The 72,089-nt window shown below is 37.5% G+C and overlaps 1 protein-coding gene across 2 annotated transcripts; it reads left to right on the top strand.

Moving 5' to 3' along the window:
* Nucleotides 1-428: 428 nt before the first annotated feature.
* Nucleotides 429-39,301, top strand: DSC3 (desmocollin 3; the record flags this gene model as incomplete). 2 transcript variants are annotated; one of them, XM_082852786.1, is made up of 16 exons in its annotated part: nucleotides 429-497; nucleotides 7,853-7,937; nucleotides 9,757-9,956; nucleotides 11,283-11,402; nucleotides 15,467-15,622; nucleotides 17,335-17,479; nucleotides 20,025-20,188; nucleotides 22,786-22,920; nucleotides 23,308-23,493; nucleotides 26,506-26,765; nucleotides 26,877-27,019; nucleotides 27,931-28,155; nucleotides 30,276-30,491; nucleotides 32,851-32,972; nucleotides 36,944-37,186; nucleotides 39,104-39,301. In XM_082852786.1, the coding sequence occupies 16 exons, from the start codon at nucleotides 429-431 to the stop codon at nucleotides 39,299-39,301; spliced, it is 2,667 nt and encodes an 888-aa protein (XP_082708912.1). The 2 variants fall into 2 exon arrangements, with proteins under 2 accessions (XP_082708912.1, XP_082708913.1); XM_082852787.1 differs by lacking the exon at nucleotides 39,104-39,301 and adding an exon at nucleotides 38,981-39,007.
* Nucleotides 39,302-72,089: the final 32,788 nt, after the last annotated feature.

The raw sequence follows: 72,089 nt of genomic DNA on the forward strand, positions 1-72,089 counted from the left end.
CCGCAGTAGGAACGCGCCAAGCATTGTCTGCGAGGAAGACCCCGCTGAGCTTTGCGCGAAAGGCGTGGCAGCCGGGGGCGGGGGAGGGGCGTGGGAGAGCTGGCAGAGAGGGGGTGGCCTGGACAGCTTTCCCGCGAGCGAGCACCCGGCGCGGCCTCCGAGAAGCCTAAGGGCAGTCTTGGGCAGCTCCCCAGAGCTTCTCGCGGTGATAAAACTTGAGAAAAAACGAGGAGGGGCGGCTCCGCGTCTCCCGAGTCCAATCCTGTCTCAGGAGTGAAAACGCCCACCGGCACGCAAACCTGAAAAAGTCCCGGGCGACGTAACGAGCAGCTGAAAGAAGTGCACCTCCGCGTCGCCGCACCTCGGCGGGCTCTGGTCTCTTACGTCCCGCCCGGTGCCTGCGTCCTCCTCTCCGGCCCTGCACCCCGATGGCTGCCGCCGGGCCCCAGAGCTCCCTGCGCGGAGCTCTCTGCAGGCAGCTACTGCTGACCCTTGTGGTGAGTGGAGCCCGGGCGGGGTGGGGCGCGACCACCTACCCGGAGCTGGGATGCGGCAGGGGATCGAATGGGCCCTGGTCCTGCTGGGGGAGCGGTGGGGGGAAGCCGACCGAAAGGTGACATCCGCGGCTCAGCTCCATCTTGGGGGTGGGGGTGGGCGGGGCACAGACGAGCCAGATTCGGGGTCTGAGGGATGAGGATGGGAAACGAGTCCTCAGTCAGTTCCGGACTGAGGGTTTTGTTTCGGACTTGTTCGATTGTTTGAATTACGGGATGGGCTCCCGCTTCGCTGAGCTCTCTCGTGCGCCGTGGCGAGTGGGCCGGCTTGGGGTTCGCGCTCCTTTCCTGGCTCCTAGGGCTGGTGATGATGGTTGGGGTGGGTTTGGGTGGAGAGCGAAGAAGAGTGTTGGGTTAGGTTTTGGAGAATCCCTGAGTGAGTTACAGGGGCTGACCCCCTACCCCAGGGTCCCCTGGGATGGGGACGCTGGTGAGAGGAGGGGTTGGAGCGGTGCCCCTGGGTCCCGCCGTTGAGTTACCTCTGAAAAATGGCTTCCAGGTTTTGCCTCCGTTGAAGCAGCTCACCTGAGCGGTCCACCAGCGCTGGCCACCCGGAGTATACCTGGGGCGCGAGGGCGTGCGCGGCTCCATTAGGGATGGGGGTTGGGTCGGCGGTGTGATGGGGGAGTTGGGTGGGGCTGAGGGGATAGAATCAAGCTGAGAGGAGTGTTGGGAGAGGCGTGGGATTGGGTGGTTCTTTGTCCGGCTCCAGGCAGGACTGCGCAAGCCCAGAGCCCAGCCTGGGGGTCTTCTGTGCCCAGGAAACCTGAGACCCAAGATGAGATCCACCCCGAGAGAAAGGTACGGACAAGTCTCGGAGAACTCGCGATACACAAAACGAAAAATCGGGAACTCTGTGCGATTACGCGGAGCTGCGGGCGAGACCACGGCTGCGCTCAAGACGTGCTCTGGAAAGAAGCTGCGAACTCCCGACTGCCCCGCGCTTGGTCCGGTGGCGAGAGGACCAGCCTGGCTCGGGAGCAGGTCGACTATGGCTACTTGGATTCTTGCTGCTCTCAACCCCCAAGCAGGGCGTGTGGGTGCCAGCTTTGACCTCTCTTTGAATCATCGAGTTATGAATAATGGTTTAGTAGTTATGATCTAAGATATATTTATGGACAAGAAATTGTACAGGTGAGGGCGTCGACCTGTCAGGCAGCTGTTCCAACAAAATGAGCTGATGAAATGACTCTTTACAAGTGGGAACTGCTCTCAAAGTGCGCTCTTTTGTGATATCTTTGAAAGTGTTTCCAGCTAATATGTTTAAAAGCATGAATTTAGTGTTTTGTGTTTTCCTTGCGAAAGGAATCCCGGAATGGGGAGAAGAAAACAGCGGAGGTGCTGTGTTCGCAAGATTTCTCGTGTATTCGCTGGAGGGGAGGGCGTGGAATGCGAGTATCTGTCTGGGTGGCGGGGTGTGGTGGTGGGAGTACTGGGGCGCGGCAAGGCAGGAAGGTGCCTGTACATCTAAACAGGGATAGCATCAGCTTTAGTGTATGACTTCCTTTAGGATTATTTTTTTTTTTTGTAGATGATGTGTGTTACCTAAAGATTAAGGGAAACAGTCATTTAAATGGGAGAGGCTAGAGCCCTAAATCGTCTGGTCAGTTAATGTGTGATCATTTCAGGACAGGGCTTTGGTCTAGGAAAGTGTGAGCAAAGGGAGTGCCCACCCAGAGCCCAAGTCATATAGTCAGGCAGCGGATGAACAGCAACTGACTGATACAGATTCAGCAATTCTCCACTACACCCATCTCCTGCTTCCTAAAACCTCTAGATTTTAACATGTCCCTTTTGATACACTCACATGAAATGGAGCATGGAGAAAGGAAGTTCTGTCTTCAGTGGAAGTTTGGAAAAGTTACTGTATATAATTCTAACGCTAACCCTAACCCTAACTCCAAAGTCTATGATTCCATGCATTGAGTATTAATAAGAAATGAATCTCAGCCACAAGAAGGTATAATAGGGAGAGCCATGGCCCAAGAATTAGAATGTTGGACTTTACCCGGCATATTCATAAGTTGTTCTGAGGTCTCGGGCAAATCACTTTTCTTCAATCTCTGGACTTCAACTTTCCATCAAATAAGTGAGGAGATTGTAGCAGCTCTCTGAAGTTAAACATGCTAAGTTTCTTAGTGCTAAATTGTCTAGAGCTTTATTCCAAGGAATAGGACTGCTCAGGAAAGACTTGCTGGGAAGGGAGCCATCTAAGAATGTTCATGAAATGATCAGTGGGAATCATCCCAGGTCAAGATTAACTAGCGATAAAGGGACAGAGTTGAGGAATGAGGGTCATGGAGAACAGAGGTCCTCACCTTACTCCTAAAATAAGGAGTTGTGTTAGATCAAGGATAAGAAATGTTTTATTTTAAATGTCAGTTCTGTGTCCTGCTGTATTAGTGTCCTGCTGAGGATTCTAAGACATCCCAAACTTGTGATATTGTTGTGATTGATTGGCAATGTCATACCATGGTCAAGGAAAGGGAGAAAGGAGGCCTCCCTGCTTGTGTTTGCCATCCCCTTGACTAGAAGAGCCCCATAAATTCTGTAGGTCTAAAATTCTAAGATGCTACTTAATCCTTAAAGGCTGTAACATACTGTTTAGTTTTAGCAGAGACACCTGCCCCTAAACCAGAACCTAAATAGAAGAGGAGCCAAGGGAAGCTCTCCTCCAAAGAATGATGCCCCTTGAGGGTTCTATGTCCTTCATGGCTCTAGAGGAGACTGGAGTCTGGAGACTGGGATGACACTTGGCCACACTCCCAGGAGCCATGGCACTGGCTGATAGAGGAGCGAAGCAGGGACAGAAAGAGAGGACACTAACATTCAAGCCCCTACTGTGTGACAGCCAGATCCACCACTATGCCACAAGAAAAAAAAAAAAAAAAGAATTTCCTAAAGTTTAGATTAAATGGTCTGTCTGGAGACTTGTATACTAGAGAGTGTATATGGAATAATTTCTTTCACCTGCAATCCCCAGTTTACAGACAACTTCAATTTCTGTCCAGATGGATAAATTAAGACTTCTGTTGACCATCCTATATCTGTATTTCCTTTTGACTCCTAGGACTCTTTGGTATAATATTAAGGGCATAACATTTTAGAAACGCAGTTTTCATTTTATGGACCCCTTAATGGATTTCTCAAAGACAATTCCTTGTTTGAAGTGAGCGCTTCAACAGAAAACTGAGACTTTTAAGGTGTTAGCTTTCCCACTGAGCTGCCCCTTAGGTTGTGGAATCTTCCCTTCTGCACTTTTCTCCTGAATCTGCATCCCTTTCCCACCTTTCTATCCTCAGTATACTCCAAACTGCTACAATTAACTACAATTCCTAATCATCCTTCCATACACATATACAAAGAAAAGGAAGAAAGGAGAGGGGGAAACTAGAAAAGAAACGTGTCAGATCATCCCATTATTGTTGAAAGCACTGAGTTATCTCTTAAAATGTTTCTCCTTTTAAAGTAGCAAAATTGTTAGGAATGGTGAAAACTAATTCACATTAGCTCAGTTGCTCAGATGTCTTCTGCCCTGTTATAAATAATGAGATCCTTTTATATGTGTGTTGAATATTGTTTGCCATATCAAATCCACTTTGGGAATTATATTTACTATTATATATTATAAATGGTATGTACTTGGACATGGTTAATCTATCACTTGCTAAAGGGGCTCTTCAAAAGGAATTAAAATAGTATTTTTCTTTATAACATAACATGCTTTTCCCCTTGGAGTATGTGAAATTCTGCCTGCAACCTATGTTGACAAACGGGCATTCTATCTTTTCAGACTTTATAGCATTTGAGAATAATGTGACTCCTTTAACAGACTTTTTTGTTATTATTGTTCTTGATAACATTTGACATATTCAATTTTTAAAATAAAAGTGAGTATAATACTTTCTATTATCTTTTGCCTTAGTGGGGAAAAAAGCTTAGGACAAATTAAATAAGTAAATGCGAACTAGTTTATTTCAAAACCACCATTTTAAGGAAGTCAGCGTTGTAGTATATATTTATATCAGTTCATTATCACCTACCTTCTTTAATGGAGATTATTGGTGCTCATATTGAGATACAGCTAAATGGTGCAGCACTCTCTGAGTCACTAAATACATGTAAGCTGTGCACATTTTTGGGCCCTGTTGTAATCCTTGTGGCAGTTGCCGTCCCATATATGGCATCTCTGGTGACCTGCAGCTAATGATACTTTCCATTTAACTAGAATCCCATCATACAGAGTTTGGTTAGAAAGAAATTTAGTAGAATCATCAAAGCACTGAGAATACAGAAAGGTAAATCCTACAATTCAGGGTGGTAAGAACTTGAAAGTAAGATTTCCATCTCTAAGATGGCAAGTGTCCACAGGAGAAATGACGAATTGAAAATTCTGTAACCGATATGCTCAGTCAAGATCTCCTTTATGTTTCAGATACTCTATAAATTTCTGTTCTTTGGCTTCTTTTTCCTCTATTGAAAAAGGTGTTATTTTAGAAAGCCTACCTTGCCTATTCACTCTAAAATTGAACAACAGCACAAAAATGAAACACTGACACGTATGCCTGTGTTTTCACTCTCCCTTTGGCATTAGATAGTTCTATCAGGATTTAATGATTTGTATGATAAGCTTTCTATGATACAATTAATACAATTTGGACAGTACTGTAAAGTGAAACAAAGCAATTCATTTTTCCTAGACTAGAGTAGATAATACTTTATATTATCATTTTTTAAAACTTAATTTGTTACATTTTAATTTAAAGTTGCTCGCAACTCTAAGTTTTATGTCAGATATTTAAAGTTGTCCTGGAGGGTTCTTCATTAAAATAAATTCTTTTATAACTCAAATAGTCAATCCATAATTCATTAATCTTTAAAATTTTTTTTGTATGTTGTATTTTTTTGTTGTTGGGCACTCATTTGTACAAAAGTTACTTTTAAAATACCTTTAAAAGTCATTAGCTCATCATTGCTAATTAATGGTGGTTTTATTTTATTTTATGTTTTTACTTTATTTTCAGTAATATATCCAGTCCCCACAAACATAGTATCAAATTTCTTTATAATTCAGGAAACATGGCATAACTGAAAGCTATATGTGAATATCATCCTTTCCAATATCGATCCCTTATATTAATGAATTAATTGTACCTGCTTTCCAGTGATGTACTATACAGCAACAAAGATGAATGGGCTGCTGCTATATATTCAGCATGGATCTATTTCACAAACATAATTTGAGGAAAGAAATCAAGTTGCATATAATTGGCATATGACTACATATATTTAAAGCCTAAAGTTGGCAAAACAAACCAATTTTCTTTAGGGATACATACTTATGGGATAAAATTAAGCAGAAATGGGGAAGTAAATGATTTACAAAAAAATATCATTCATTATTGATATTTGGAGAGGTTGAAGTCAAGAAGAAAATGCAGTTAGGGAGAGTTATATAGGGACTTTGAAAATAATAGTAATGTTTTATTTCTTAACTTGGAAGGTAAGTGCCCTAGTGTTTCTTTTATTATTTCTTAAAATACACGTGTACTTAGAATATATCTTATGAAGAACAGTTAAAAAAGGAAAAAGAAACAAGCAATATAGAGGATTAGCAAAACCAAATGCTATCATTTGAAAGTATAGACCAACCTGCTATGACTGAACAAGTGAAAAATAGAGAAGGCACAGATAAGACAATATTAGGAATAAAAAGAGGCACAGTTGTGGAGAGGACAGATGTTTTAAAAAGTAGATAATAATATTAATATATTATTCTAGTTCATTTGAAAAGAGACAAAATAGGCAATTTTCTACAAGATACAAATTACCAACGTTGACTCGAGGAGGTATACAAACTGTAAATAGACTTATAAAGACACTGAATTGGAAGCCAAATGTCTCCACATACACACACTGTCATATCCATCAAGCCCAGACCTGAGATAGGTGAATTTTTCCATAATTATATGGAACAGATAATGTCTACCTTATATACATTGTTTCAAAGAACAGAAAAAAGTGGAACTCTCCCTAACTCATTTTATGAGGATGGTATGAAGTTGAAAAGTAGTAGCCTGATCTTACTTGTGAACATATATTTGAAATACTAAAATAAGTGGCAGCAAACAAAACCAATAATATATTTTTAAATATGTAAGGGCCTATTTATGGAATTTCAGTTCCATTCCATTCATCTATATGTTTGTCCTGACACTAGTACCACTCTGCCTTGATTATTGTTTTTTGTAGTAAGTTTTGAAATTGGGAAATCTTTCAACTTTGTTCTTTTTCAAGTTTATTTGGGTCTTTGGGTCCCTTGCATTTCCTCAAGGATTGATTTTTAATTTCTGCAAAAAAAGTTATTTGGGATTTCAGTAGGGAGTGCATTGAATTTGTTAGATGAATTTTGGGAATACGTCTTTTAATCTATGAAGGTGGGATATCTATTGTGACTAGAATTGTTTGCTTAATTTTGTTTTCAGATTTTTTTATTGCTAGTATATAGGAACACAATCGGTTTTTGTATGTTGATCTTGTATCCTGCAACCTTGCTGAAACCACTTATTATTTTTTTGATAGTTTTTAGTGGATTCCTTAGGATTTTCTATGTACAAGATCATATCATTTGAAAATAGAGACTATTTTATTTCTTCTTTCCCAATCTGGATGCCTTTAATTTTATTTGTGTGTGTGTAATTGCCCTGGCTAGAACCTCCAGTACAATGTTGAATAGAGGTGGTGAGAGTAGGCATCATTGTCTTGTTCTTTATGTCAGAGGAAAGCATTCAGTCTTTCTCTGTTAAGTAGGATGTTTTTCATAGATGCCCTTTATCACATTGAGCAAAATCTCTTGAATTCCTAGTTTGTTGAAAGTTTTTAATTGTAAGTCGGTGTTGGATTTTGTCAATTGCTTGCATCTATTGAGATGATCATATGGCTTTGTTCTTTATTCTTTTCTAAAAACTATGTTATTGAGGTGAAATGGACACACAAAAAGCTGTGCATATTCAATGTACACCAATTGATGAGCTTGGAGATAAGTATGTACCCGTGAGAACATCATCACCATCTATCCCATAAACATATCCATTACCTCCAAGTTTCCTCTCACCTTCTTTATATATTATTATTATTTTCTTTTGGTAAGAACACTTAACATAAGATTTACTCTCAGCAAAAATTTTAAGTATACAGTACAGTATTGCTAGCTGTAGATCTCTAGGACTTATATATCTTGCATATCTAAAACTTAGTTCTTTATTCTATACTGTATTAATGTGACCATTTTTTCCTAGGTCTTCAGTTTTGCTTGTGAAGCTTGCAAAAAGGTGATATTTCATATACCTTCCAAACTAGAGGCAGAACAAGTGGTTGGCAGAGGTGAGCAATTTCAAAACAGTGTTCTTTTGTTTTTGTTTTTTTTTTGCGGTACACGGGCCTCTCACTGTTGTGTCCTCTCCCGTTGCGGAGCACAGGCTCTGGAGGCGCAGGCTCAGCGGCCATGGCTCGTGGGCCCAGCCGCTCCGCGGCATGTGGGATCTTCCTGGACCAGGGCACAAACCCGTGTCCCCTGCATCAGCAGGCGGACTCTCAACCACTGCGCCACCAGGGAAGCCCAAAACAGTGATTTTAAAACAGAAATTTAATTTACTTATGCTGGAAAGAGCATGTTATCCAATCTTTGCCTTTTGGAATTAGCCGGAACCAATAATTAGATACAAGTCAAGTTTAAAATATATGTTCTGTTCTTTAGAACTCTATAGAATTCTGTCATCGATTCTAATGAACATGTGCTAATCCATGCTTTTGTAGTCACTTATGTTTTAACAGTAAAAATTACATAAAGAATTACATGTAGAATGTAGCCCTTTCATTACTCTAGGATTCTAAGCACTGGAGAGATATAGGTAAGGACCTGAGAGAATCAGAGCGGTATTTTTATCAATGCCATAGCTGCAGTGAGAAATATAACAAGGTGAACTATTCCATTCAAAACTGCGCTTAATCAGCCATTTGCACACTTGAGAAGTTAGGGAACCTCAGCCTTTCCCAACAGCTGGGAAGCTCTGTCCAGGTGGACTTTCCCTGTGGTACAGGGAATATTGGAGGAAAAGCATCATGTTTTTTTCAGAGATATAGCTTGTCCCAGAGACGCCACATTAATTTTCAACAGTGTCCCATTTCTGGGAAGGAAGAAAGGAGAGGATGTAAAGAGAAGTCGGGGGTGTTCCTCCAGGGGAATAGACCAGAGGTTATCACTCTGCTAAAAATGTGAACACGAGAGAAATGTGTCATCACTTCTAAAGATGTTCACTTCATTTTGACTTAACGTTTCCATCTGTGACAGATTTGGATTAAAGTGAAAACACTATACATGGGTAACATGAATCTTTTGAGATGATATTACTTAAGTGAGTATTAGGTTATTACTTAAGTGTGTATTAATGTATCAGTTTGGTTTCTGTCAAAGCAGATAGTGGACGAATGGGATGGATTTGATACTTTTGATATAAGTATCAAAACACTTGTATGATACTTATATTTTATGACTTTTCACTTGGGAAAATTTCCAGGGGGAGAGGATTCCACATAGCATTTCACTGGGGAGCCCGGGAAAGCAAGGAACAGGAACACAAAGAGAACTCTGGGCCCCTGGGGCGTTGGTGAGGGTCGGGGTGGGGGGTGGGGGAGATGTGACAGAAAAGCGCTAGTGGGAAGAATTTAAAGATTTTTCTTACTTGACTGTTTGCCAAACTCATACACTCTGTCACTCTTTGTGTGAAACTTCTGGCTTAACACAGGTGTATCTTAAAAGACTCAGACTATATTGTTAAGGAAAACTTTTCTGTTTGTTTATCCAGCTGTGTGGGCCGGCATGTAGCTCAGCTTTGTCATGATTGCAACACACAGACGTCTTTAATAGGAAGATCATTTTCATAAGCCTCTTAGAACATATAAAGGTTTAAAAAACCTTATTTAATACAAATATATAATCCAGAATTGTCATTTTTTTAACGGAGAAAGTATTATCACTTAAAAAAATACATGTGAAGAGTCTTAAGATATTTGATAAATGCAGAGTGATTGGTTCATTTCATTTCACTTCAGGATTTTGAAGAAGATTGTATAAATTATTTTAACACTGTTTTTCTTTTTGCATGTGTTTCTTACGTTACAACTTGGAAATTCCTACTTGCAGTTAATTTGAAAGAGTGCCTCGGATCTGCAGACCACATCCAATCCAGTGATCCTGATTTCAGAGTTCTAGAAGATGGGTCAGTATACACAGCCCATGCTGTTGTGTTGTCTGATGAGAAAAGATCTTTCACCATATGGCTTTCTGACTCAAAGAAACAGACAAAGAAAGAGATTCCTGTGCTCCTGGAACATCAGAAGAAGGTATTCAAAGTACATTGATATTTTCACGCATGTTTTTCTTCTCATTTAAATACTCTCATTAAAGGTTGCAAAGAAGACAAAAGAAAAAATAGGCTTTATTTTCCTTATCTTTTCTCTTCCTTCCGTTTGCTTTCCCTTCCTTCCTCCTCCCTTCCCTCCTTCTCCTTCCCTTTTCAACACTGATTAGACATTGGATCTTACTTTGTTAAATCTAAATGACACCTCCTCTGTGAAGGTTTCTTCCACCTCTAAAGTCTACTTGCTTTTGTGTGCCAGTGTCAGTTTGGTTATCCCTCTGTTGTAGCATTGGGCATTTTTTATTAGCACAAACAATTTACCTGTCGTTGTTTAAGGGCACGAATCAATCCCTTTTGTGTTTATAGCCTCATTTACACCAGACCCATAGTCAATAGGTACATGTTAAATTAATATTAAGTGCAGTAGTTCCCAGTGAATAAGAGGTTGATTTCAAGTGCCACAGTGATTCTGATGTTAAAATAGGATGGAAATCCTGGAGTATGTATGCGTCTGAATGGTATTAGCCACCACTCAGTGATTGTTGCCTGTAGTTCTAAATTCCATGTCATGAGGAATGCCGTTGTGAAAGTACTCACTGGATTACAACTAATCGATGTGAGGTGTATTAATGAAAAAGTCATCTAAATGCTTAAATGACTGCTTAGATGGAAATCACTAAAAACTCCAATAGTACTTTCTACAGTGATGGAAATGTTCTGTAATCTGCACTGTGTGATATGGTCACCCAATATTAATGGCTACTGCTACTTAGCATGTGGCTAGTACAACTGAAGGGTGGAATTTATATTTTATTTAATTCTAATTAGTTTAAATAGTCACACGTGGCTTGTGGCTACCATATTGGACAGTGCAGGTAGAGTGTTCAGGCAATGAAGAACATGCATTATCTCACTATAGTTCACCTGAGAGCATGAGGTTTTAGCAGAAAGAACAAGTAAATGCTGTCTATAGATTGTCTGAAAGAGGATGTGTTCTCCATCTCATTTTGGGATGGAACAGGAAGAACTGAGAGTACAGTGATAATTTTCCTAACCTGAAAGTATGGTCAGTGTTGGAAAGGTATGTGAAATTAAATTCTTTGGTTCATGAAACCTTTAAAGTCTGGATACATTGTTTCTTATCCTTCGAACACAAAGAAGACCTTATTATCTGGTCTTTAGTTTCAGCATGGAAATTCCTGACACTGAGCCTCCAGAGAGGTGTTAGATTTATGGTCCATCCACTGTTTTACAATGAAGTAGGCTGTGATGCTTTTGTTTATTGTTAATTTTCTTTCTCTAAATTCAGGTACTGAGGAAGAGACACACTAAAGAGACTGTTCTCAGGCGTTCCAAGAGGAGATGGGCGCCTATCCCCTGCTCAATGCAAGAGAATTCCTTGGGCCCTTTCCCTTTGTTCCTTCAACAGGTAGGTTTTCCATTCCTTCTGATTGGGATTGCTAAATTAGTTCCAAGAGTCTGTTTTGTCCAGGTTTTAATAACTCTTTAAACATTTAAAAATCAACAGATTTGATTGAAGATATTCATGGAGAGTCATAAAAGTACATAAAATGGGAAAATCACTAAAAATCTAATAATGAGAAAAACTAGAAAATCACTAAAAAACTAATAATAATAATATGAGAAAGACTCTACAGCCACTAAATGATCTTTATTAGTTTATTCATTCACTTAGCAGCCGGCTATAGAGCACCTACCCTGTCCTGTGGAAGGCACTGCTCTAAGTACTGAAGCTAGAAATACATTTAGTCATGGCCTTTGCTGTCATGTATTTTATGAGTCTAGTGAGGAAGACAGAAGTAGGCAAATGATTGCAATACTGCATGACGAGTGCTGAGATGGGGCTGGGTCGGGGTGATTTGAGAATTCATGGGCTGAAATGCTGTAAAAAACAGAAAAAAGACTTAGAAGGGGAGGCATCTGAGCTAAAGCCTGAAGGATGGGAGAGTGTCATGCAGGTAAATCACTGTGGAAGAAGAGAGGGGGACAGAGGTGCAAGCAAGCATGGCTCCTCGCGGGAGCTCACAGAGCTTAGTCTTCCTGTGTGTGATGGGCGTGGAGCAGGGAGATGGGGCAGAAGAGGCAGGTAGGGTCCACCCAGAACTGGCCAGGTGTGCTCTGCTAGATAGTTTAACTTTTTCCTAAAAACAAGACGTTTTTAAGCAGGGTCAGGTTTACTTTGCATAAAGATCCAAATGGAATATACACAATGGAAATAACGACTGAGTTGAGGCTATGGCATTATGCTTGCCTTTTTCCCTTACATTTCTATTACTGTGGTTGATGTTTAATACCAGTGGTGCCACCTGTGTCCTACTTGTTTATGTTTTTAACTATGCTTCCAGTATCTTTCACACTTGTAGAAAATTCTGTCCAGTTCTGGACCCTGGTTTCTTCTCTTAGATTATTGTACTTTAAGCACTGGTGAAAGCGTATTAAGAAATGACTTCTGTTTACCAAACTTATACTGGTCAGAGGTAATTTTGGTCTTTGCGCTGTTAAACCAGTCACCACTTCTAGTCCTCATTTCCTTGTCGTGTGTCCATTTGATTTAACCGACCTGTCCCTCCTTCACGTCGCTTCTAGGACAACATTCACCTAGTTTTCCACTTTTCTCACTGGCCACTCCTTCTTAGTATGTTTCGCTGGTTCTTCTTCATTCCCACATCCTCCTAACCCTCACCACCCTGACCCCTCAGTCTCTAAATTTGGAGAGCTCCAGGGCTCAGACTATGAACCTTGTGTAATGTTTATTTATATTCACTCTCTCGGTGATCTCATCCAGCCTCATAGCTTTAAGTACTTTTTTTTTTTTTTTTTTTTTTTGCGGTACGCGGGCCTCTCACTGTTGTGGCGTCTCCCGTTGTGGAGCACAGGCTCCGGACGCGCAGGCTCAGCGGCCATGGCTCACGGGCCCAGCTGCTCCGCGGCATGTGGGATCTTCCCGGACCGGGGCACGAACCCGTGTCCCCTGCATCGGCAGGCGGACTCTCAACCACTGCGCCATCAGGGAAGCCCCTAAGTACTTTTTATACATTGGAAACTTAAGACTTCATATCTCCAGCCCAAGTTGCCTAATTAATATTACCACTTGGAATTTCAGTAGACATTTCAAACTTAACGTATAAAAATCAAATGTTTGCGTTTTCTTATAAAAAATATCCTCCCCTCTCAGTTAATGGCAGCTGCATCCTTTCAGTTCTTGGGGCAGTAGAGTCCATTCGGTAAGGTTTTAGTTGCGGAGAGCACAATTCTCTTTAAGGAATTAACAGAGGGATTTACGATAGTGTATTAAACAGTTTACAGAATTGTTGGGAAGGCTCAAGAAACAAACTTTAGGTTGAATTTTCAGGAACGAATCTCCTATCTACCCCACAGAATCTATAGCCAAGGGACATACTGCTTTCTTCATGATGGGGAAGCCAGTCATTTTAGAGCCAGAGTGCCACTGCCATGGTCAGGAAGCTGCACTGGGCAAGGAACCACCACAGGCAGGAAGCTGCTCCTCCAACTGCAGCTCCAAAACAATCTTAACTGCTCCCATCAGTGTTCACAAAAAGATTGATCTATATCCTGTCTCTCAGCATCCACGAAGTCTGTGAAAAACCATTAGAACTTCTGCTGCTGCAGGAAAAAAGAAAAAAAAATTGCACCACAAAGAGCCAGCAAAAACAGTAGAAGCAGCAAAAAGGAGGCATCTATCTCCCTTATGGCTTCCAAATTTCATGCAAGCACACCTGACTGTCTGTATTTTAATTCAGAACTCTTGTTTCAAGAGACCCTGGAAAAGGGAGAGTTTTTGGTTTGTTTTTATCTGAATCTTTCTAATATCTACACTATGAGAGGACACAGTAGAAGGAGGTGAAATCGATGTTGAGCCCCAATTTACCATATCCATCCCTTCTTCATAGTTAAAATTTTAATTCCTGTATTATAATAGGATAAGGATATAGCCACATTTTACCAAGATCTCAAATCATAGTGGCTAAAGCATGACAGAGATTTAGTCCTTTCATGTCAACGTGTGATCTGGTAAAGAGATTCTAATTTGAGAAATCACCAGGGGCCCAGGATTCTTTCCGTTTTAAGCTTGGCCATCCTTCCAGGTTGAAGATGGCTCATCACTGTGTCCCATTGAGGGAACACAACTCCTCCACTTTCTAGAGTACAGTCTGGATCCTGCATGTATTATTATTATTATTATTATTTTGCGGTACACGGGCTTCTCACTGTTGTGGCCTCTCCCGTTGCGGAGCACAGGCTCCGGATGCGCAGGCTCAGCGGCCATGGCTCACGGGCCCAGCCGCTCCGCGGCATGTGGGATCTTCCCGCACCAGGGCACGAACCCGTGTCCCCTGCATTGGCAGGCGGACTCTCAACCACTGCGCCACCAGGGAAGCCCCTGCATGTATTATTTTCGCACACACCCTATTGACCTGACCTTTTTGTGTGGTCATACCTAATTGCAAGGGAGACTGAGAAAAGTCTTTCTTCCAGGCAACCTTGTGCTCAACTGCAAATTCTAATACTAAGGCAGATAGGCAGAATAGACATCAGGGGATGCTTGCACCCACTGACATAGTGTCATCCCTGACTTCTGTCTTCACACCGTGCAGCCAACCCACTGGCACATTCTGTTGGCTGTATCTTCAAATTATATCCAGAATCTAACCACTTCTCACAACCCCTATTGCTACCACGCTGGTCTAACAAACAGTTCTCTCTCCCCTGAATTCTTGCAGTAACTTTCTAAATGGCCTTCCTGCTTCTTCCTTTACCTGCCCACCCAAGTCTAATCTTAACAGAACACCAAGAATTCTCCTTCTAAAATATAAATCAGATACTACTCTTGTCTAAATTCTCCATTGGCTCCCCATCTGACTCCAAGCAGAAGTCAGCATCCTTGGAATCTCTTACATGCCGTGGCCCCATTACTGCATTCGTCCTCCTCTCCGACTTCCTTTTCCCATAGTTCTGTCTATTCCAACTGCAGTGGCCAACGACCCTGGTCTGGTTGTTTTGCACTTCCTGTTTCCTCTTCCAGGAAGAGTCTTCCCTATTTATTCTCATTCTTTTAATTTTTGTTAATTCCCTTCCCTAAGGAACATTACAACTGGCATTCCTTTCAACAGTATATGAGAATCCCTGTTTACCTCACCCCTGTCCACAGTGGGTATTATTGCTTTTTTCTACCTTTGCCAAATCACTAGATGGGAAACTGTGCCTTAATATGAGGTTGTCTTTGGCTACTATTTATGTTGAACATTGTTTTCATTAAATTTGAGCAGTTTAAAAAAATCTTTTGCCAAATTACCATTGTTCATTACCATTTTGCATGTTGATGAAGTGACAAAGGTGATTATTATATTATTAAAGTCATCTCTTTAAAATAAAAAAATATATAAACATATAAGTTGTATTTAAAAATAGCATTTTCATGAAAAATTTTTTACATATGCTTTTTCCTCTTAGGTTCAATCTGACGCGGCACAGAACTATACCGTCTTCTACTCAATAAGTGGGCGTGGAGTTGACCAAGAACCTCTAAATCTGTTTTTCATAGAAAGAGACACTGGAAATCTGTATTGTACCCGGCCTGTGGATCGTGAAGAATATGATGTTTTTGATGTAGGACTTTTATTGATACACATAACTTTAAATGATTAAACTATAATCATAGTTTAAACTAAACTTCTGATAGCGCATCTACTCTTTCCTGTCTTCTGAACTTCTTCTTAGAGGGGATCTGAAAGACAAAGGAAATAGATTGTGTAATATTTTGGAATACTTGGTCTGCTCTTTATCTCAACTTGTATTAGGTAAGCCTCAAATGAAGCCAAGAAATTTAATTGTATTTGGATGTAAATTCCAGCAAATTTGCAGGAGTTGGTTTTGCTTATGAGATTCTCTTTCTCTCTCTGGTCGTGGTACTTTCTCCTCTCTCCAAGACAGGGCCACAGTTGATTGGAAGGGTCCTCTTCCAGTGTCCCTCTTCTGCTCTGTGTTTTTTGTTTTTCCTTTTTTGGTCTTTGTTCCACCTGTCTAATTATCTGATGATATCCGAGAAGTATATAAGGAAGCAAAACTGGGAGACCAAGTCCAAACAAGGCATAATAAGCCAGCATTCTGATGTAGATGAACTTACATCAATGGGGAATCATTCAGACAATTTTCAGTGTAATATGGTCAATGCTCTGGGGTCATGTGGTACAGGGGGGCCGATTCCCCATAGGAAAGAGGGATTCTCTTCCTAAATGAAGAGGGAAGAGATGCTGGGTAAGTAAACTTGACTGATGTTCACCACATGACATTTCTTTGCTCTTGGCTGGAAAAATTTCAACTCAGTGTTGTAATCACATGCTGAATAGAAATACGTTCTATTTGTCCACCGATAGGGGTCTAGTTAAATAAATTACAGTATGTCTATGTGGTAGATTATTAGACTGCCAATAAATCCCATTTTCAAAGCATGTTTAAGGGCTTTGGGAAATGGTTACAGCATAAAGTCGTTTGTTTGCTTTTTGGAAAAAAGGGATATAAGCTTACAGTAGTATGATCTCAATTTTTGTGTACAACTATATACACAGAAGGGACTCAAGGAATACATCAAATGTGAACAGTACTTATCTCTGGGTAGTAGGTCATGGATTTTTCTTTTCTTCTTTTGTACTTTACAGAATTTTTAAATTTATCATGATAAGGATGTTTCTTTTATAATTGAAATAGTGCACCTTTAACTATGGGAAAATTGTTTATATTAAAAAATCATTTAAAAATGAAAAAAAGAAATAAGTTCTATTTGACATTACATTGCTTTTGATTAATTAGTAATGTGGAAACTGTTAAATGTATTTTGTTAGAAAACCTCTTACAAATATGTGATCTATGAGATTAAACAATAAAGGGGCTCAGTAGTGACAAAGTTGGGACTCATTGGCTCATTTAGATGATATAGTCAGGATTTTCCCCATTGCAGGGAGGTTAACTGTTCTTCCCAATACAATTTTATGATTATGGGGAGAATAAGGACTGTAATCCACATCTCCATATTCACATTTAATTCCTTAGTCTCATGACCTGAGTAGTCTCTGATTCTCTGTACTCTGACCTAGGTTTTATTTGAAGTGTAGGCACTTCTACCAAACATTGGATACTTTTAACTGTAGTTAAAGTCTTTCTGTGTTTGATGTTTTGATAACTAAAGAAGCATTGAATGGGAATTTTTGAAGTGATTTATTATTGAAAAGATTTGCAGAGAAGGTAGTAGGTAAAGCATAGTATTCTTTCATGCTGGAATCTTTTATAATGGACTGTTGAACTAGCTTTTCACTGTTTTACAGCTGATTGCCCATGCGTCAACTGCAGATGGGTATACAGCAGACTTACCTCTTCCACTGCCCATCAGAGTGGAGGATGAAAATGACAACTACCCTATTTTCACAGAAGCAATTTATAATTTTGAAGTTTCAGAAAGCAGTAGAATTGGTAAGACAACTTTTAGGAGTAAAATGTGTTATGTTAAATGTTTATATACTTTGTTTGAGAGGTTGAGTTTTTACTCAAAGCCAGATCATCCTGAGATGACACTGGACCAATAGCTACTTACGGGAATACATTTAATCCTATCAAATCTAATCAATGTGTAATTTACAAGGTATTATAGGAGTTTGTAGTGTTGTTGGTATGATACCAATGAATTATAAAGGCAGATAACAGTTATTCAAGCTTTGTACCGTATTTGGCTTATATACTTTATTTCATCTTATTATTATGTGGGTTTATCATTATTCCTAGCTCCAAGGGAGGACATGCAGGGTAGAATGTAAGATAAAACTAAAATCAATGTACATAGTTTTATTAGGTTTTATTTAGGAAGGTATTGAATGATATCCACTGAGGATACAATTTTTTAAGCTCTTATCTATATTGTCTCTTCTCTTTAAACTACTACTTTACTACTTCCAATTTAGAGTGAATACAGGAATAACTTTAGAGAAACTTGCGTTGTGTGTTCTCCATCCTAAACACTTGCTCTCACATGTGGAAAACCAAAGTGTTTCACTTCAATAGGCCCTTAAATGTGGCATTCTTAATGTCTTCTGAGACTTGCAATATGGAGAATAACCACTCACAATAAAGTTGAAAGGAAGTGAACTCAACCATAGAGGATTAGCTAACTTGCTTATTAAAGTTTCTAGGAGTTACTTAGATCTTCAGTGGATTGTTGTAACTGCTCTTTCCTTTTATATTTTAGTTTGATAATTTGATGTCATAGATGTTAACCTCTTTATTACTCACGTGGTGCAATTAAAAAAATTATTGTTGCTTTGGAGTTTAGGAAACCTAGTTTTTGATTCAGGGTCTGTTATTATTTCACTGTGGGAACTAATGGAAGTTCCTTTGAGTTCTCTGATCTATAAAATGAGTTAATTATGTTTGATGACTTATAATGTTTTTTAACCTCAAAAGTCTATGACTCTTACATTTTTCTATTTTCAAAGAGGAATGATTGGTTTTACTCTTTGTTGAACATTCTGTTCTCTTTGGTAGTAACAGAGAAGGATCTAGGGCAAACACTTTGATGCCCAGATTAACCCAAAATACTTTAAGCATATCACACTAGTAGGTTCAGCCCTGTTAAGGCTGTGGTACTCTGAAGGTGTTCTCTGAGTTTGCCTTAACTCACACACAGAGGGTTTGGGCAAAGGGTGCTCAATGAATAGTGAAATATAGCACTCATGGAAAAGAATTTTCAAGTCAAGATTTTAGGAAGGTTTTATGTAATAAGTAAAGGAATTCTGTATCCAGAGAATTAAAATAGTGTTTATGTCTTCCTGACTGTCAGTGAAATTGCAGGAAGAAAATGTATGTCTTATAAAGATTATAAACAGCTTTCTATGAAAAGATAATTTATTTTCTTATAATAATAAGATTATTACTTCATGTCTTCATATTGATCCACTGCAGAAATCTTTTTGTTACTTTTAAGTATGTATTTGGACATTCTCTACAAATTTATATCTATATCTATGTATACATATATATGTATACACATATATATATACTTAAGCACACATATACACACATATATAAAGTTTAAGGATATAATGACAAAATTATTTAAAACTAATACTTCCTTGCATTAATAGTTTTACTTGGCTTTTATTTCCCTCAAATATAAAATTTCAATGAATATATATATACATATATATATATGTATATGATTGTATATGTCTATGTATTGTTCCTCAGGCCAACCTCACATACAGGGCTATAGGCAAAGTGGTTCTATGTATTATAATTTCATGGGCATTGGAACACTATCCTTAGACTATAAAAATACCACCTGTATGTACTCTTTGATACCTGAAGTCCTTTATCAGAGCAATATTCTTACTTTCCATACGGATGAAAAATACTAATAGCTCTAACTGCAGAAACAGTTAACTTAAATTCTCCCTGAATGGTAAATAGTATGAAATAAGATTAAGTGGGGCTGGGGGCAGTGAGGTTTGGATACAAATCTGGTGAAAGAGAAGGAAGCAAATCAAGAACTAGCAAAAAATAGAATAGAAAAGAGACTGAGATGTGAAAGGTCAACTTCATCATCTATCCAGTTATAACCCAAGTCAGCCTTGATTTAGTTATTAATCAAAACTTTGATTTAAAAAAATCTGATTGCTTAGGAGACATGGTTTCTCTCTCCAGCTAGGTTAGTTATTGCAGTATGTGGGAATATGTGTTGAAATTATTCTTGGATGCCATTTAAATAAGTTTTTAATAAATTTACTATCAAATAGTTTAAGCTGTGAACAAAGTAAGAGTATGCCTTGATTCTCAGCATCAAAGTGTTTCATATTATAAATTTGAAGTCATCTTCATCAGTACTGTGTAAAGATGGAATATCTCTGGTAAGAAATACATCGTAAATGAGGTTTCCACCATCACTGTTAAGAATTTGAGAAGTGTAGATATGCCTAAACATATTTTGCAATTCTGGAAAGTAAAGACTCTTTTTTTAAACATGTAGGTACTACAGTGGGAGTGATTTGTGCCACAGACAGAGATGAACCAGACACGATGCATACGCGCCTGATGTATAGCATTTTGGAGCAGACGCCAGGAAAACCTGGGATCTTTTCTGTGCATCCCAGCACAGGTGTAATCACAGTCTCTCATTATTTGGACAGAGAGGTAGCTTTCACAATCCGTAGATTATCATTTTACTTGGGGTTGAACCCACCACCCCCAATTTACTATAATTTGCTATCCTGTGGCTTAGGAGTTTCTCATTTTATTTTATTTAGGCATAAGACAATAAGAATTCCTGGCTATGTTACCTGTTTTTATATTATTTCTATTTCCTTATGTAAGAGAAACCATGAGGAATAGAAATAAAGATCAACTGGTGTTCAGAAGGGGTGAGAAAAAAAGATATTGCTATCAATGTTGATATTATTGAATAATACTTTATTTCTTGTGTATGGCTAGTTGGTTCCAGCTCAGTGTTCCAGCTCAATTCTCATGTAGGACAATTAGTGTTGCTTGTTCCATGGGTATAGATTATACCCTGATCCCTATCCAGTTATTATAGATATGTACTTTTAATCAGGAAAGGATTAGTTGAGATAAAGTTGATTATTAAAAATCTGTAACACTATTTGGATGATAGTAATAGCATATTTTTACGTGTATAGCACTTGATGTTCAAATTCTTTATGCATAATTTGATCTCATCTTTATAATTTCCTTGTTTGATTAGATAGAGGTTATATCCAATCTATAGGGGAGAAAGGTGACAGAAGGATTGATTGACTTGCCCAGGTCAGATTACTGCACTGAATCTTCTGATCTTGCTCTTGTCCATTTCATCAGCCCATATTTAACTCAGAGTCTTGCATTATTGACTGAGGCAGATCAATCAATTTCATATGTACAAAGTAGCTTTATTAGAACACTTCAGTGGTTCCCACTAAAACTAGAGTAACATAAATGGAAGGATCGATACGACTGGGAGACATATTATAAAGAAGAAATCAGCAGGATTTGATGTCAGAGCAAAAGGGAGAGGTGGTGAGAACCTATAAAAAAGAATAAAAAAGAGTACAAAGGTTTTATTTATTATTATTTTTATTTTTGTGGGGTCAGGACATGCTATGTGATAAAATACATAATGGCCATAATAAATGGGAAAGTTTGAAGGGAACAATATGAATGTGTGTTGAATCTGTGGAATATTTAGAGATGATACGGTAATCAAGTGAAAACAAGGATTTTTCCTAATTTTTCAATATTGACAAATGAGGCTTAGAGAAATTAAATAAGTTAAGGTTACACAGCTTGTAAGATACAGATTTGGGGTCAAATCCAGATATGCTTGCTTGATCAAAAAAAATATAATGGGATTTTGTGGGGAACAACCATGAGGTGTGTTGTAGGGGACAATACAGGAAGTAAAGAAATGAACAAGGGAGCTAGAGAAACTGCATTTAGAGGAAGAAAAAGCAGGGTCTCAGAGAGTGCTGGAGCCTGTGGAAGGAGCGTTTCAGGGTGGGAATGTTGGTTTCCGCCGTGAAAGAAGGATGAGTAAAATAAAGACCAAGGAAGGGAGAGAGGGAAATAGAAAATGAAGAAGAACAAAAGGAGTAGAGTGGCTAAAGAAAGAAGAGTAAAATAGAAGGAAAGGCAACAGAGGTGATTGTGTCACAGACCAGGGACTCCATTTCATCATCAACACACCATTTGCAAACTCCATTCGCAGAAGTCAACAGTGACCACCTAACTGCCTAATCCAAAGGTTAATCATTAAAACTCTCTCTAGTGCTGGCAATTATTAAAACTCTCTCTTCTCTTGGATTTCTGGTTCTCCTCCTGCTTCTCTGATCTTTTGTTTTGAGTGTCTGTCCTTTGCTTTGTCTTCTTACTTCCCTCCTGCTTGAAATGCTGTTGTTCCTTATATCCTCAGCTCTTCTCATCCTTTAACCTCTCCCAGGAAATCAGATTCTTGCCATAATCTCAACCACTATCTACATACTGCTGACTCCCAGATTGGTGTTTCTGGCCTTGAACTCCCCTGAATTATAGGGCCATCTATCCAGCTGTCTTCTGGACCTTTCTCCTTAGATTTCCCATAGGAACGTAAAATTCAGTATCCACCAGACAAAACTCATTTTTTTCGCCTCTCCTTGCCAACCTTGCCAGTGTTCACTTCCTCAGAGAACCGCTGTCTTCCTGTATTGGTTGGTGATACTTCTGTGTGCCTGTTATCCAGGTAGTACACCTGAGCAGCATCTTCCACCCCCTCTTTCTCTCGTAGCTTGTGCATACCATCTGTTCTTAAGTCCAACTCCATTCTGACTTACAGATAACTTTCCTCACCCTTTCCTTTTGTCCTCATTGCTAATGCCCCAGCTTTGTACTATTTCAGGAGCCTTTAACTGGTTTCTTTGAACCTCAGCTCAGCTTACTCCAAATTGTGCTCGACCTTCTTTTAAATATATTCTTTCTCAAACTCAACTCTTTCTATTTTGTGCTCCCACTATGACTCGCATAAAACCTTTCCCATTACCTGCTGCTTAAGCATAAGTCTACATTCTTACTCTGGATCTTGTAATTGAATTTCTGCTTACCTTTTCAGCTTTATTCCCGTCTACCATGTCGTTGGGTATATACAAATAGGGAAATCAAATAAAAGCATGGATACACACCAATAGAAGTGTGAACAACTGAGGTTTCCTTTATAAATCTAAACAAGGTTTTTAAAGCTAATTAAATATTTGCTTTGTTTTCAGGTTGTAGACAAGTACTCAATGATAATGAAAGTGCAAGACATGAATGGTCAATTTTTTGGATTGATGAATACAACAACTTGCATCATAACAGTAAAAGATTCAAATGACAATTTACCCACTTTCAGACAAAATGCTGTAAGTAGATAATATCAAAATTGATCTCTATTGTTATCTTTATTTAATCTGAATTAATAAAATATTTATCATACTTTGAAGTATGCATGTTTATTTTATCAATAAAATGAAATATCTGACGTATAAATATCTTTTATTTATTCATAATAGTGTTTATATTCTCTCCCTTTTGTTAAAGACCATAGCATTAGTCTTTTATTTGTAACAAAGTTCTTCATTCATTTAAAAGATAACCCTTAGTAAAACAATGCTTTTGTGATTCATGTTTTAAAATAATCTAGGCAAAAGCTGTAAGAACAAGTACTTTTGGAGTGGAAGAAACATTTTACTTTCTTTGTAAAAGTTTCCTTTATAAAGTAAGTTTTTAATGCGCTTTCTCTGTTTCAGTATGAAGCATCAGTAGAGGAAAATACGTTCAATGTGGAAATCTTACGAATACCTATAGAAGATAAGGATTTAATTAACACTGCCAGTTGGAGAGCCAATTTTACTATTTTAAAGGGCAATGAAAATGGACATTTCAAAATCAGTACAGACAAAGAAACTAATGAAGGTGTTCTCTGTGTTGTAAAGGTAAAGTAATAATGAGTAATAGACAATTTGGCAAGTTAAGTTTTAATCAACTAATGGTTTAATCAACTAAGTAGTTTCAGATCATAGACTTTACAAGTTGGAAGAGAACTTAATCTATTTAGTTCACTTGTTCTGCTTTAATGCTGCCTTTCTTCTATAATTTGTTACCAGCTATTAGGCATCTAGCTTATGCTTGAACAGTCTCGATCGTAAGAATCTCTGTATATCCATTGGCAGCTTATTCCATGTCTGGAGAACTCTAATTCTCAGAAGGCCTTACTTTTACTGTGCCTAAATTATTCTCCTTGTAACCCGTGTCTTTGGACCAGGTTTTATCTCTAATGTTATACAAAACAGGTATAATCCTTTGAAAAGGCTGTGATGTCTATTTGAGATTTACCTTCTCTAAGATAAATATTCCCAATTCCTCTAACTATTCTTTACATGATATAATTTAGAGGCTCATATTCTTCTCTCTGTGTCTCTCTCTCTCTTGAATATATGACTGGTTGTATCTGAACTTCTTAAAGGTAATACTGAGGATGAAATATAGTATTACATCAAACAGCACTGAATGAACATATTCTTTGTTTTATATGTTGTATTTTTGGTAGTACTGTTACATTCTAGGGTCCAGGTTATAAGGGCAGAAAAGGCTCTTTTGGGAAGGACTCTTGGTTTTATATTCCTTACCCAGAAAAAGAAAGAAAATTGTCCTGTAGTGTAAAGCAGCACTTACTGTGTGCGCTAATGTTAAATGTCATTCTTATAACAATTGTACAGAAGAGAAAACTTAGTCTCAGAGACATTAAGAAACCTACCCAAAGTGACACAGCTCAGATGTAGTAGAGAGAGGATTTGAATCTATGTTTCTTTGATTCCAGGTTATCTGCTCTTAAGCCCTGTGTTAAATTGCTTTGCATAGCTCTGTGATCTTGGAAAATTAGCCTCTGTATTATCTGTAAAATATAAATAATATTTCTCTCTGCCTTCCTAGTAGCTGTTCAAATATGATAATGAAAATGAGAGCACTTGGTAAACTATAGGATATTAGTATTATATTTTTAGAAGTCACATCATGTTCTTGGGAATAGTGTTATAATTTTCCATAATAACTTTTTTGAAACTGTAGAGTATGAGCTAATTCAGTCTTCAGCTGGGTGTCCTGGGTAATCTTTCCATCTTAGTATTTTTCTCTGCATTTCAGCAACAGCAGCAGTGCATCAGAGCTTGAGTGAGGAAGACAGTTCTTGGTCATTCTCAACGTAGAAAGTCCTCACATCCATCTTCACAACAATACATTTTCTAGGGAATTGTTAGCATCTTAGTGCAGATATGGGATATTTTTGGACAATTTTTTTTCAGTTGATGAAACAAGAAGGTATCCTATGGTTGAAGAGAATTCATATTTTTTCATTAATCATTGATTTCATCCCATCAGATTTCTAAATCTTGCAGAGTTTTAAGCTACTACAGCAATATCCAGTTTAAGCCTTAAAAGATTGCATTAAAAATCTCTAGGGCTTTTAGCAAGTAACTCTAGATTGAATAACTGCACCTCTTCTAGGGCAGCAGCTGTTTTCTAAATTTCCATCCATTTCTCATTGCTAGCAGACTCTCAGCCTGATCATAGAAATACGGGCAATTTGTGAGGTAGTGTTCATTAGCGGCAAATAAACAGATATTAATCCTTTTCTCTCTTGGCGCTCCAGTTTCTGGGATATTAATAAAAGAATCAAAAAGAATTTCACATACATTTTGTAGATTCTAAGATTCAGAACTTTTCTTGACTTCTTATTGGACTTGTGGTATTAGTATCTCAGCTTGATACTGCTTAGAAGTGGAGATGTGGAGAAAGGCTTAAACCCAAAATTTTACTCATCAGTTTTGATTTTGTTCAATGTTCAGCCAGTGATTATTTTGATAAGCAGAAAGAGAATGAAAGAAAAAGTGCGTTAGCTTTTCAGTACAGTGTAAAATACTGTTTTATGGATTTGGCTTGTTTGCTGTATAAAAATCAATTGTAACCAAAGAATTGATTTAGAAGATTTTAGAGGCTGGTGAGTCAATTAAGCAGAAGGATTATAGTGTGGTGGTTAGGAAAATGGACTCATACCAGACTACCTGGCTTGAAGCTCCAGCTTGAATGAGTTTCTTTTGGCTTTGAGAAACCCAGTTTATTTCCTCTTCTTCACTTTCCTGCTCTCTAAAATGGGGATGACGATAATAATAGTGCCAATAGCACATTATATTTTTCTTACCCCTCTGCATTCTTCACTGTGAGAGTTTCATTGGATAAACTACAAACAATGCCAAAGTATAATTCTCAAATTGTCAAAAATAAAATTTTCATAAAAATAGTTAGCATCGGTAAAAAGTTTACTTAACTTATCAGTGAGGGACTCAGCAAAAAGCCAAAGCAGCTTCCTAGAAGAAATGAGAAGCTGTATGGATTTTGATAAAAGGAAAAGCTGAAATAAAGATTGCTTAGTTATATGCCTTAGAGGACAATTAAAACATGCATTTGAAATACCATTTCTATCAGAGAGAAAATAAAATCACTGCACCATTTCAGCTTTAAGTCAACGTCTAGTTTTATAAGAGCTGTAAAATGTCTGGGCCCTCATCGGTGGTAAATAGTAAGTTGAACCTTCTCCGAGAGTCAGATGACCCTTAGGCCGGTCTTCTAAATAAGGCCAGAAGAACACGGTCATGTTTTTGCATTATCTTCAGGTTCAGAATAATTTTCCTTAGTAAGAATAAGCTATAAAAATATTTTAGGAATTGCTTTCCCACAACTCCATAAAACCACCTGCAGAAACTTTCTGACCACTCTTGCTAAAGGCTTAGTGAAGAATCACCTCTCTCTTTAGCAAAGGATAAAAGTCAATATTGGCTAAGTGAGAGCACAGAATTTATGTAGCACTGTTCATATCGACAAAAGATCACTTGCTATTTAAAATAGCTAATGTATTTTACACTGATGTTCATATACTTGTCCTTTTTTTAAAGCCACTGAATTATGAAGAAATCCGTCAAGTGATCCTGGAAATTGGAGTAGGCAATGAAGCTCCATTTACTGGAGATGTGACACTCAGAATGACAAACATGAACAGAGCCGTGGTCACAGTTCGTGTGAAGGATCAGGACGAAGGGCCTGAATGCAGACCTGCAGTCCAATGTGTACAGATTAAAGAAAACTCCCCAGTGGGTTCAAAGATCGATGGATATAAGGCATATGACCCTGACACTAGAAGTAGCAGTGGTTTAAGGTACAAAGAAATCTATAACCACATACTAATTATGTATTTGTAATAATGAGACAGTAATATATTTCAATACATTTTATAGTGCTAAAAACTATTTTTACTTTTTATTAACAGGTACAAATTATTGCATGACCCGAAAGGGTGGATCACCATTAATGAAATTACGGGCTCACTCGAAACTTCCAAAATCTTAGACAGGGAGGCTGTAACTCCCAGAAGTGCCTTGTATAATGTTACAGTCCTGGCAATAGATAAAGGTAAGACACCAGCTTTCATCTGGTATGTTATAAAAGAATTAGAGAATAAACTTCATTTATTCTTGTGCAGAATTATCCTTGTGTTAAGTATATAGAATTCTTAGAAATTACTTTAAAGATTGTTTCTATTTATCTTAATCATCAAACAAGGTGAAACTGCTTGGTGACATGAAACCATGCCTTATTTATCTTTATATCCCTAGCATGGCAGCATCTTAAATGCCTATAGATCTCTATGTCAGAGGACAGAGATGAAACTTAAGTCTACGACTAGATGAAATGGTCTCATCAGACTCTTCTAGATCTCTTTACATCATTTTAAATTGAGCTGTTAAATAGCTCAGTTGACTATTAAGTCAAAATAATTCTTTCCTTGAATTCTGTTCCTTAAAGTAACCCAGAGTTTCTCAACCCTGGCTACGTATTAAAATAATTTGGGACATTTAAAAAAATATCAAGGTGTAGACACTACCTCATACCAACTGAATCAGAATCCCTGGTTGGGGAGCCTGGGCATCGTATATTTTTTAAAATCTCCCTAAGTGGTTTAAATGTGTACCAGGATTAGAGTAACTTTTCTGTAGTCACTTTACTGTTCCTTAACATCTAGACCAAACGAAACCCAAGGAAATAGAGAGTTTGAAATTCAGACATTTGGTTTTACTTTTTGGTAATAATTCTGGTAAAAGTTTTATGGCCAGTTATATCTGATACTATCAACAGCATACTCATTTTAGGTGATCTACAGGGTTTCATTTATCCATCTACCTTCTTATTTACCATTTTCTCTAATGATCAGAGTTTATTTAAAAAAAAAACCCATACATCCTATGTAGAATCTAGTTGATTATTTTTCTTAAGAAACTATAAAAGTCTATGAACTACACTAAACTTTTTTCCTTTCTTCCTAGATAGTAGATCATGTACTGGAACCATTGAAGTTAAAATTGTAGATGAGAATGATAATCCGCCAGAAATACTTCAAAATTATCTAGTAATTTGCAAACCAAAGATGGAACATGTTGACATTTCAGCCGTTGATCCTGACGAGCCCATGCACGGCGCTCCATTTCACTTCAGCTTGGCAAAAACTTCTCCAGAAATCAACAGACTATGGACCCTTGCCAAAGTTAATGGTATTTCATCAAAAATAATGATTTATATGCTCTGAAATAAGTGAGAATGGATTTACTGCTTTACTCATGTGAAGCATAATGTAAAATGGATTCTCATGAACATATTTTAGAAGTAACTTTTGCACACATTGTGTGGGACCTGTGTTTTATATTGTACATAAAATGAAACAAAATCATAATTTTTATGAAGGCAGAATTTACATTTACAACAAAGACAAAAAATCCTTGTTAAAATATTGAGCAACTTATCATTAAAACAAACTGTTCTTGCTGTGTTTTTGAAGTAACTACTGTCCGATGAGGAAAGAACAGAAGGTGGGAGGCTTAAATTTTAGTGTAAGCAGACTCTGGAAATGAGGGGTCTGGGTATGTGGGATAAGCACTCTATAACATTCTGGAAGGAAACATGGTGGGCTGTGGACAGAGGCCTGGCACTGAAACCTGCAGTGCAGACTGCTACAGTAGTGGTTTCTGAGGTGTACAGTTTTCTATGTTATAGCCATAGTTCACTGCTGTTTTGTTGCTGTGCTGTGCTCTTTCATGCAATTCAGCTTTTGCATATGCTGTTCCTTCTGCCTAGACTACCTCCTTCCCACTTCTTAGCTTGATATTAATTCATAATATTTATGGAGCACCTACTGTCTACCTGTTGTATCTACATGTAATCTACGTGTTGTATTCTTACTTGTTTACCTTTCTGCTCTAATACATGACTTTCTCAGAACATTTGTAACCCATCTGTGTATTTCCAGCACCTAGCCCAGTGCTTGGTAGACACTAACTGCTTAATAAATGTTTGTTTAATCAATAATTGATAAACAAATATGCATGAAATCAGGAAAATACTAGGGCAATAAGTAAATCAGGGTTGTTAGAGTTTAGAAGGTTTTAGTAGGAATGCCGAGAGATTTGGCGGGAGTGGTGATGAAGGGCCTTATGTACTAGCTGAGGAGGCTGACCTTTGTATGGTTGGTGACAGCAGGTACGCATTGAGAGTGTACAAGTAAGGCAATGCTGTACCAGGTTTATGTCTTAAAAACAGTGACATTGATAACAGTTAGGAGGGCAGTTTGAAGAGTGCAGAGTTGAGTAGCAGGGAAAGTCAGAGGCTGCTGCACTAGTACGAGTGAATGGACATGAATATGGCTCTTGGTCTTGAGGTAATGAATAAGCCTGTGGTCTTGAGGGACGAGAGAGATTTGAAGGATTTTACTTTAAACACAATATAATCCTGAAAAGTTCCAAATAAACCTTAGTGGTAATTCACATTCCTCTGGGAGCTTTGTGTCTGAGGTGTAGCCAGAAATCTTTGAAGTTCTCAACAGCTCTAACCGTGCATTTAAGAAAGGCTTAGAAATTACAGATCACTTCCAGGAGGTGCATTATGGTATTTTGTCATTTCACTTATTGAAAAACCCAAAAGATTGCAATTGCCATTGAAAGTGTGTGGAGCTTTTGGTCAGTTGATAATAAAGTCATTGAAATAAGGTAGCAGGTTCATTGGGGAAATACCGCTGTTCGTAAAAACTTGTATTGTTAGGATATAGATATGTCTGTGTTTATGTAAGCCTTATACCTAGCCTGGGTGATGTTAATTAGTTTTCTGGTATTGAGATTACTTCCACAGGGAAGGTGTTAAATACCAAGGGTCAGTTGCCCTTTGAGAAATTACCTTATACATAAAGACAGTGGACAGGTACCAGAAGATAAATGGATAAGAAAATATGAACTTAAGACATCTCTTGTGTGTAACTATTGGTGTTAATTTTTTATGAGTACCATAAACTGGTACTTTAGAGAAATGCTTGGAGTGTATGTCAAGAGCCAATCATTAGCTTGTAGATAAGGGAGGAAATAAGGGAATACTAAATATTGCTGAAAGGCTGCTGGGTCACTCCAATGCCAAATTATTTCTTTAAGCCTCTCTTCTAAAAAGTTACAGTGGGCAACATACATCTGGTGATATTAGTGCCTGAAAAGGTTGAAGATCGTCATCTTTTTTTATCCATTTTCACAGGGAAGGTGGTTCCTTGAGAATAGTGTCTTTAAAAATAGGTGTGGTGGAACAGATGTTAGAGGAGGAATCAATGTTCATTAAAAATATCATTCTTTTCTTTCAGATACAGCTGCCCGTCTTTCATACCGGAAAAATGCCAAATTTCAAGAATATTCTATTTCCATTACCGTAAAAGATGTAGAAGGTCAATCTGCAACAAAAACCTTGAGAGTGAACCTCTGTGATTGTACTTATCCAGATCAATGTCGCATGGCTGCAGGAGCGATACTTGGCACATGGGCGATCCTTGCAATACTTCTGGGTATAGCATTGCTTTTCTGTAAGTCCTTTTACTTACCTGACTTTGAAATATAAAATAAATATCTGAGTGCAGGAAAAGGTCTTTGAAAAGAAATCTTGTCCAGCTATCTGTCAGGTGTGAGTCCCCTTTACAAATTCTTTTTGTATTATTTTCTGAGTTCTGAGTGAATATTTTCTGTGAGAAGAAGCAAAATCCTTTTTGAGATCAAAGATTTCATTCTTGGACAGAACTGTTGAAAATGCCTTAGATTTTGCCAAACCTGTCAATGTATAGCTTTTATTTCTTGGTCCTCATACTACCCCTTTTAAGGCTAAATCAAACAATCTAAAACTTCTGCCATATGCAAGTCCACTAAAAGCCACTTTCATGTCATGTCATTTTCATTTCAGCTACAGACTTATGGGAGGTGTTCAAATCACAGCAATATCTCTTCTTGGGTGTATCCTACCAGGTTAATTAAATTCTATTAACCTCCTCCTAACCAGTTATGTAGTTCCCAATGGTGCCGTATTTTTTCTTCCCTTTTCATTTCCATTCAATCCTTTAGCTTATTTTAGCTGTTGTTCCTTTATTCTGTGATAGGACTAGTGGTTAAGAGTAAGACTCTGGAACCAGACTGTCTGGGTTTGGACCCTAGCTCTATTATTTGTAAGACATGTGACCTGGGGCAAGTTACTTCACTGTGCTTCAGTTTCCTCATCTGTAAAAAGGGATAATTGTAGTAGGTTATTTTATGGGGTAGCACCGGAGATTCATTGAGTTAATGCATGTGAAGAGCTTAAAACAGTGCATGGTACATTTCTAATAAGTGTTTATTATTTTTTATCAACTCAAAAAAATATATATATATTGAACACCTACTATATACCAGAACTGTCTAGGTGCTTGGGATTCATCAATGAACAAAGCAGACAAAAGCAAACAAGCCAAAACAAAGTCTTCCTTGTGACAGTAAAGTAATAAATAAATTAAATGCTGTGGAGGAAAAAAATAGAGCCAGATAATTAGGGTCTCTGGTGCTGTAAAGTGTGTGTGGGTGAGTGCGGGGGATGGGTGCTAGTGATAGTAATTCTCAATAGATGGTTGGGCCAGCCTAACTGAGAAGGTTATCATTGATGGTTTTTGGAAAAGGTGAAAGAGTCAGCCAAGAATACTTAAGGAAGAGCTTTCAGTAAGAGGAGAAAGTCAGTTCAAAGGCCCTAAGGTGAGGGAATGCTTGAGAAATCAAGGAAGGCAGGGAGACCAGTGTGGCCTGAGAGTAGAGAGAGGATGAGGGAAGAGGAGTGTAGGAAGTGGAACCAGAAAGGTAACAAGGGGCCACACACAGTTGGCAAGGGTTGGTACACTTTTTCTGTGAAGGGCAAGATAGTATATATTTTAAACTTTGCAGGCCATATGGTTTCATTTGTAACCAATGAAATCTGCCCTTGCAGCGAGAGAGCAGCCATAGAAAACATTTAAACCGCAGACATGGCTGTGTTCCATTAGAACTTTATTTATGGACACTAAAATTTGCATTTCATATAATTTTCCCATGTAATAAACTATTATTCTTTTGATTTTTTTCAGTCATTTAAACATATAAAAACCACAGCTCATGAGTCATACAAAACATGGTGGGCTGGATTTGGGGCCGTAGGTTGGCAATCCTTGGTATAGGGGCTTGTAGAACATTGTAAAGAGTTGTTGCTGTTAGCTTTATTATTATATATTTCAACCTCCCACAATTATGATGCAGAATGAAAATTCTGAATAGGCAAAATACAAAGTAAGTTTAATTAAGATACTTGGAGATAAATCTATTCTGGGAAGAAAAGTCTGCTTTGTTATCTATTCATATTGGCAAACCATTCTTTTGGGAATCAGTAAATCTCTTTAAAGTCTTTGTCTTAAAAAATGTCATTGGGGCTTCCCTGGTGGCACAGTGGTTGAGAGTCCGCCTGCCGATGCAGGGGACACGGGTTCGTGCCCCAGTCCGGGGGGATCCCACGTGCCACGGAGCGGCTGGGCCCATGAGCCATGGCCCACGGAGCCTGTGCTCTGCAACAGGAGAGGCTGCAGCGGTGAGAGGCCCGCTTACCGCAAAAAAAAAAAAAAAAAAGTCATTGATTTTTTAAAAATTCATGATTCAAAATACTTAAATGATGGGTGGAATCCAAACTCTTGAAGATATGTGTATCAAAATATACATATAATCGCTTTAAATGTTAAAATCTAAGCTAAATCATGGCCTGTTCATTTAGAAGGGCCAGGGTAATTTGTGGGACACCATGCTCAGTGACTTGTTTTCCTCCTGTGCACCTTAGGTAATAAGAAATAAAAGATGAGTATTTTATTGTGTGCATGTTAAACATTTTTGTTTTTGTTTTTAACTCAGCTATATTGCTAACTGTAGTATGTGGACTTGTTAGTGCCAGAAATAAAAAAAGTTTTCCTGAAGATTTGGCACAGCAAAACTTAATCATCTCAAACACAGAAGCACCTGGAGATGATAAAGTGGTAAGTAATTTTTTTTTGAATTTTATTTTATTAATTTTTTTATACGGCTATTTATCTCTGAGTAGTTCCCACAATTTCTTTAACTCATCCTCATGAAGTTATTTCAGAATTTAGGAGTTAATTTCTATTTTTCATTTGATCAGATTCTGTAGACATAAATATGTTATCTGTCAATATTCAAATATTTTTATAGGGCATTTATTAAACCAGATGTATTGTTTTAGTTATCTTTTTTCTACTCTCTAGTGTTATGGTTTAAAACTTATTATTTGATGTTGTGAATTTATTATAAGAAGAATCTTTTTGACTGCTCTCTACAATGTATATTTTCAGATATTGTTTGTTTATCTAACTCTTTGACCATTTATAATAGGAAGAACTTGCTGAAAGTTCTCAAGATAAACTAAAAATATCAAAAAGATATATGTTTACAAAAAAGTGTGTGTTTGGGGGGGCAGATTGGAACAATACTGCCACTTTCTTTTCTTACACATTTCTTGGGACCTCTGAGGTGCTTGGCACTATGCTTCTTGTTCTGCGGGAAGTATGTAAAAAATTATTACAAGGCATGTTCTTCCCTCGAAAAGATTTCAATTCATTCTTGAGAAATTGAAAAATAAATAGGAATATGACAGTAAACTATTAGCCCCAATATGATAGGACACTGGTGGAGTTCAAAGATACTGATGATACATAAGTATATTCATGATGTCTGGATATCAACCAGAAAGGCCTGGTGGAAGAGGTACAGATTACTCTGTACCATAAAGAACATGAAGGGTTTGAAAGTGAAGAGATGGAGAAAAACAGCCTAATGAATAAAAAAGGAGATGACAAAGTTTAGGGATTATTCACCAAATAGTAAATAAATTGATTTGAAATGGAAGAAATGATGTTTTGGACTAGAGGCTTGACACTTAGGTTCTGGAGGGAGAAGATACAATAAGAGAGGGATGGGGGATGAAACTTTTTTGTGGCACACTAAGGATTTTGGATTTATTCTCTTGGTAAGGGAGAGCCAGTCAAGGCTTTCTGCACGAAAGTGGCATAACGTGAGCAGTGTGATACTGAATCAGTAGGGTGACCAACAAGAACAGGAAGACGTTAGGAATGGGGAGGATAAAGGATTAGGATCTTTTGATAATTTAAGCATGAGATAACTCTACTAGGATAATGGTTATTGGAAAATTAAAATAGGGATGGATAAGAAATATTTTAAATGTATAAATAAAATTGTTTTCTTTTAAGTAATAAAAAGTGGAGTCAATGTGACAGAAGCTATAGCCCGGACAGTGACTTTATATCAGGCCTTTTCTGTATCTCAAGGTGACGATGCCTTTCTTATCGACTATTTCTTTCGCTTCCTTCCCACCATCAGGCAAAATCATGACTCCTCTATGCTTGACATGCCTATGTGTGGAACCCTGTAATTATCTCTCCATTCAGGAAATAGATTTAGCCCCATGATCGTCCTTGACTCTTAGTAAGCTCTTATTTTATATCTGAGAATGGAATGATTGAGCTGTACTTAATTTTTTTTCTTTGCCATTTGATGCTGGAGTCGGTGGCATTGATTGGCCACTTCACCATAACATACACCTATTTACCTGTTCTCTATTAGGAACACTTCTCAAAAGGACTTGAAATTGTTAATTTATACCAGTATATAATTTTAGGCATATTTTTACAAAATGCAACAAAATTTCACGGTGAATGTGTAAACTCATTTTAATACAATGAGTAAAGGTGGTAACTTTAGTTTTGAATCTGAGTTTAAGTCAAAGGCATTCAGATGGGGTTAGGAGTTGTGTGAAAAATCAGGACTGGAAAAGTAAATTTGAAAATCACTGACATGGAGAAGGAGTTGTTGATGCCCTATGAGAATAAACTTGGAGGAAGGAACAGAGATTAGAGAATGTGAAACAGTACTGTGGATTCAGCTTTGATTTTAGTTTATTTTCAATTCTCCCTTTATTAGCTTAGAAATATGATCTCAATATGTATTTATAATGACAAAATTATACCCATCAAGGAGATTTGACAAACAGGATTTGTGTGTGTGTGTGTGTGTGTGTGATAGAATTTTACTGTAGCAGCGACCTAAGCAAAAAATGTAGGGTAGCAGTGCCACCAAATGGCTACTTTTCAGTTCTCTTTTCTGGTATTTTTTTCAAAGGCAGTAAAATAATATGTTTGACTTTTATAGATATATTTCAGATTCAGTAAATTATCTGAACTTGAAAATCTTTGTTTTGATAGAGACTCTGCATATTAGATAGAAAAAATAAATTGGTAAGAAGATGACACAATGACACCTGATTATAGTGGAGGTCTTGTCATGAAAGTGATGGTTTAGAATTCAAACTGACATGCAGAGGTTATTGCTGTAACTAAACATCTCACCTGTGGCCTGGAGGGTTGGTGTTCAGTTCCAGCATTAAGTTAATGTTTAATCAAGTCTTTTCCATTTTAAAATATTCCCTTGACTCTTTGTCCTCCCCTAGATCCCTCCATATTTCTTTTTCTTTGAAACTGAATTTTTTGAGAGAAATATTTTTTACTCGATTTCTCTATGACATTACTTCCTGTTCATTCCGCACTCCGTGGAAATTCTTTTGACACAGATCACCACTGGCCACTTTTTTACTTGACTCTCATGGGTGCTTACTTTATTTGAACCAGTTCTTACCCTACTTGGATTTTTTTCTACACCATTGATCTCCTTACCGTAATCCTCTCTTGGCTAGAGAGTCATGGCTTTTTGGTTCCGTATTATCTCAGTGGCTATTCCACATCAATTCTGTCACAGCTCTAATTCCTTTATCCACCCTTTAAAACATGATGTTTCTTGTCGTTCTATTCTTAGCCTTTTTTTCTTTTGGTCTGCAGTTTTCTCTGGGTGATATAATTTATTCCCATGGCTTCAACTCCCCCCTACATGGAAGTGACTCCCAGAATTATACTGCAGCTCAGATCTCTCACCTGAGCTCCAGACCACATATTCATATACTCATTTTGGAAATCCACAGGTTTCTCGTTTACCACGTCCAAAACTGAATTGCTCACCCTCCTCTCACCCGCAAGTGCATCCTTCCTCCCTGTTTCAGTGAATCATACCATCTATCTAGTTGCATAAGCAGGACACATAGGAATAACTCCTGACCCTTCCCTTTGCTGCCTCATCCGTCTAACCACCAGTAAGCACTCTGTGGAGTCCATCCTCTTCTTTTAATCATCGCTGCTTCGACTTTGGCTTAGATCCTTATCATTTTTCACCTATAATGTTTCACTGACTGATATCCATGACTCTAAACTTGTCTCCTTCTTATTTGTCTTTCACATTATTGCCTAAAATGATTTTTTTTAAATATGTCCCTTGCCTGTTATTAAAACCATTCTTTTTGTCCCCATAATCTTCAAGATAGTCTAAAAATTTTAGCATGGCATATAGATCTTTATGTCCTCTGGCCTTTTATAACCTCTCTAGCTTCCTCTCTCTCTTTGAACTTTCTGTGGTAGGCATTCTCAACAGGCTGAAGTTGGGAACCCCCAAGGAACCCCATTTGGCTTTGCCTCTAGACCCTCTTACAGATAATGCATTCTTCCTCCTATTTCTCAGTAGGAATCCCTCAGCTCAGAGTTTTCCCAGTTTGCTCCACTTACTTTCTCCGAGTTTGAATTTTCATGCTCTTCCTCTGTGTCCCTATAGCATTCTGTGTTCACCTGTACATCAGCATAATCACATTCTTAAAGTAACTGTCTATTTTTCTGCCTCATTGGAGTAAGAGCTTCTTGAAGCCACTGAGGGACCTTGTCTCTATCTTTGCATCTAATTGGAAAGTGATAAATGTCTGTTGAATGAATGAATGAATAAAAGGTTGAGTAAACGAGCTGTCTCCTTTGCCTTCTTGCGACTTTACTTGGAATCCATTTCCTCCCTATATGAACTGTCTTATTTTATCTTATTTCAGTGTTCTCCCAGTGGCTTTACGACCCATACAGTCAACAACTCTAGCCAAGGCTTTTGTGGTACTATGGGATCAGAAGTTCAAAATGGCAGGCAGGAAACCATTGAAATGGTAAAACGAGGAAACCAGACCTTGGAATTGTGCCAGGGGGCTGGGCATCATCACACCCTGGATTCCTGCAGAGGAGGCACTGTGGAGATGGACCACTCGGAGTGGTACAATTTCACTCAGCCCCGCCTTGGTGAAGTGAGTTTTCTTGAGTGTTTTGACCCTGAAATTTAAATGTCCAAGTGGAGGACATTAGGAAATTGAGATTAATATATATTTTCAGAAACTTCCTTTTCAGATTCTCCAATGTATCCTTTCTCTCTCACTCTCTGATTATTTTTGCCCCTGCTCTTTGATTTTGTTACAGTATTTGATATAAAAGTTTTTATTTCATGTGTCACATTTCTCTTAATTTCTAAAATCTCATGAAAATTGGAGGATTCTACTATCCCTCACTAAAGTTGCATTTCATTTTTAGGTGTGTGTTTATCTCATGAACTCTTTTAATATAGAAGAATAGGGAAAAAATCTCATTCTCCACAATCACAAAAATCCCCAAATCAAATCTGCATCTCTCTGTGAAAAGAAAGCGTCTGTACAGAATTCTGGAGTGAATATTAAATAATATGGTTCATATGAACTATTTTTTCATGTAAAAAGCATCATGCATATATAAACTGTTTTCTAATTCAGAGGAAAGCAAGGATGTGAAAGATAGGGGGGTTCAATAAGGGATTTTCATTCCTGGCAGCACATCAAAATTCCCTGGGAAGCTTTTAAAAAATACTAATGCCTGTGCTTCACCTTGAAAGATTCCGATTCTAATTGGTTTAGCTTTTTTTTTTTTTAAGCTCCTCAGGTGATTCAAACGTGCAGCCTGAGTAGAGGACCACTGAATTAAGTATTCTTTCTGGTACGAAGTTTTCATTTCTTCTATCAGAGAGTACCAGTGCTGTTGTAATACAAACACTGGTCCAGAAACCCTAAAGCCTTTGATGGACTGTAGATGGGCAACATTCTGTGACATGGCTGTAGGTTATCATAGGTCCACAGCATATTTATTTTTTTCATCAAATTCAAATGTTAATCCCTTTTCTGTTTCTAGACAGTCAGTAGCCATGTAAGATCAGGCTGAGGAGGAGGGAAGCTTAAGAAACACTCTTAGGGGTGTTCTCCAATGTGCATGTCAGGTAATGGGACGTGAGGCTAAAATGGTCATGAAGAGAGGCACTTGCTAACGTAAGCCAAGGTAATAAGCGCTGGGTTTGAGAGGGGATGTGTACACAGGTGAGAAAGGGGAGAGGTGCACGAGTTTGACAAGTTGGCACACAGGCCAGTGACAAAGAGCGAGGGTAAATGTGGCCGAATGCTTGGCCTCTATTCTGGCCAGGTTTTTGCAGTGTGAGTTATCTTGATTATTTTAAATTTCACTGAAACTTTTTGGTGCATCTTTTTATTTTGTCATGGTTTGGCTCTCTCGGAAGCTTGATTCTGAAGACAATGTGGTAATTACTGACATTATATCTGCAGATAATAGTGATTTTAGTTTATTGAACATGTACTATGTGCTGGACATAATAAGGGTATTTTTCATGCATTATTATTTCATCACTTAATAATGATACTGTGAGATAGTCATTGTCTGTATTCCTATTTTAGAAACGAGGAAACTGAGAGTTAAAGATGTTCAGTATTATAACTTGCTCAAAGTCATGTAGCTAGTTGGTAAAGCCAAGCTATGACTCCAAATCAGGACTGCTTGACTATCCAAGCTCAAATTCCTAACCGCTATGCATATTGCCACCGTTTTGTGGACTAGCCTGACCTCTAGATATAAAATTTAGGGGTAAGAATTTAGTAATAATTTAAATGTACTTAAATATAATGTGTATACATAATTTTGGATTTGTATGGATTACTAGAAATGTAAAATATACTGACTTTGTAGTATGGCTGTGATATAGACCAACGATGTGCATTTTTTATATGTAGGAATCCATTAGAGGACACACTGGTTAAAAATTAAACATAAAAGGTAAATAAAAAATAAATTTTATGTTTATCTTTCAGTGTGTTTAAAACAATAATACAATCTCTTGTTTTTAAACTTTACAGAAACTGCATCTGTGTAATGAGGATGAAGACCACATGCCATCTGAAGATTATGTTCTTACGTATAACTATGAAGGAAGAGGGTCTCCAGCTGGTTCTGTAGGTTGCTGCAGTGAAAAACAGGAAGAGGATGGCCTTGACTTTTTAAATAATTTGGAAACCAAATTTACTGCCTTAGCAGAAACATGCACAAAGAAATAATGTTACAGTGCTACAATTAGACATATCTTTGTCAGACATTCTGGAGGTTTCTGAAAGGGATATTGTAAGATTTAATTTATATCTAGATATCTAGATATCTATGAATATGAATATGTATGAATTTTTCTAAAATTTTTGAATTATGCTACATACCAATTTCTACTTTAAAACAGTTTGTTACTTATCTTTTCAGGAAGTTTAAAATGTTAAAACAGATTTTGCCTCTTTTACTGCTGAGTAAATAGACAACCAGCAAATCTCATGCTATAGCACTGAATTAAGGTCTATAAAGGACCTCCTCTTCTTTGCATATATTTTTCCAATAAATACATTGGCTAAATATTAGTCCAACAATAGAAGCTGTATTTGACTGACTATAGTAGAACAGCTCTCTGGGCTAGAAATTCCATCCTTATTCCAGCTTTAGATAAAAGTAGAATATTAATCGTTATGGTAAATTATGTTGGATTTTTTTAGCTCTAAAAAATCAGTAGCACCTGGTCATTTGCTCTGAAGGCTACTAGAATTTTGTTTTTCTTCTGGGTAGCAATTAGATTATGAAGAGCAGTTCTAGATACTAGATTGCCCTAATAAGGTCTCAAAAACACAGAGCCACAATGTGAAAACTACACCAGGAAAGTGTAGACCAAAAAAAAAAAAAATTTGTTGCTTTTATACTTTTGAAAGTGTGTTTTATATTTTACAAAAGTCCTGTTATGAGGAATATATCTAAATTTCCTTAATCTCGAGAAAGAAAACTATATTCACCATACAGAGTTATTGCCAGTATTTTAATGTAAAGATCTGTTGAGATTGTAATCACAAGTCTTTTTCCTGAGATTCAGAACTACCTTTGATAACTTGCCAGTAATGAGAATTATGCTGAGAAAAAGTTGCTTTTCTTCTCTTGAGAATTATACTTTCATATTTTCATTTGCAAGTTTAGCACATATGGCTCTTTATTTTCTCTCGACAGTAGTCATTTGCAATTAGAATATCTTATCCTTAGATGGACTGTAGTTACACCATTGAATCAGTCTGAAGAAACAGACTCCCATCGTAGTTATGGTAGCAATGAGCATTAACATTCATTTCTATTCACTACCATTTTCAAATGAAATACATTATTCCTTATTAAAGCAGGTAAATATTACACAATGCTATAATGAATCAAATGAATATAGGGAAACTTAAACCTTAGGTGCAATTTAATATCTTCCAAGGTGTTGCTTAAATTTTGTGCTTCTCAAATTTGTTCACATGCTACAGCCTCTGGAAGGCCTTGCAAAATTCCCCAAAAGCAATGACGTTTAAACTTAAAATAATTAACATCTAATCTTATGATAAACCTAATAGCACATTATTATGTACTCACTTCAAATGATAGCTTAAAAAATAGACGACAAATAATAGGTATCACTAGTTGAAGAAAAGTTTGAAAGAAAAATAATTAAGACTAAATTAATTTTAAGATTTTGCAGCTATGAAGAATTGGGACCTGCTCCCCATACCCGACCCTGCAAAAAAAAATTCTTTATTTTACTTTGGAGGCAGAATTTGTTGAGCTAGCCCATGAAGTGGCAATGTTCGATAGGAATACAGTTTGAACTGGATATATGTATATATATACACATACATACATATTAATGTTTATTGATTAATGGTCAAATATATAACCATTAATCATTAATGGTTAAATATATAACCACTAGTCATTAATGGTTAAATCATTAATCAATGCAACATTTAAAACAAAGTGAAAAACAACATTTTAAACAAAGTGAAAAACATTTAATTTTAAATGAGGCAGGGGTGTGGTATGTTCTATAATAAATATCCGGGATTTAAAAAATAGAGAACGTATGTTTGGTTCTTAGGTGCTGCATGATAACTAAGCATGTCAGGAAATAGTTCATGTACATTTATGTAATTTGTTTAAAATTGTATACAGTTAATTAAACTTTTCTGGTTTCAGTGGAAAGGAAAGAAGGGATCACGTGGGACTGTAGATTTGCTTTGCAGTCTCCTTCTGCATCTACAGACTGGGAGCAAACTGGTGACTGGCTATCACAGCTAGGGCTCCTTGACTTCCAGTGACAGGTTTCCAGAGATGAAATGTTTTTCTTGGAGCTAACACTAAAAACTTCTTTTAACCTAATTCTGGTAAAAATAAATCTTCTACAACCATTTTCATTGTCTCTCCTACCAATCGACATTTAAAAAAATTTAGAGCCGAACAACCATGTTCTCTGGGTCAGATTTTAAAGGCTAAAGGGGGCTGGGGTGGGGTAAATCTTACGAAAGTGGGGCGTGACTGTCCTAAGACCTCAAATCTGTCACCTTTACACTGTGTTCTAATCTAAGCCTGGAAACTATAAAATGTCATTTCCCTAATCACTGCCCTGTTTTAAAGAGGCATAGATGTGATTCAAGGAAATCAGCCCTCCCATCAGGCCCCCTTTCTTTAATCTCTCTCCCAACCTTGTCAATAACACTTAGCTGGCAAATACTCCGGGCTGTCAATCACCCTTCAGTATAAATTACTTTTTCCAGGTTTGCTTTCTTACGAGGATTTTTTAAATAATAGAGGAACTAAGAAGTTTGAATTCATGAAAGAAAAAGATCACGTGGTCAGGTGGGGACAGAGAACTCCAGGAGAGGGCAAGCCCAAGTGGAGTATTTGCACAGTCAGAGAGGAACATGAAAGCCCAGGCCTTCAAGGGCAAAAAGAGAGGCCACAAAAGGGACATGAGTGGTACACCCTGAAGCAACATTGTTTGCTTCTTAATTTGTCCTAGGCCAGGCCCTTCCTTTTCCTCTTTTCGCAGGCCAGTGGCAGCTGCCATTTGAGTTTGGTGAAGTGTCACCAACCCTTTCTTATTTGGAGTGTGGAATCAAGAAGAGAGCCGACTCCTTGCTGAGTCTGAAAGTGTCTTCAGGACGGGCCTGAACTGGTTGTGCAGGACAAACACGGCATTCATGGGGAATACTGGATTCCTAATGAGGCCCTCTGGTCACTGAGCTAGATGTCTTCAATTAAACAGGTGTCTGAATTTTCTATTTGATGCTCCATTTTCTGTTTTCTAATTTGCTCCTGAAATCTAGCTTTTTAGACTTAGACATTTTAAAGAGTAATTTTCCTTTTAAGGGCTTCTTATTTTTAATGTAAACATTTATAACATATAGTATTCTTTTTTCCTTACATATGTAAGGTGAAAATTATGCTATTTTAGTGTGAAAGAAAATATCTTTTTGAAGCTTTAATTTTTCTTCCAGTGAATGTTCTTGAATTTTTATGTAAATGTACAAATATTTTTTTCTTATTTTTGTAAGGAAGCAGCTAACTATCTGTCTAAAATGCAGTGAGATTTTGCGGCGTTTTTTAACAGAGCTTTAATTTTGCTGTTCAGAGAAGTTACTTTGCTTTTAGAGAAGCATGGCAGGTTAAAATAAGCAAAAATTTAATGTGTAACGCAATATTTACAGATCTGGGATATAATAAAACAATGTTAACTTGATTTCTTGTCTTTGCTGTTTTTAGAGATTAAATTATTCCAAGGTGGTCATGCTGCAAAATTGTGCTTAAGACTGGAATGGAAACAGATCCTTAGTAATAGTTTCATTGTATTTATAGGGAAATACTTTAGAGAAGGGGTCATTACCAAATTATCAACATCATTATACTATTTGGGAGGAGGTCACCATTTGGGGCACAGCTTTACAAATATTAACTGTCTGCTAACTGTCTGTCTATATATCTAACTATCAGCTGATTTTGACTGGTGAAGAAGTATTGTAAGGTTGTAATTGCAGAATGTTCCAGAATTAATACAGTGATACAGGATTCTTACTTGGAGGAGCAATGTAGTCAAGGGGAAACATTATGAGTTAAAAAAAAAAATCAAGCAATATTCCATTCTTGGTTCCACATGTCCAGCAGAATTCGTTTGGTTAGATTTGGGGTCATAGTGGCTGAGAAGCATGGAATCTAGAGTCAGATTGTTTGAATCTGAATCCTGGCTCTGCCACTTACTAAGTGTGTAACTTAAGAAAGGCCACTTATCTTCTAAGTCTTAGTTTTCTTATCTTTAAAATCAAAAAAGCAATACCAACTTTACGGAGTTGTGGGGATGATTAAATGAATTCATATATTTAAAGCATGTAGAACATTGCCTGTACATAGTAAAAGATTTATGAATGTTATGTATATAGGAAGTAAAATTATGTAGTTGAATATAATACAAAACAATATCTGATCTCTTTTTGGAGAAAAGGTTATGGTTATATAGGAGAAAAGGAGGAGGGGGGAAGAGACACTTATTCCCCCCGAAAATTTGTGCTCATAATACACAAAACAATTCTATAGCATGTTTTTCTTTCTGATAGGTTGTTTTTATTCCCCAACCCACATCCCATTTAAGCAACTAAGTCCTTCTGTTTTTATTAGATTCTGTGTACGTGTGCCAGAGAATTAACACCTAGAGATTCAAGGTCTAAGCCATCCAGGTAACCCTGATCAGACTAAGAGCTGCCTTAATGACCACTTGTGTGACCAACCACCAGACTGTCTCCCTACTCAGTGCCACTTGCCACTTGGTACCACTCAGACATCTGCTGTGTTTGAGCACAGTGTGAAGACACCTGGGGATGCACAAACATGTGGGCAGTGCCAGAGAAGCACGCTGTTTTTGTCACATGTATCTTCAAAAGCAGAAGTATCTTCAGAAGGCAATTTGAAACAAGCTAAAACATTGGCAGAAACACCTGCAACCTATGTCTTCTGTCATTGTTCTATCTCCTGTGGACAGCACAACAACAGTGGGGAAAATACACACTGGGGATATTATAAGCTAGTATTTTACTTAGCGGCAAGCTAATAGATATAATATTCTAGAAGAAACCTGAATATTTGTTACCAAGTTCCCACGTATTTATTAAATTAATTTTATTGTTTTTTTCAAACTACGTAACGTAAATACAAGCTGTGTGATAATACATTTTTCAAATTAAAGGAATTTGATAGCTTTCAAAGTCTTCGTTTAAAATTCCAAAGATTCATAGCGAAGGAAAATATCAACAGAGTGAAAAGACAACGTACGAAATGGGAGAAAGTGTTTGCAGACTACATATCCAATAAGGGGTTAATCTCCAAAATGTTTGAAGAACTCCTACAACTCAATAACCAAAACTAATAACCTGATTAAAAAATAGGCTAAGGACTTAAGTAGCTATATCTCCAAAGAAGACATACATACAAATGGCCAATAGGTACATGAAGAAATGTTCAACATCATTAATCATCAGGGAAATGCAAGTCAAAACCACCATGAAATATCACCTCACACTAGTCAGGATGGCTATTATCAAGAAAACAAAGGACAACAAACTAGGGTGTGGAGAAATTGGGACCCTTTACACTGTTAGTAAGAATAGGAAATGGTGCAGCTGCTATAGAAAACAGTATATTTTTTCCTCCAAAAATTGAAAATAGAACTATGATATGATCTAACAATCCCACTTCTGGGTATTTATCCAAAAGAATTGAAGTCAGGATCTTATAGAGATCTTAACACTCTCACGTTCATTGTATTGCTATTCGCTATAGTCAAGATGTGGAAACAACCCAAGTTTCCACTGACAGATGGATAAAGAAAATGTAGTATACACATTCAATGGAATGTTATTCACCCTTATAAAAGGAGGGAATTATTCAATATGCAACGACATGGATGAACCTTGAGGACATTAAATGACATAAACCAGTCACAGAAAGACAAGTATTGCATAATTTCACTTATATGAAGAATCTAAAATAGTCAAATTCATAGAAGCAAAGAGTAAGAAAGGTAGTTGCAAGGGGCTGGGAGAAGGGAAAATGGGGAAATGCTGTTCAATGGTTATAGAGTTTCAGTTATGCAAAATGATAACGTTCTGGAGATCTGCTGTGTGACACTGTAACAACAACACTGTATTATACACTTAAAAATTTGTTAAGAGGGTAGATCTCATGTTAAATGTTCTTACCACAATAAAATACAATTTAAAAAATTGCAAAGATTAAAAATATCTGAAACAAGATGGAGACAGTTCTATTATTTTAGCCAAGCTTTGAAATGTTGAAACTCTATTGGTTAGGCATTAAGAATATTCACTTTGAAAAAAATCAGCCTCTTTCTCACTCTTTCATTCTGTCTCTAATTTCTCTGCTTTCTTAGGCCGGTCATCTCAAACTTTACTCAGGTTGTGTTAACATTGTGTCCTGTCCTAATTTTATTACACATCTAACTTTTTTCCCCTCTCATGCGATATTTGATGCTTATATTTCCCCGGTAATTTTGAACTTCTTTCCAAGTGAGCAAGCTGTGAAAACTCTTCTTTCTCTCTCTCTCCACTGCCTCCTGATTTTGGGCAGGTCAAAATCACCCTGATGTCCAACCCCCTAAAATAGTAAACTACTGTTTACACTTAGAGGTACTCAGTAAATTTAGAAAAGCGGATAAGTGAAATGAAAATCAAATAGAAGGTTTCATGAAGAAAATACTCATCACAAGTTAAATTTATAGAATTATAAATTAATCTGAGTTTAGTGATAATCTACTGTATTTCTGAAAGTAATTACTGTATGACACCTTCCAAGCAAAGGCCCACTCCTTTCTGAGAGTTCAAACTGTGATTTAAGAAGTGGCCACTAGATGGCAACATATATCGATAAATTAGACAGTTTTCACAGGTCAACTCAGAGTTACACGGTGCACAATTTTCACACAAAAGATTTATTTTAAATTAACTGAATGATTTACATCTTTTAAGATATATGAGAAATTAAAAAAAATAGTCTAAAACTGTTGTCTAGGGAATTTTGGAATTTGATGGTATTTTCAATGTTAACAAATATTCTGGGTTGATAACAAAGTGAATTGTAATCGCAGTATTTGTGGTGTCAAAAATGCCAGTTTTGTATGTAAGAGATATTATGGATCTTGAACTGTAATCTTAGTTCTTTGAGTTATATGTTCTAAATCTGCATTTCTTAATGCAAATTAATAGCAGAGTTTAAAAACCTGGATTTATAAAAGGTAAAATAGTTCTTTTTTGTGAGACTTTTCAGACTTCATATGTTAATGTGTATTCTTTCTTTTCAAAAGGAATCTTATGTATAATTCCTCCAATGGACGTTCTTTTGTGAAACATTTCCTTAGGAAGTAGTACTCCACAATATCCCAATGAAAATGCCATTCTGAGGATTTCTAAGCATGACAAATAATATCATGTGAAGCAATTGTAGGCATGTGAGAAAATAGGAAATACATGTAAAGTAAGGAAATATAGAATATGGGGGTTCTAAATCTAAACTAATGTTTTAAAATATTGCAGTTTTTAAACTTTTAAGAAGTACCTAAAAGTACCTTAAAAGTTCTCATCACAAGAAAAAAAATTTTGTAATTCTGTGTGGTGATGGATGTTAACTAGACTTACTGTGGTGTAAAATGTTAAATGTGGTGATCATTTCATGATAGATACAAATTTTGAACCATTCTGTTGTACATCTAAAGCTATTATAATGTTATATGTCAGTTATATTTCAATTCATAAGAAATTAAGGTGTAATCTCTCAAAGAGCAACTTGGTAGCAAGAGAAAATATGGCCAGGCAAGAAAGTCTCAAGTGGTCCAAATGGGTAGGTGGTACTCAAAAGCTGACCAGAGCTTCTCTGATAAACAAAGGCATCCAGATGGAGAGTAGAAGAAAGGAGATGAGCAAAGATAATGGTTCCCAAAAGAAAGAGAAGCAGAATTAGTGTAGGAGTGAGGAACACGCCCTCTGAGGCATCCTAAGGCACAGGGGGGGGAAAAAAAAGTACCTAAAATTCATTGGCTGATCATCCAGCCTGAAGATAAATTACATCCTGTTCTACAGAAGATATTGGGAATATTAAAAATCTTGTGTTAATGAGCCCAAGTCACTCGATATAATCAGAATGGATTTCTGCACATTTTACTTACTTCTTTATGAGAGAGGGAAATGGGGCCGGAGACAGGAAACCTGGGATTGATTTTTAAAAAGGAAACTCTCAGGCTGTCATGGACAGATCTTTTACATTTTCTTGTAAAAACTCTACTATTTCTCACTACAAATTCATGTTCACATTGGTAACACCCTGCAAGATACTGCAGCGTGAAAGACAGATTCTGTTATGGTTTCTACCAGGCCAAATTGAGAAATTACTTGGTAAGGTGTCACTGCAACCACACACGGTGGGACTAAATATCACACACATTTTCTCCATGAATAAATTTGTTACCAGTTCCATGTGTTAGGCATGAAAGGATTCATGTTGATTAATAACCTCTGGTGGATGATTTTGAATTAAGGAATCAATTTTGATTTATCATCCTATGCTGCCATCCAGTGGTTACTTGAGAAATGAATAAAGTGGAGAAATCTAATGTTTAAATAAATGATTTGAGCTCTCTGCTTCTGTGAAATAAGGGACTCAAGCACGCACGTGCCTCCTGTCTGCAGAAATAACGATATTGGGTGGCATTCCTTCATTTATTTTCTCTATCCTTCACCCCTCGGAGATAGGCTGAGTTTAAAATAGTCGCTGCATAATGTGTGAAGGAGACAAATCCTGAGAGGACTTAACCGTTCTGAGAAATAATTGTCTCTTATTCTTAAATATTTCCATGGGGGGAGGAAAGAAGGACATCAATTTTCACCCTAATTTTCGTTTGATCAGGAGAACTCATTTCTTTCTGAACAGTTTGTCTAAACTAGGTTTTGAAAAGTATCCGTCATATCCATATAGTAATGAAAAAGCTAAAACCCACCAGCAGAGAGCTGGGTTGATTTACTTTGGAATGCGAATACTTCAGGTTTTATCTTTTTTTATCTTAATGAAGCATGGTGCTGTTACGCAGGTGATCTGGACATTAAGGGCAAATAATCTACCCTGTAATGGAATGAATGTCTCTTTGAGGCAATTCAATGTAGAAACACTTTCATTTATTCACTGCAGATAATGAATTATCTTCTAAAAGAAGGGTAGCTCTTGATCACTTGTTTATAATTTAAAACAAATTACTTGTTCTTTCAGAGTTGTAGCTTATGAAAAGATAATTTAATGAACATTATATTAAGGATTAATCTTAATAATAATCATCATCATCTTACCACTGTATTGTCAAACCAGTTAGTCATTAGTCGGTACACTCTAATCAAGAATTTTTCTGTTAACGTTTCTATTCTACATAAATAGATGTGATGAAGTTTAGTATGTACATCAAAGTCATAGAAGAACACAGAAGTTGAAAGAAAATGAGAATTCTAAACTATTGATTCAGCTTTATGTTTAATTACTCATTCATATAGCCCTTGATACTGCATTCTAGAAAACATTAATAATTGGAATTTTCTTATGAAATATCTATATATGACACCTCTGTTAAAATAGTAACAAATCATGACTTTGCCTAGTCAAAAGGAAAGCCTTGATGCTAACTTGCTGGAGTTTATTTTATCCCATTTCTGCTTTCTAGTTACCTACTAAATAAGGATATTATCTGTCAGATATTGTGTTGAAAATCTAGTTGTATATGATATTACCACTAAATAATCCTTTTATCTTTGTAGTGCATGTCGAATTTAGTAAACCTCATATTAAAATGTAGCCACCTTATCAATTGTAAGTACATAGTTATAATCATTTCAAATTATACTTAATTTCCTTCTGTAGGAGAAAAAAACTATATGCATAACAAATCAATATAAAATGAAAAAAGTAAACAACAGCTTGCTAAATAAGTAACAAAAAGCAATTCTCCATCAAAGCCTCAGTAATTACTGTGTGGAACAGGCTGCCCTTAATACAACAATTCATTAATTTTTCCAAATGAATTATGCAAGCCAATATTTTCTCTTCATTAATGTTCTGTTGAAGTCATTAAGTTTCATTAATGAATAACAAAGGAGCAATTGGGTCTTTATTCTAACTGATATATATTAATGTGCTTAACTTGAACTAAAATGTGTTTCCAGTCTGTAATCAAATTTGAATCAATCAAGTCAGTTTACCAGTCAAATGTCCTTTTGGAGCTCCAGCTGCTTCATGTGGGTAGCTCTGCACAAAGAACAAACAGAGAGTGACCCAGAAGGCTCCACGGCTCTGCCAAATAGCACAACAATTCCTAATTACAATCTGTTTGATTTTCTAAAGGAGGATGCTGGTGCCTCACACAGAACTCCATGATCTGATTCTAATTATGATGAATGTGAATAAAAGCTTAAAATTAATCAGTGTAAGATAAATGACTATTAGCTAAAATGCCAGTTCCTTCCTCAAAGAAGTAAGAGAACAGATACGTTTCTGCCAATGTTAGCTCTAAGAATATGAACACAAGCAGGTATTATCATTCCATTTTCATGTGAGATGTAGCCTACAAATATTAAAAGTGTCTAAAGAGCAACAAAGCTCATCTTGTTTACATTTCATGGCTGTCTATATGAAAAAAAGAATACTGGTTATTGGACTACCTAATATAATGACATCATGACCTATGGTTCTTACTGCTGGGATTAAGCCTGGCCACATCCTTGGGGAATGTCTGAACAGAAACACTAAGACACTGAAACACTAAAATATTAAGATGCTTGTATTGTCCACCAGTTCCTCAGTCCACAGAGGGGACTCCAACACCAGAGGTGCTTCTCTATTTTCTAGATTCTTCAGAAAGAAAGAAACTCTAAGATTTCTCATCAATACAACTTTCTATTTTCTACTTTTATATCTTTGCAATGAGACCATTTTCATTTACTTATAGAGCTTCACACAAAAGATGGTAGTGTATCAAAGTCAACATTACACTCCTGAAAGAGTAATGAGTGCTTTGAGGTCCTTTTAGAAAAGCTTCAGTAGTTCAAGTTTTGCTGGATTTATGTTATGACATCTATAATGACAAGCCATCTGGATGAAAAGTAAAAGTTCTGTGAATTAACCAGATGTGTCCAAGTATCTAAATTTTCAGCTTCAAAAGACTGAGTGAATTTTTAATCTTATGATAATTAGCTTTCTTGCTTGACTGAAAGATTGGAAGATTATTAACACCACTAATGGACAGCATCAGTCAGATGCCTTTTGGCCAGCATCCCTTGATTGTAAAGAATTAGTAGAGGGCAGTGCTTAAGAGTGGGGCCTTGGGAGCTAGATGGTACCAGGTTCAAATCCCACCTTTCCCTCTTGTTAGCAGGCTACCCTTCGAGCAGGTCATAAAACCTTGCTATTCTCATTTACAGTACGAAGATTTTAATCATGTCTACCTTCTAGAGTTGATATGAGGGTTATAGACACTGTCTAACATAACACAAGTTTGTGTGTGTGTATTCACTTAGTAATTTATTGCTCATTTTGAAGTTTTTCTATAAGTACTTAAGAGATTTAAAACTATATCTCTTTTTTATTGAAGTATAGTTGATGTCCAGTATTATATTATTGAAGTATAGTTGATGTACAGTATTATATGTTACAGGTATACAATATAGTGATTTCACAATTTTAAAGGTTATACTGATAGTTATTATAAAATATTGGCTATATGTCTTGTGTTGTACAATATATCCTTATAGCTTATTTTATACCTAATCCCTTACTCCTTTTTTTTTTTTTTTTTGCGGTACGCGGGCCTCTCACTGTTGTGGCCTCTCCCATTGCGGAGCACAGGCTCCGGACGCGCAGGCTCAGCGGCCATGGCTCACGGGCCCAGCCGCTCCGCGGCATGTGGGATCCTCCCGGACCAGGGCACGAACCCGTGTCCCCTGCATCGGCAGGCGGACTCTCAACCACTGCGCCACCAGGGAAGCCCTCCCTTACTCCTATATTGCTTCTCCCCTCTTCCTTCTCCCAATTGGTAACCACACACAAGTTTTAAGTAAATATTAGGTATCATTGTTGCATGCATATTTTATTTTTTTCACGTATTAATGTCTTTAATGTCAGGAACTGGCTTAAAATTCTGTATGCCTAGCATACAGGAAGTACTCAATAATTATTTAATAAACATATTATAACAAAATTTTCTTATGTTATATAATGCCTCCTTTTAGTGTAGATTAGGTTTTTAAAGCCTCCAAGCTCTACCTCTGATACTGTCCATCAACTGATTAGCGGTGTCTCGTTTGGGTAAGGAGTTCCCAGCAGATACATTTCTTAGAAAAAAGTTAGTTGAGAAAGGTAGAAATTTCTTACTACCAAAATTTAAAACCATGTCAAAATAGATCATTTTGCTCTCTATTATTATGATAAAAGCCCTTCTAGTACAGATAAGCACAGTGAGATTTAGAAATTGCTGAAACTTGCCCAGCTATTGTCGGGGTGGGGGGAGAAGTGGGATTTGAACCAGGTGTTGTCTAACGTCCAAGGCCCCACTCTAACCACTGCCCTCTACTAATTTCACAATCAAGGGATGCTGGTTAAATGTCATCTGAGTGATGCAGACCATCGGCGGTGTAATAATCTTCTAATCTTACAGTCAAGCAGGAGGCTACCTTAAGATAAACATTCAGTCAGTCCTTTGATCCTGGAAATTTTGATATTTAGGTATTGCCATATTATTGTGACAAAGGCACATATTGTACATTATGAAATATATCCTTTTAAAATATTTAAGAATGATACAGAAGTATGAATTTTATTTTATTCCTTTGTAGATGTATTTTATATGCACTTATTGAGTCCCTATTACATAGGAAGCTCTGAAGATGCAGAAGTGAATTAGGTATGGCTCTTGCCCCAACTTGCAGGCCGAAGAAGGAGGCAGGAATAAATACAATTTCAATATAACTGTAATGCAGTATTGTAGATATGTGTGAAATCTAGCAGTGCTGAAAGGATGGGGTGGTCAATTCTACCATAGGGAGGGAAGAGAAGGGTCAAGACAGGTGTAACTACATATATATATATATATATATATATATATATATATATATATATATATATATAATGGAATATTAGTCAATCTTAAAAAAAAGAAGGAAGTCCCCATTTGTGACAACATGAATGAGCCTTGAGGACATTATAGTAAGTGACATAAGCCAGCCACAGAGGAAAAAGTACTCATGATTCCACATTTACGAAGTATCTAAAATAGTAAAATTCATAAAAGCAGAGAATACAAAAGTAGTTGCTAGGAGTTGGGGGCTGGAAAAATTGAGTTTTTCAGTGGGTATAGAGTTTAAGTTACGCTAGTTAAGGTCTCAAAATCTGCTATACAACAGTGTCTAGTGTCTATAATTAACAACACTTCAAAATTGTTAGGAGAGTAGATGTTAAGTATTCTTAACACACACACAGAGAAACCAAAAAAACCCACACGTACACACAAAACACAAAAACAAAGGGGCACAAGGAAACTCTGGGAGGTGTTGGACATAACTATTACCTTCATTGTGGTGATAGTATAATGAGTGTTTGCATATGTCGAAATTCACCAAATTGTACAGATTAAATATGTATAGTCCTTTGTATATCAACTATAACTCAATACAGCTGTAAAAAGAGGAGAAACAATTACGAAACACCATGGTCCATTTGGTGAACTGCAAACAATTCAGTTTGTGACGCAGAAGAGCGCAAGAGGAGGAGATGTTAGAGCGAGAAATGACTTTGGCTAAATAAGTTGGGAATGGATGCTGGAGGATTGTGTCTGTCATGCTTCAGTATATGGGCTTAGTGCTGGGGTCAACATTAGCCACTGAAACACAGATTTTAAGAAAGATCACTCTATTATGAATAAGGAGAATTGGAAAGACTGAAGACTGAGAGACCAGTTAGGAGATTATTGTAATAGTCTGGTTGAAGGGTGATGATGGTTTAAATGAGTGGCTCTCAGTGCCGGCTACATAATAAAACAACCTGGGGAATTTTTCAAAATTACCGATTCCTGGATTCCACTCTAGATGAATTAAATCAGAATCTCCACGGGTAGAACCTGGCATGGGTATTTTTAAAAAATCCCCAATGTGTTGTAATATGCAGCTAATTTGGGGAGCTCATGGTCTGGATCATGATAGTAGGAGCGGAGATGAAGAGCTGAATTGGAGAGTTTTTAAGGTGTGAATTGTAGAGCAGTGCTTCTAAAATTTGGCTGTGTATAAGAATAAACAGAGGATCTTGCAAAAACTTCAGATTCTGATTCCCATACGTCTAGGGAGGGGGCTGAGATCTGCATTTCTAACAAGCTCTCAGAAGATGTCAAAGCTTTTAGTCTTTAGACCATCTTTTGTGGAGCAAAATGATGTACTTTATAGGGTGGAGGGAGAGAGAAAATATGTCATGAATGGTTTCTTGTTTCTTTTTTTAAAAAATAAATTTATTTATTGGCTGCGCTGGGTCTTCGTTGCTGCACGTGGGCTTTCTCTAGTTGCGTCAAGCATGGTCTACTCTTCGTTGCGGTGCGCAGGCTTCTCATTGTGGTGGCTTCTCTTGTGGAGCACGGGCTCTAGGCATGTGGGCTTCAGTAGTTGTGCCTCACGGGCTCAGTAGTTGTGGCTTGTGGGCCCTAGAGTGCAGGCTCAGTAGTTGTGGCGCACGGGCTTAGTTGCTCTGCGGCATGTGGGATTTTCGCGGACCACGGCTGGAACCTGTGTCCCTGGCACTGGCAGGCAGATTCTTAACCACTGTGCCACCAGGGAAGTCCCTGGCTTCTTAGTTCTGATTAGAATGAGTAAGGAAATCTGGCAATAAAAGTTGGGAGAAAGATCATGAATTCAGTTTTGAGCATATAACATGTAATGTGCCTGGGAAAACTATGAGAGAACATGCTGGTTCTAGAGCTTGGACTAAATATCTGGGCAGGAGACAAAGATGTTTACGTCATCAGCCTCTTGAGAGTAGCAGAAACCATAGGAGTTGATAAAACTGCCTGGGTAAAGTGTGATTTGTGGATGTGGCCAAAGACGGAGTCCCAAGAGCTATAAGAATGGGACAGTAAGGGACAAGTTAACCACTAGCGGAAAAAATAGTAAGAATTTCCAAGATATGGAAGGCTAGTCCTTGTAAGATAGTGTCACAAAAACCAAGGTAAGAGAGAGGGATTCACGAGAGTGGTTAACGCTGTCAAACCTGCTTGAGTCCCTGCAAGATAACTGAAAGCAGTCCATGGGATTTACCAATAGTCACTGTTGATCTGGGTGGAGGTGGCTTCAGAGTGCCAGTGAGTGGACAGTGGATTGGAGGCAAAGAAGTAGCGCCATATTTCTTAGAGATGCCGGCTGGACTGTGGAGGGAAGAGGAAGAGGCAACTAGGTAGAGGCAGTCACAGGGTCCAGAGAAGGGACTTTTAAAAATTAACTTGTTTGCACATTAATTTTGACCATCTATCATTTAAAGAGTTGGTTTATTATCTCTCTTTAACATATGAAAAAAATATATTTTTAATTGATTTTGGCCTGATCCAGTATTTTGATTTACACTTTGCTGCTAGTTTAAGTCACTAAATACCACCTTAATGTCTTTCTGTTTCTAATTCTCTCTCTCTTTTTTTTTTTTTTTTTTTTTTTTGCGGTACGCGGGCCTCTCACTGCTGTGGCCTCTCCCGTTGCGGAGCACAGGCTCCGGACGCGCAGGCTCAGCGGCCATGGCTCACGGGCCCAGCCGCTCCGCGGCATGTGGGATCCTCCTGTACCGGGGCATGAACCCGTGTCCCCTGCATCGGCAGGCATACTCTCAACCACTGCGCCACCAGGGAAGCCCTCTAATTCTCTTTTTAATTCTGAATATAAATTGCTCACAAAGGGTCTTTAAGCTCTAACATAGACAACTTTCCCCATTCTCTGGTTCCCAGACTCACCAGCTATTCTCAGGTCCTTCCTCTCGGGCAAGTCCACTTCACAACATCTGTTCTCAGCACCTGTTTTCCATGGTGTCTAAGCTGGTAGTAATTTCCTTACTCAAGGCTTCTCTGACAATTGAGGGTGGGTTTTTATCCTTGAATGTATATTAGAATTACTTTTAGGAATACAGATGCTTGGGCCTCCCCCCAGACCATTTAAATCAGAATCTCTGAGGTAGGACCCAGGTCCCTGCATGTGATTCTTCTGTGCAGCTGGGGTTGAGAAGTATCGCTTTATAGACACTGGGACTTTTAGTTCTTCTGCACAGTGTGAAGAAAACCAAGATACCTGTTTTAACAGGTTAATTCCTGCATATCGGATGAACATATTGATCTTGGGAATATTATTTTTATAATGTCACAAAAACCTATTGAAAGAAGAAAGAATGATCCTAGGCAGAAAGTTTAGGGCTGAGATAATTCCTGGGAAGGAAGTGTGAATTCAGATAGGAGATGGAAGGATCTAGAAACATTATCTGAAAATCTATGAGGCTGAACAGAAGCTTGGAAAGATATTAGAATCAAACCAGAAGTAGCTGGAAGAGTGACAATGAAATTGTACCTAGGACAGGACCACAAGGGACAGATGATTTCATGAGATTGTGTTTACAATGGAGGGAAAGAACACTAGCAGCTTGGAGTGTCAGGTGGCTTTTAGGAAAACAGTCTCTACTTGAAACATGAAGTTGCATCTGAATTACAGACAAGGATAACCTTGCTTTATCAAGAACTCAAGAAATAGCCTCTCCAGGCTGGAGCTAAAATACGTTAGGAAAAAGAAAGCAAGAGTTTGGCAAACTCTTATAACCTGGCTCTTTCCTAGTAATTTGCCAACAACAGCTCCTCATTTCAGAGTATAATGATTCTTGTTAATTCTGCATTTGAGATATGGTTTAAATGGGGTTATATTTAAATTCCCATTTCTGGCTATGCCTGTAACCACTGATTAATTTGAAGAGATGTTTCTGCTATGAGAATAGATGACCCATCAGTCAGTTGCTAAATGATCACTGCAATTTAGACCTTGGCACTGAGAATTTTATTCAGTTAAGTCCAAATGACCATTTAAAAGCACCAAATTTAAACTTTCTTTCATGACTGAACAATTGCCTAGTTCTCAGTAATATAAAAGCTGAAAAAGTATAATCAACCAGACAACAAACTAATTCAGGGCAGAACTAATTAAGTGCAGTTTTGCTCACACTGCAATCAATTTTAGTAGTTTTCTGTCTTTTTAAATTATTGAAAATAAAAATTAGAAAATGTTTAAATCCATTTTAAATTCCTTTAATAGCTAAGTTACAATATTTGAAGGATAGATGTTATTAGCTCCTACGATTATTCCACATTTGTCACAGTAATTATGAACTTGCTACTGTGTTTACTGTTGCATTTATTTGGTTATAAATGCCAAAACGGTTTTCATGAAATACTTCTTTGCTGGTAAAGCACATTTAGTATGTGGTACTTGTATTGAAACTTCATAACTTGTTACAACATTAATATGTAATCATTATAACACAAAAAGGTAATACTCATAAAGGGAACAGCTATTAAATCTAAGATATTAGAATTTATTAGATTGCTAATTGTAATTTATATTGACATAAAATAATTTAGCTTAGCAATGAATACTTATTAGGCGGAAAGATTTTACTTCTTAGGCATCTTTTTGACTCTAGAAAAAAATTTTCTAGTTTGTGAAGGAAACAATTTATTTAGTGACCTGTGTTTCTCCTCATCTGATACTCTCATCGACATTAACGAATTGGTTTTCTAGAACTATGCGTCCAGCATAAACACTACATGTGGCTGTTGAGGTCTAGAGGTGTGGCCAGTCTGAATGGCGGAGGGCTGATTCAGATTTTGACTATTTAGTATGACAAAATATGTATAAAGTATGTTATTGCTATTGTTATATTGGCTACATGTTGAAATAATCATATGTGGATATGTTGGTATAAATAAAGAGGCGGGCAGCAGTCAAAACAATAAAACCCTGAGGCTCATACTAAGGATTTTAGATTTTTTCCTAACTGCCTAAGAAGACATCAACAGGTTTTGAGATGAGAGTAACAAGACTGTTTTTTTGTTTTTGGTTTATTTTTTGCGGTACGCGGGCCTCTCACTGCTATGGACTCTCCCGTTGCGGAGCACAGGCTCCGGACGCGCAGGCTCAGCGGCCATGGCTCACGAGCCCAGCCGCTCCGCGGCATGTGGGATCTTCCGGGACCGGGGCACGAACCCGTGTCCCCTGCGTCGGCAGGCAGACTCTCAACCACTGCGCCACCAGGGAAGCCCAAGACTGGTTTTTGAATAGATAATTTGGCTTCTGTGAGAAGAATGGAATTGGGGTGGGGGAGTGAGATTGATGTAGAAAAACTGGGATTCTTTCACTAATCCAAGCAGTTTAGGTGTGAGTGCTGAGTGGGGAGAGGGACAGACTGATGGCTTTATTTTGAGGGTAGAATAAAATAAACTGATGACAGAAGCAATATTCTGGAATGTGCTTAGACAAAGACATATGGAGGGAAAAGTCCAGTTTATTTGGCATGCAAGTTCCAAATTTGCCCTGTTTATTGACCTAACTTAAAATTCAGCGTATCTGGGTATATAGCTCTGTAAAATATCAGAAACCCATTTAGCTGCATTTTAGGATAACAAGGGATCTCTCAGAAGAGCCTGTACTCTATGTCTTCTGAAAGCATTAGATCATCAAAAAACTCACTGACCCTACTGACACATTTGCAGTCATAGAGAGAACTGTATTTTACAGTAGTGAAGGTGATTTTGTGTGCTATGCTAGTAATCTTTATGAGCCTAAAGATCACCAAAATTCAACAAGAAGGTAAAACTAATTATCCAAAGATGTGAGGGGAAAGAATCTGTGCCTTCCATGACTTTTATGTATTCTGCCTAAATGGAGCCTTTAAATTGAGCCTGCAACCCACTCAGTGAGATGCTTTTAAAAAAGAGCACAACTCAGACATTTTTACTTTGAATGCCTCACTCACTATTTAACATTCTATCTTCATATACTGTCTACATTGTTAAATTGCTTGAAACTGCAGAGCAGTCAAGCAGTACACAAATTAAGCCACAAAGTAATCGGATTTCAATCACTAAATATTCACAGCTCAATTAAGTTATTTACTGAGATGTTTGTCTTAGCTGTTGAAATCTTTGCATATTTATAGGCACTTCACACTAATCTTTTAAAAATATCCTGATGTGAAAATAAAAAGCCACATTTGTTTTATAAGGTAGGTAAAAATTACGGCTCCAGGTATTTATTTATTTATTTATTTGCAGTACGCGGGCCTCTCACTGTTGTGGTATCTCCCGTTGTGGAGCACAGGCTCCGGGCGCACAGGCTCAGCGGCCATGGCTCACGGGCCCGGCCGCTCGGATCTTCCCGGAGCGGGGCACGAACCCGCGTCCCCTGCATCGGCAGGCTGACTCTCAACCACTGCGCCACCAGGGAAGCCCGTGGCTCCAGATATTTAAAAATGAATAAAAAGTCAATTACGTTCAAGTTTTCCAAGAGTATGATTTGGTATCTATAATAGAAAGCTGACTACAAATTGCCTGATTATGCTTTTGTTTCTGAAAAAGAATATTGAAAAAATATGTGATCCACGTTACAATTTAATCTTCTGTTCTTCCCTCCATTTTCCGATGTTATAGATGGATCATATTTCTCAGAATCGGCACTTCTATCTTCTGCTTCATATTTAACCATAAAATTGTGAGAATGGCTCTGTATAACTTGGTTCAATTCAACTTTTGAGGTTTCATTTCCTTCACAGCAATGAAGGGATAATAATAGCTACCTAAGACAAGGTGGTTCCAGTGTTCACCTGATAAGAGTAAAAAACTCTCTTTAATGCCTGGTAAAAAATTTGTCTTAATATATTTATAATATGTAATAACAGTGGCTAATAGTCGTAGCAAGGCCTTGCTAAAGACTTAGACCCGATTTAAAGTGCTTTACAAATATCTCCTTTAATCTTTAGAGCCTACTTTAATACCCATTTTACAAATAAGAAACATTTTTAGGCTAGAGGATGTTAATTGCCTAGCTTGGTAGTACATGACAAGAGGCAGAGAAGTATATTCTAACTAGATCTGTCTGAATTCAGAGCCTAAGCTCTCAAATATTATACTTTATTGATTCTCTTACACCAAGTGATATAACCCATTGTATTAGTCTCCTATTGCTACAGCAACAAACTACTACAAATTTAGTGGATTAAAACAGCACGAGTTCATTATTTTATAGTCTGAAGTCTGAAATGGGTCCTACAGGATTAAAAACAAAAGCGGAGTACCTACTGGAGACTGGAGGAGAGAGTTCATTCCTTGGCTTTTCCAGCTTCTAGAGGCTGCTTGCATTCCTCTGCTTCTGTGTCCCTTCTCCTTCTCTGATTTGACCCTCTGCCTCCCTCTTATAATCCTTGTGGATTATATTGGACCCACCCGGATAATCTAGTAAATCTCTCCATGCCAAGACCATTAAGGTTATCACACCTGCAAAGTCCTTTTTCCCATGTAAAGTAACATATTCACAGGTCTGAGGATTAGGGTATGGCATCTTTGGTGGAGACCTGCCATATTCATAAAAAGTACTTCTTAGCACATATCTTGGAAAATGGCTGCAAACTCTATGTATGGCCGTAAAGCATCTTATTAATAGAGTGATACAATTCAATAAATTTGATCATCCAAACTCACTGTGAATCTGTAGGTTGCAAGCTTTGACCAGTGGGAATGTAAAAAGTTACAAAGAGAAAAACAAATATCGTATATTAACACGTATATGTGGAATCAGAAAAAATTGGTATAGACAATCTTATTTACAAAGCAGAAATAGAAACATAGATGTAGAGAACAAACGTGTGGGTACCAAGGGGGAAAGGCAGGGGTGGGATGAATTGGGAGATTGCGATTGACATATATACACTATTGATACTGTGTATAAGATAGATAACTAATGAGAACCTACTGTATAGCACAGGGAACTCTACTCAATGCTCTGTGGTGACCTAAATGGGAAGGAAATCCAAAAAAGAGGGGATATATGTATATGTATAGCTGATTCACTTGCTGTACAGTAGAAACTAACACAACATTGTAAAGCAACTATACTCCAATAAAATTTTTTTTAAAAGTTACTACGCAAAACTCCTCCTAGGAGATCAATTCTTTCATTCAAGCACCATCTGCCTAGGGCAACTCTTTATCAGTTAATATTCACCAGACTTGGAGAATTTGTTTTATAATCATATGTGATAATTATATCACCCTATTTAAAAATTTCTACATAAAATACTCCTGGTGTAAAGACCATTTACTTCAACCTTAAATTATAGTAATTTAGAAAAAAGAATTTAAATAAGAGGGTAAGAGAGAATTTAAACAATATCTACTTTTAAAAAACATTTTTTAAAGTCTTTATTGAATTTGTTACAATATTGCTTCTATTTTTATGTTTTTGGTTTTTTGGCCCCAAGGCATGTGGGATCTTAGCTTCCCGACCAGGGATCAAACCCGCACCCCCTGCACTGGAAGGTGAAGTCTTAACCACTGTACCACCAGGGAAGTCCCTGAAAAACATTTCTTATAATTAGAAAATATTTAGGATATTATGAAGACATTTAGGGTATTAGAAGATACTGTGAGATTGAAAAAATCATTAACTTAAGGTTTTTTTGTTTGTTTTACCTAAAAATAATTCTAATATATCCTATATTAGTATTAAAACTGATACATATTAACTTTTCCATGAGTGGCTCAAAGAGAAAAAATAATCTGTATTATTATTAGTCTTACAATTCTTAAAGTCATAGTAGAGATTTCTGTCCTTCATTTCAGCCCTCAGAATATCAATACATATAAGGAACACTTTTTTGTTACATTCTGAGAGAATAATTCCTGTTTACTCTTTTTCTCCCTCCCTCCTGCCTTTTTTTTCTTTCTCTTTCTTTCTTCCTTTCTTTCTTGCTCTCTTTTACCCTCTCTCTCTCTCTTTCCCTCTCTCTCTTTCTTTCTTCCTTTCTCTCTTTCTCTCACTTTCCTTCTTTCTTTCACAGTACTTCTTCCTGTGACAAATATAAGAGAAGATTACACCATAAAAGGGCATGGTTAGAAACTCTTTATGTCTTCTGTCCCAAGTTTTATATGACATGAAATTTTTCCTCAAAATGACATATGGGACGACTATTTCTTCCGCTCCCCCTGTAGCTGGAGCATGTCCTTGCCATTTCAATTCTGTGACCAGTCACTTCCCAGGTTAAGGGATGAGAGGGCTCCCGCTGCCCACTGCTTTCCAACCCCAATGCAATTTAACACAAAGAAAGAGACAGACATTTTTAGCATAATGCACAAAATAAATGCTTCTAGGTGCATTGTTTTTGAAGTCTTCAGCATCAGAGAAAGTAAGAATGCTGGAGAGAAACCATGGGGCCTCTGGATCAGAGAGTGAGGAGAAGAGGAGGGACCTTGGGGCGGGGCGTGGGAAGGAGAAAGATAATCGGTTTAAGAGCCTCAGAAATAAGGTGACCATATGTGCGTGGGTATATCTCTGGGCTTTCTATCCTGTTCCATTGATCTATATTTCTGTTTTTGCACCAGTACCATACTGTCTTGATTACTGTAGATTTGTAGTATAGCTATTTGTAATGAGGTGGATAGACCTAGAGTCTGTCATACAGAGTGAAGTAAGTCAGAAAGAGAAAGACAAATACCGTATGCTAACACATATATATGGAATTTAAGAAAAAAAAATGTCATGAAGAACCCAGGGGTAAGACAGGAATAAAGACACAGCCCTACTAGAGAATGGACTTGAGGATATGGGGAGGGGGAAGGGTAAGCTGTGACAAAGTGAGAGAGTGGCATGGACATGTATACACTACCAAACATAAAATAGATAGCTAGTGGGAAGCAGCTGCATAGCACAGGGAGATCAGCTCGGTGCTTTGTGGCCACCTAGAGTGGTGGGATAGGGAGGGAGACGCAAGAGGGAAGAGATATGGGAACATATGTTTATGTATAACTGATTCATTTTGTTATGAAGCAAAAACTAACACACCATTGTAAAGCAATTATACTCCAATAAAGATGTAAAAAAAAAAAAAAAAAAAAAAGAGCCTCAGAGACCAGTACGGATGGTGTTGGAGAGAGGCTGGGATACGCTAAGGATGAAAATCAGGCAGCTCACCAGCTGAGGGGCAAGTGAGTGAGGTACAGAGATTCCCTGTCTGTGGAGGACTCTGTACATTGCAACCCAAGGCTCCAGCCTGGAGTTAAGAGCTTTTCTGAATACCCTTCTGCACCTTCCTCATCTGTGCCACTGAAGTACAAAATTGAGGTTTTATTATTATTATTGCTCTTTCTTTTTCTTTATAGGAAATGAATGTGCTGCCCTGACTTTCTGATGTTAAGTACATAGGAAAAAGGAGTTACACAAGCATTAAACGTATGAGAAATTATATTTCAAAGGAACAATGCTCTCTAGGTGATGGGCTTGGAACATGATTTGATCTGTCAGTGAAAACAAGAATGCTATAGTCACATTTTCTTCTCTGAGGCTGACAATACTGATTACTTCCTATAATACAAGACATGTGGGAGCTGAAAAATGGATGCTGTTTTTTTTTTGCATCCAAAACTGCTTTCAAAATTGCTGAATCATCTTATTCTGTTATAAGCTTTACTTTCTCTGAGATATTAAAAAGTCTTGCTTTCTTTTCAGGACAAATGAAAGTTCTTAATGAGAGCTTAGAGCATTTTAGAATTCAGGGCAATGTGTGTTTTTCAAAAAATTTTCAATAAAGTGGTAACACAATCTGTTATAATTATTTTCATCTCTTAAGTTTTATGCTTCACCATAATGAGGCACATGCTTCCATTAGAACAGCGACTTTATGGCATTTACTTGCTTATATGTTTGCCTTATCATTAGACTAACAACTCACTGAGAACAAGGATTGAGATTTTAGTTCTGTTACATAAGAGAAACTCAAAAAAACTATCCTTTGATTAATAAATTAAAAATCAGCTATCTTTTGGGATCTGGAACTCTCAGATAGGCAAGTTCACAAATAGACTCTGTTATGGGTTGAATTGTGTCCCCCTCCGCCGCCCCCAAAAAGGCATGAGGTCCTGGGGTCCCAGTACCTCAGAATGTGACCTTTTTTAAAGAAATAATGTCATTGCAGATGTAATTGGTTAAGTTAAGATGAGGTTATATTGGAGGAGGGTGAACTCCTACACCAAGATGACTGGTGTCTTTACAGAAAGACAGCTGTGTGAAGAGAAAGACACATAGGGAGAAGCCATGGAACGACAGAGGACCCAAGTGATGCATCTACAAGCCAAAGATTGCCGGTGAGCCACTAACTAGAGGCAGGGAGAGGCCTGGAAGGATCCCTGACAGGTTTCAGAGGGAGAGTCAGCATCTTGACTTTGGATTCTAGCTCCCAGACCTGTGAGGCAGTAAAGTTCTGTTGTTTTAAGACATCCAGTTGGTTGTATTTTATTACAACAGCCCTAGGAAACTAATACAGAACTTCCTCAGCCCTAGGAAACTAATACAGCCTGTATTAGTTTCCTCAGCCCTAGGAAACTAATACAGAACTTCCTTAAGACCTTCCTAAGGTCTTAAGGAATGTTCCTTTATATTATAATAAACTAGTTTATTTTAGAGATGGGATGTTGTGAACTTATCTAAGCCACTTTGGTGGTTTCCATTTATTATATTTCCTTCTTGTGATATCAAGTGCTTTTAATTATTGAGGGTGGGTGATGGCTGTAGGCTTCCCACACAACCTCACTACATGGTTGTATTTTAAAATAAAGCAAGTTGCAAACCAAATTCTGCATACTTTGAAGCAGATACTAGAGAGCAGGCACAAAACAGTCATTCATGTTGTGCTTGTTAAGACCCATGAGTTCCCACCTCTGTCTTTTTAGGCCCTCCAATAAGCCTCTTCTCTAAAAGGTTCACTTGAAGCAGATGCAACAATAATCTAAAACAGCTCCCTCCAACCTTTTCTATATCACGACACTCTGATACAACTGTGGGGAAAGGATGAGGTTAATCAAAGCCAGAGCTGCTCGGCCCACGGGCTTTGGCTACCTAGGGCTGTACCCAGGAGCCCTGAGGCTCAGACTCCTCTGTACATTTCTGAGGAGGAGACCTAACAGAGCCCTAAGTTATAAACATCATGGGCTACTGGGCATGATAGATTCTTAGACCACGCTCCTGCCAGGGCTGAGGGACCTATGATGTGTTTTTAGTCAATCCACATATAGTGCACAAAACACTTTCTACCAATTAAATATCACTTCTTAATCCTTTATGCCAATTCATACCTTAAAAGTGCTTATGATAAATAAAGACAATTAAAGCTTTTGTCGAAGCTGCCTCTAGAATGAGAACTGATAAGAGTCTTTAAAATGCTAACCAATGACTATGGAGGGTGTAATCCTGATGAAAGTATTGCACATTTTATCTAATTGCCCCTAGGGTGAACTATTATGCCAGCTATCACACCATTTATGCTCAAGTATTTTAAAATAAATTTTATAGTAGATGGATTCATTTATTCAATAAACATTTATTGAACATTCACTATGTGCCAGACACCATGCTAGAATCTGGAAATACCAAGGCATATAAAATATATTTCTTGTCCACAGGTTATTCAAAGTCTAGTGCTAATAAATAGGGACATTAAATACACAATTACTTGTGTTTCCGTGTGAGTTGAGTGGATAATGAAAACCTGGATATGGTGCATGTAATAATTCAGATGTGCATCTTCATAGTATCTCTACGCAGATTCCCTGCATCACACATTGGTAAACTTCCTTAAATTGTACAAATCCCTTTGCAGTAAATAACCTGACTTCATGTTTTTGATGTTTGACTGATGAAAGCTTTTAAGATTCACCCCTCCCTTTTCTTCTCTACATCTGAGCAAGCTAAGAAAGCCTGGATTCTCCCCCTTTTGGGCCTGGTGGAAAATTCAGACCACACGAGCTCCTGCCTGCATATGGGATCCCTCACTGTCCCCACCTCCTAACCACAATAAAAACCACAAGTCAGTTTACTTTCCTTCTTCTCTCAGGCCATTTCAGACTAGCTGGGGAGATCTGCCTGTTCCTCCTGAAAGGCTCATTATGCCACTAAGAAACCTTTTTTTTTGGTACCCTCTTTGTGTGTGTGTGTGGCATCATCAATATTTGCTGAAAGAGAAAATGTTTTCTAAGGAGTGGTCATGGTGTTAATATTGTAAGGGGATCAGGTCAGATAAATCACAATCAGACTTTACATGAAGGAAAGTTTAACTGTTTCAGTAGAGGTATTGAGAGTAGCTGCTGGCGGGCAGGTGGGTTGGGTGAAGGGGTTTTGCTTGAGCCATAGAAGTTTGTCTCCTCATTTAAAAAAGTTTCACATAACTTTGTTAATCATAACGGAAATTTGATTTTTCGTCATGTTTGTTTTGCATATGGGCCTACACTTTTGATTTTTCACATTAAAATTCAAAGTAAATGATGGGAAAGTTAACGGAAGGGTAAGTACATAGTACTACTCAAAAGGGGAAAATACTGAGCCAATTTTCCGCATCCTTATTAGTATGGCCAAGATGGGTGTTTTAAGTGTAAAAATTTAATTCAAATTCTGCATAAGTGCAATTATTTTCTTACACAAAGGGGTTCCTACTTTGAAGAACTAACTTCTAATTATATGCAGTTTAATTTGAATGTAAATGTGCTCCTGGCATTAGGACCCTGCTGAATCTAACAACTGTTGTCTCAAAAGGCGAATCATTTGAAGCTGCTGCAGCTTGAAACAGCCCGTTTTCATAGCTCCTGTTTCTGAAATGGCCATTGTTTAAGCTCTCACATTTGAAATTCTAGTTTTTCTAAAAATTAAAAACAAAGATTTTGAAAGAAAAGCAACTTACCATCACCAACAGAATGGGGAAAAAAGGTAGTTCATTTTAGTTTTAAAAGTAGAAAAAAATTTTGGTCTTCTGCTAAATGCTAATGAGGCATACATAGGCTCTGAGTTGATAAGATAAATAAGGTTTAACTTTCTCCCTAGTTACTAAGGAGGCTATTGTATCTGATAACACATCCTAGTCTTACATAAGAAAAGCATAATTTGCCTGTTAACATGACACTGACTCTACAGCTTGTGAATCATCAATCTTGCCATTGTCGGGTTAAGAGCTGTTAATTCCTTCAGAAGACTGTAGCTTTGTTTTTACCATTTGTCCTAGGGTTCTGTCTGACCATTTCTTCTTTGTTTAGTATAGTTTTTAGCACTTCTTATCATTGGTGGATTTGTTTTTTGGTTTGGTTGCACTCTCCTTTCTTTCTTCCTTTCTTTCTTTTTATTACTTTTAAATTTTTAATAATTTCTTTATTTTAATAACTTTATTTTCTTTTTTTCTTTCTTTCTTTGTTTTTTTCTCACGTTTCTTCTGAGCCATGTGGCTGACAGGGTCTTGGTCTCTGACCAGGTCCTCAGGCCTGAGCCTCTGAGGTAGGAGAGCTGAGTTCAGAACATTGGTCCACCAGAGATCTCCCAGCTCCAAGTAGTATCAAACAGCAAAAACTCTCCCAGAGGTCTCCATCTCAAAGCCAAGACTCAGCTCCACTCAATGACCAGCAAGTTACAGTGATGGACACCCTATGCCAAACAACTAGCAAAATAGGAACACAACAGCACCCATTAGCAGAGAGGCTGCCTAAAATCATAATAAGGTCACAGACACCCCAAAACACACCACTGGACACGGTCCTGCCCACGAGAAAGACAAGATCCAGCCTCATCCACCAGACCACAGGCACCAGTCCCCTTCACAAGGAAGCCTACAAAGCCCGCTGAACCAATCTTAGCCACTGTGGGCAGACACCAAAAACAACAGGAACTATGAACCTGCAGCCTGCAAAAGGGAGACCCCAAACACAGTAAGTGAAGCAAAATGAAAAGACAGAGAAGCACACAGCAGATGAAGGAACAAGGTAAAAACCCACCAGACCAAAGAAATGAAGAGGAAATAGGCAGTCTACCTGAAAAAGAATTCAGAGAAATGATAGTAGAGATGATCCAAAATCTTGGAAATAGAATGGAGAAAATACAAGAAACATTTAAGGAGGACCTAGAAGAACTAAAGAGCAAACAAACAATGATGAACAACACAATAAATGGAATTAAATATTCTCTAGAAGGAATCAGTAGCAGAATAAGCAAGGCAGAAGAACAGATAAGTGACCTGGAAGATAAAATACTGGAAATAACTACCACAGAGCAGAATAAAGAAAAAATAATGAAAAGAATAGAGGATAGTCTCAGAGGTCTCTGGGACAACATTAAACACACCAACATTCAAATTATAGGGGTCTCAGAAGAAGTGGAAAAAAAAGGGACCGAGAAAATATTTGAAGAGATTATAGATGAAAAACTTCCCAAATATGGGAAATAGTCAATCAAGTCCAGGAAGCTCACAGAGTCCTATACAGGATAAATCCAAGGAGAAACATGCCAAGACACATATTAATCAAACTACCAAAAGCTAAATACAAAGAAAAAATATTAAAAGCAGCAAGGGAAAAGCAACAAATAACATAAAAGGGAATCCCCATACAGTTAACAGTTGACCTTTCAGCAGAAACTCTGCAAGCCAGAAGGGAATGCCAGAACATATTTAAAGTGATGAAAGGGAAAAACCTACAACCAAGATTACTCTACCCAGCAAGGATCTCATTCAGATTTGATGGAGAAATTAAAATCTTTACAGACAAGCAAAAGCTAAGAGAATTCAGCACCATAAAACCAGCTTTAATACAAATGTTAAAGGAACTTCTTTAGGCAGGAAACACAAGAGAAGGAAAAGACCTACAATAACAAACCCAAAACAATTAAGAAAATGGTAATAAGAATGATATTTATTAAGAATCGATAACTACCTTAAATGTAAATGGATTAAATGCTCCAACCAAAAGATGCAGACTGGTTGAATGGATACAAAATGCTGTATATATGGATAGATAGATAGACAGATATAGATATAGGTATATATGCTGTCTACAAGAAACCCACTTCAGACCTAGGGACACATACAGACTAAAAGTGAGGGGATGGAGAAAGATATTCCATGCAAATGGAAATCAAAAGAAAGCTGGAGTAGCAATTCTCATATCAGACAAAATAGACTTTAAAATAAAGACTATTACAAGAGACAAAGAAGGACACTACATAATGATCAAGGCATCGATCCAAGAAGAATACATAAAAATTTTAAATATTTATGCACCTAATATGGGAGCACCTCAATACATAAGGCAAATGCTAACAGCCATAAAAAGAGAATTCAACAGTAACACAATCATAGCAGGGGACTTTAACACCCCACTTTCACCAATGGACAGATCATACAAAATGAAAATAAATAAGGAAACACAAACTTTAAATGATACATTAAACAAGATGGACTTAACTGATAATTATAGGACTTTCCATCCAAAAACAACAGAATACATGTTTTTCTCAAGTGCTCATGGAACATTCTCCAGGATAGATCATATCTTCGGTTGCAAATCAAGCCTTGGTAAATTTAAGAAACTTGAAGTCATACCAATTATCTTTTATGACCACAATGCTATGATACTAGATATAAATTCCAGGGAAAAATCTGTAAAAAATACAAACACATGGAGGCTAAACAATACACTAATAAATAACCAAGAGATGACTGAAGAAATCAAAGAGGAAATAAAAAAATACCTAGAACCAAATAACAATGAAAACACAATGACCCAAAACCTGTTGGATGAAGCAAAAGCACTTCTAAGAGGGAAGTTTATAGCAATACAATTCTACCTCAAGAAAGAAGAAACATCTCAAATAAACAACCTAACCTTACACCTTACAAAGCAATTAGAGAAAAAAGAAAAAAAACCCCCCAAAGTTAGCAGAAGGAAAGAAATCATAAAGATCAGATCAGAAATAAATGAAAAAGAAATGAAGGACACAGTAGCAAAGATCAATAAAACTAAAAGCTGGTTCTTTGAGAAGATAAACAAAATTGATAAACCTTTAGCCAGACTCATCAAGAAAAAAAGGGAGAAGACTCAGATCAATGGAATTAGAAATGAAAAAGGAGACATAACAACTGACATTGCAGAAATACAAAGGATTATGAGAGATTACTACAAGCAACTATATGTTAAAAAAATGGACAACCTGGAAGAAATGGACAAATTCTTAGAAAAGCACAACGTTCTGACACTGAACCAAGAAGGAATAGAAAATATAAAGAGACCAATCACAAGCACTGAAATTGAAATTGTGATTAAAAAGTTTCCAACAAACAAAAGCCCAGGACCAGATGGCTTCACAAGAGAATTCTATCAAACATTTAGAGAAGAGCTAACACCTATCCTTCTGAAACTCTTCCAAAATATAGCAGAGGGAGGAACACTCCCAAACTCATTCTACGAGGCCACCATCATCCTGATACCAAAACCAGAAAAAGATGTCAAAAAGAAAGAAAACTACAGACCAAAATCACTGATGAACATAGATGCAAAAATCCTCAACAAAATACTAGCAAACAGAATCCAACAGCACATTGAAAAGATCATACAACATGATCAAGTGAGGTTTATCCCAGGAATGCAAGGATTCTTCAATATACGCAAATCAATCAATGTGACAAACCATATTAACAAACTGAAGGAGAAAAACCATATGATCATCTCAATAGATGCACAAAAAGCTTTTGAGAAAATTCAACACCCATTTATGATAAAAACCCTCAAGAAAGTATGCATAGAGGGAACTTACCTCAACATAATAAAGGCCATATATGACAAACTCACAGCCAACATCTTTCTCAGTGGTGAAAAACTGAAACTGTTTCCTCTAAGATCAGGAACAAGACAAGGTTGCCCACTCTCACCACTATTACTCAACATAGTTTTGGAAGTTTTAGCCAGAGCAATCAGAGAAGAAAAGAAATAAAAGGAATCCAAATCATAAAAGAAGTAAAACTGTCACTGTTTGCAAATGACATGATACTATACATAGAGAATCCTAAAGATGCTACCAAAAAAATTCTAGAGCTAATCAATGAATTTGGTTAAGTAGCAGGATACTAAATTAATGCACAGAAATCTTTTGCATTCCTATACACTAATGATGAAACATCTGAAAGAGAAATTAAGGAAACACTGCCATTTACTGCTGCAACAAAAAGAATAAAATACCTTGGAATAAACCTACCTAAGGAGACAAAAGACCTGTATGCAGACAACTATAAGACACTGCTGAAAGAAATTAAACATGATACAAACAGATGGAGAGATATACAATGTTCTTGGATTTGAAGAATCAACACTGTGAAAATGACTATACTACCCAAAGCAATCTACAGATTCAATGCCATCCCTATCAAACTACCAGTGGCAGGTTTTACAGAACTAGAACAAAAAATTTCACAGTTTGTATGGAAACACAAAAGACCCCGAGTAGCCAAAGCAATCTTGAGAAAGAAAAATGGAGCTGGAGGAATCAGGCTCCCTGACTTCAGACTATACTACAAAGCTACAGTAATCAAGACAGTACGGTACTGGCACAAAAACAGAAATATAGATCAACAGAACAGGATATAAGGCCCAGAGATAAACCCAGGCACATATGGTCAACTTATTTTTGATAAAGGAGGCAAGAATATACAATGGAGAAAAGACAGCCTCTTCAATAAGTGGTGCTGGGAAAACTAGACAGCTACATGGAAAAGAATGAAATTAGAACACTCCCTAACACTATGCACAATAATAAACTCAAAATGGATTAAAGACCTAAATGTAAGGCCAGACACTATAAAATTCCTAGAGGAAAGAATTCTGCCTAGAGGCAGAATAACCTATTACATAAATCACAGCAAGCTCCTTTTTGACCCAGCTCCTAGAGAAATGGAAATAAAAACAAAAATAAACTAATGGGACCTAATGAAACTTAAAAGCTTTTGCACAGCCAAGGAAACCTTAAACAAGACAAAAAGACAACCCTCAGAATGGGAGAAAATATTTGCAAATGAAGCAACTGACAAAGGATTAATCTCCAAAATTTACAAGCAGCTCATGCAGCTCAATATCAAAAAAAACAAACAACACAGTCCAAAAATGTGCAGAAGACGTAAACAGACATTTCTCCAAAGAAGATATACAGATTGCCAACAAACACATAAAAGAGTACTCAACATCACTAATCATTAGAGAAATGCAAATCAAAACTACAATTAGGGGGCTTCCCTGGTGGCGCAGTGGTTGGGAGTCCGCCTGCCGATGCAGGGGACACGGGTTCGTGCCCCAGTCCAGGAAGATCCCACATGCCGCGGAGCGCCTGGGCCCGTGAGCCATGGCCGCTGAGCCTGCGCGTCCGGAGCCTGTGCTCCGCAGCGGGAGAGGCCACGACAGTGAGAGGCCCGCGTACCGCAAAAAAAAAAAAAAAAAAAAAAAACTACAACTAGGTATCACCTCACACCAGTCAGAATGGCCATGGTCAAAAAAATCTACAAACAATAAATACTGGAGAGGATGTGGAGAAAAGGGAACCCTCTTGTACTGTTGGTGGGAATATAAATTGATACAGCCAGTATGCAGAACAGTGTGGAGGTTCCTTAAAAATCTAACAATAGAACTGCCATAAGACCCAGCAATCCCACTACTGGGCATATACTGAGAAAACCGTAATTCAAAAAGAGTCATGTATCACAATGTTCATTGCAGCTCTATTTACAATAACCAGGACATGGAAGCAACCCGAGTGTCCATCAACAGATGAATGGATAAAGAAGATGTGGCACATACATACAATGGAA

Source organism: Leucopleurus acutus, assembly GCF_964270905.1.
Source record: "Leucopleurus acutus genome assembly, chromosome: 13".
Taxonomy (NCBI): Eukaryota; Metazoa; Chordata; class Mammalia; order Artiodactyla; family Delphinidae; genus Leucopleurus; species Leucopleurus acutus.